Genomic DNA, 56,092 nt, shown 5'->3' with positions numbered 1-56,092 from the left:
GGAGGATCAGGGGTCGGGGTGGGCGATCGGGTTCAGGAGTTGAAGGATCGTAGTGGGTCTGGAGGATCGTGATCGGTGATTCGCGATCGGGGGGGAGGGTCTGGAATCGGGTGTCAGGTGTCCACGATCGTTGGGGGTCGGTGTAGTTTGGCTTGTCGAGCCTGGGGGAAGCACTCCTGCTCCTCCGAACTCACAAGCTGTGCCTTTCTAGGAACCTACTCGTTAGTCTTGGGCCTTCTCGCCTCCTTTCACGATGCCGAAAACAGAAGGCAATCCCGGTCTCCTGGTGTTGAAATTGGAAAGTCCAGAAAAATGGAGACCCGAAGCCCATTTGAAAGGATTTGAGGCCCGACCTGCCTCCTGAGAGAAGGTTGGTCTCCCCACCACTTTTCCCGCCCCGTTAAAAAACAGAAATGGACGGGATGGGGGTGGGTCTGAAATGGTGGCAATTTTCATTGCCCGCCACGCCCTCAAACCACCCGTTGAGCCCTGTGTGTCTATTTTTCCGTCCATTTTACGACCTGAATGTGTTCTAACGGATCGGGAAGGGGGTGGTTTTGTTGGGAATGCAGAGAATTCCCGAATGTACTTCATGCCCAGGGCCCAAAAAATTCTTGATCCAGGCTCTGCCTGTTGTCCTGGTGCAATGTATTTGCTTTTACCGACTTTTGCAGAATCTTGACATGAATAAAATTAATCATTTTAAATATTACAGTAATGATCATTTTTAAAAGTTGTTTTTGTAAATATTTCAGAATATAACCTTATTCCCCACTCCTGCAAAGTGTTGCATGAAACTGTAAGCATTTACCTCCTGCCACTCACTGGTGTTCTCTCCTTTCTTAGTGGAATGAACCTCACCACAAACACTTTCCAAAGCAGTGAAGCATGAGAACAAACTCAACAAGTTGGAGCAAACGTCCCAAAGGCCGGATATCTGTAACTGAACTGAGTTACTGAATTTCTGACTGACCTGGTGTTAACATTGGAATAGTCCAGGGCAGATCTGTCCTGACAATAATCTCATGGATCACATTATATATGGCAGAACAATAGCTCACATTATCAGGACTCCAGCTACACTGATTCACAATATGAACAATAATATTAAATAAAGTCCCATTGGTAATTCTGAGAGTCTTTTTGGAATTTATTTTTTAACTTTAAAATTCATTTAAATATTAGTTTATTTTCTGAAAGTTCTCTTACCGTTATTTATGTAAGAACAGTGGTCACAGAAGTCAGGGCAACAGTTGCCATAATAAGGACAGTTGTAATCACAGGAACAACCTGATGAATATCCCCCACAGTTGTATCTGCATGAGCCATATCCTGTTATACAGTAAATGTCAGGTTAAATTAGTCAGACCTCAACAATTCTAGATAATAAACTCAATTGGTATTTTCTGCTACGACCCAAACATCTACTGTTCACTGTTCAACGTGATGTCATATATCTTCATTCCACTTTGTGCCCAGAGATTTGTGCCCAGGACAGTACGAATTCACAGCTGGATCTGTGAGGAGGTACGGAGCACAGGGGAAGCAGAGAGCAGAGGATACATTTGCCCCAAGACAAAAGGATTGAAAATGAGAGTTTGGGTCACTCTGGGACTCTTTCCGACTACCCATCGCAGCCTGGAAATGTACTGTTGGCAGAGACTGCATTTCTCAGCCAAGGATTAATGTGCAATATGGAGAAATGTGATGAGAAGAAAATTAACAAATTTTATAAAAAGATAAAAGGAGACCACTTCCTGGGTCTGCAGCTAGATGCACAGGATTGCCTGAGCAAACAGAATATCAGTCAGAAAATCAGGTGAGTCCAAGTGCATGACCTGAAAGGATTCCTGCCGGGTCTGCTGATATTCTCTGAGCCCAGGCGACCCAGTGCAAATGACTGAAAAATCACAACTAATTTTGGTTTTCTTTGGAATAAAACATTACCAGAGCAGCCGATACCTGGTATCATCATAGTATCATAGGAGGTACAGCACAGGAGGAGACCATTCAGCCCATCGTGCCTTTGCCAGATCTGTGAAAGAGCTATCCAATTCGTCCCATTCCCCTGCTCTTTCCCCATGGCCCTGTAATTTTTTTCCCTTCAAGTATTTATCCAATTCCTTTTGAAATTTACTATTGAATCTGCTTCCACCACCCTTTCAGGCAGATCATTCCAGATCATTACAACTCGCTGCGTAAAAAAATGTTTCATCATGTCGCATCTGGCTCTTTTGATGATCACCTTAAATATGTATTCGCTGGTTACCAACCGTTCTGCTACTAGAAACAGTTTCTCCTTATTTACTCTATCAAACCCATTCATGATTTTGAACACCTCTATCAAATCTCTTAACCTTCTCTGTTCTGAGGAGAACAACCCCAGCTTCTCCAGTCTCTCCACATAACTGAAGTCCCTCATCCCCGGTACCATTCTAGTAAATCTCTTCTGCACCCTCTCTGAGGCTTTGACATCATTCCTAAACGTGGTGCCCTGAATTGAACACAATACTCCAGCTGAGGCCTAGCCACTGTTTTATAAAGGTTTACAACACCAAGTTATAGTCCAGCAATTTTATTTTAAATTCACAAGCTTTCGGAGACTTCCTCCTTCCTCAGGTAAATTACCTGAGGAAGGAGGAAGTCTCCGAAAGCTTGTGAATTTAAAATAAAATTGCTGGACTATAACTTGGTGTTGTAAAATTGTTTACAATTGTCAACCCCAGTCCATCACCGGCATCTCCACATTATAAAGGTTTAGCATAACTTCCTTGCTTTTGTACTCTATGCCTCTATTAAAAAGCCCAGAATCACATATGCTTTTTTAAAACAGCCTTCTCAACTTATCTTGCCACCTTCCACGTTTTGCGTACATACACTCCCAGGACTCTCTGTTCCTGTACACTCTTTAAAATAGTACCATTTAGTTTATATTGCCTCTCCTAAATCTTCCTACCACAACGGATCACTTCACACTTCTGTGGGATAAATTTCATCTGCCATGTGTCTGCCCATTTCACCAGTCTGTCTATGTCCTCCTGAAGTCTATAACTGTCCTCCACATTGTTTATTACATTTCCGAGTTTTGTGTCATTTGCAAACTTTGAAATTATAACCTGTATACCCAAGTCCATGGAATACCCATATCAATGGAAAGCCTATTGCCAAAGATGGAGAGAGAGAAAGCCAGAAAAAGAAGGGAAGAGATGGACCACACAAAGGCAAATAGGCAAATTGGATGAGAATTGGAAACATTTTTGGAGTTTTATAAGTTTTATTAACAAAACAGCCAAGTTCTTTGAAAATGTTATGATTCTTTCAAGTAACTTGACTGCAGAATATTCCAATATTTCAGATGTTGTCATCATTCTTCAAAATATAAGCTTGTGCACACACTCAACATTGATTTAGGACATTAACAATTGATTATTTTCAGTTTATTTAATTGGCTGGAAGAGTGAATAGAGACCCAACACAAACAACTCTCAGCCAAACGTTTGCCGATGAGAACTGAGAGACCAGCTGCAATCCCTGAGCTTTTCTTGAGATGTGTCAATCACAGGTTTAAAGGGCCAAATCGACTTCTGCATGAATCTCGCCTCTGTTTTACTGCCGAGTTTGAGAAGCCTTGGGAAACTCATGCAGGTAAGGTAAACTTTGTTTCAGGTTCAGAATTCACAAAAAATTACCTACTTTAAGTATTTGAAGTAGTTAAATTCTCCAGTAACGATCTGCCCGCCGGCATTAATAGGGGACGCAACTTCCAGGTTTCGGACCGCGCACATCCAAACGCACCTGTGTTAAACCCAGTCCAATTGTTGATCACATCAGCTGGACTGCAACCCGGCTCCAACCTGCCCAGGTTGCGGTTCCATGATGTAATCAACTATTTTTACTGTCCACCCACCCCTGGCCCACCTGTTCTTCGGGGTTAAAATGACCCCTCTGCACTGTATTTTCTGCATTTTTGAGTGCATTTTTATGGCATCAGAATTGGTTACATTAAAAATTGAAAAGCTGCCACACTCTCAAACATACTGGCTTAGAAACTGGGCCAGCACTATTTAAAGGCATCGTGTATCATAGTGGTGAGGTGGCCTTCATGCTGGTTACCATCACATTGTGCTGAGCGAGGTTAGCACATAGCGAGTGAAGCTTGGGGTGGTCCAAAATGGAAAATGGGTCCTGCATAGGACTCTAAATTAGATATATGAATTTTCACTTGGAATGCTGCCAGCGTTACCTTCTATAACAATATGGCGATCGGTGCACTTCCTGGAGCTCCAACGAGGTGCTTCCTCAGTGGCTACAGCCTGTGAGGTGGAAGGCTGCTGAGCTTCCATTGAGGACACTTTACATGGAATTGTAGGATGACATAGAGCAGCTCTGGGCCTAGAGGTCCCGACTGCAGATTGAAACATCTCAGCGTGGGCTGCAGCAGTCAGGGCTGGCTTGCTGAGTGGTACCAGCAATGTACTGGCGGAGTGGTTGGCGGGGGAACAGGCTTGCTGATCTTGAGAGAGGACAGCAAGTGCCTCTCCCATTTTGGAGGTGCTGGCTGCATTTAAGTAGCGCCCCGGCCTCCAGGTATTGGCCCACTTCCGAGAGGCTTGCAGCCAATGAACAGCGTGGTTAACGATGGCTGCATGCACGAATCATTATAATCAGCAGGCAGCACGGATTTTGCGATCCGCCTGCATCGGTACCGACTGGCACAGGTCGTCGATGCTCCGTGTGGCCATTTTCAAACAGGCATGCAACCAATGAATAGTGCAGGTAGTTTTGGTTGCAAGCCAGAATCATTATAATGAGGTCCTGGCACATATTTCACGCTGAACAGAAATTCATCTAGTACTAATACCCTGGACCACACGAACAGGCGAAGGCAGCGTGGGCCCTGCCCTCTGCGTTCTCGCTTTCAGGCGCAATCGAATTTCTAGTCCATAGTGTTTAAATGGTTCACAGCTGATTTGGTACTGGCAGCCTGCTATCAAAGTGAATTAGCAACTATGGTGTTAATGGAGTGTTAGACAGAAATTATATTTAATATGTTATACTTCAATATTCATCACTTGAAAACAGCCCTTTTCTAAATCACACAGTAAATGCTTTTCACTCTGCACAAATTTCAGTTGCTTAAATAACAAAACTTTTTTTTACCTGTTGAACTTTCTGTATCAATTGCAGCTGTTGTAAAATAAATAAAAACAAAAGTTTATTTTGGCGTTTCTAAAACTGAATAATAATATTAAAAGCTTACAATGGAAAATTGACTAAATCTCAACATGTATTTTTTGACATTCAAACTAACTTATGATTTTAGTACTTTTATTGCAACTGCACCATTTTATCACTGGGAAAATATTTCACGACAGAAAATACAAATTATGCAGGTTGTACCTGGTTTACTTTTGTTTTCTATTCACATCGAAAAAAAGAAAGGACTTGCATTTATATTGCGCCATTAACTACCTCAGCATTTCCCTTCACAGCCAAATAAGATCTTTTGAAGTGTAGTCATTGTTGGAATGTAGGAAACGCGGCCGCTAATTTGTGCACAGCAAGCTCCCACAAACAGCAATGCCGTAAATGGCTAGATCATCTGCTTCTAGGTGTTGGTTGACGGATAAACATTGGCCAGAACACCGGGAGAACTCCCTGCTCTTCTTCGAAATAGGGCCATGTGATCTTTTACGTCCATCGTAGAGGGCAGATGGGGACTCGGTTTAGCGTCTCACCTGAAAGACGGAACCTTCGACAGTGCAGCATTCCCTCAGTACTGCACTGAAGTGTCATAGAATTCCATAGAATTTTACAGCACAGAAACAGGCCACTCGGCCCAACAGCTCTATGCTGGTGTTTATGCTCCACACGAGCTTCCTTCCACCTTACTTCATCTCATCCTATCAACATATCCTTCTATTTCTTTCTCCCTCATGTACTTATTTCGCTTCCCCTTAAATGCATCTATGCTATTCGCCTCAAGCACTCCATGTGATAGCGAGTTCCACATTCTCACCACTCTCTGAGTAAGGAAGTTTTTCCTGAATTCCTTATTGGATTTATTAGTGACTATCCTATAATTATGGCCCCTAGTTTTGGATCCCCCCACAAGTGAAAACATCCCCTCTACGTCCACCCTATCAAACTCCTTCATAATTTTAAAGATATCTATCAAGTCGCCTCTCAGTCTGCTCTTTTATAGAGAAAAGATCCCCAGCCTGTTCAGTCTTTCCTGATAGTTATATCCTCTTAGTTCTGGCATGATTCTTGTAAATCTTTTTTGCACCTTCTCCAGTTCTTCTATACACTTTTTACAATATGGAGACTAGAATTGTGCACAGTACTCTGGATATTCCTCCTATTTGTCCCCTGACTCCACGTGATCGGACCTTAGTCACGAGTCTACTATGTGGTACCTTTTATCTTTTTTTCTTATTCGTTCATGGGATGTGGGCGTCGCTGGCAAGGCAAGCATTTATTGCCCATCCCTAATTGCCCTTGAGAAGGTGGGGGTGAGCCGCCGCCTTGAACCGCTGCAGTCCGTGTGGTGAAGGTTCTCCCACAGTGCTGTACTTTGTGATATTGTACAACTGAGTGGCTTGCTAGGCCATTAAGAATCAACCACATTGCTGTGGGTCTGGACTCACATATAGGCCAGACCGGGTAAGGACGGCAGGTTTCCTTCCCGAAAGGACATTAGTGAACCAGATGGGTTTTTATGACAATCCGTTAGTTTCATGGTCACCATTACTGATACTAGTTTATCAAAGGCCTTTTGAAAGTCCATGTATAAGCATTAACCTGGATTATGTGCTCAAGTTTCTGCAGTGGGGCTTAAACCCACGACTGTCTGACCCAGAGGTGAGAGTGCGACCAATTGAACCAAGGCTGATACTATCAGCTCATATTAAGCCATTGGTCAGGAAATTGGGACCTATCTCACCTGTTTCTCCAGGGTAAAATGGGAGAAAAAAATGACCAATCTTGCAGAGCTGTATCACGTGCCCCAAGGACCTCTGTAATATGTTCGATCTAATATTGTCTCGAGTGATATTCAGGCATCCCTAGCGGTGGTCTAAAATAGGTATTATGGCCATTGCATATGTTAATGAGAGATCTAATACCTGTTACAGGACCCCTCTACTAAATTGGTCAGCACTGAGCAGATCATGAGCTCACACAGTGGAACCTTCCTGGTCTACGTGGCTTATCTGATCACAATGTGTACCATCTACAGGATGCACTGCAGCAACTCACCTAGGCTTCTTCGACAGCACCTCCCATACCCGCGACCTCTACCATCTAGAAGGACAAGGGCAGCGGGCACATGGGAACAGCACCATCTGCACATTCCCCTCGAAATCACACACCATCCTGACTTGGAATTATATCACCTCTCCTTCATTGTCGCTGGGTCAAAATCCTGAAACTCCCTTCCTAACAGCACTGTGGGAGAATCTTCACCACACGGACTGTAGCGGTTCAAGAAGGCGGCTCATCATCACCTTCTCAAGGGCAATTAGGGATGGGCAATAAATGCTGGCCCTGCCAGCGATGCCCACATCCCATCAACGAATTTTTAAAAAGCAGTAGATTTACTGAGCCATTGTTTGGGTGTGTTGGGGTTGGGAAGTCTTTTCTTCTGGTTGCAGCAGTGAGGAAAAGATTGGAGAACGAAAAGATCTAAGAAGTGAGAAAACAATAAAGGATTTAATATCTACAGTCCTCCTTCCCCCATTCTATATCTACAGTCCTTCTTCTCCCAATCTAATAACCATCATCAATACCAGCAAATTCTATTTCTGAAACTTACAAGTTACACAAATTTAAACAGCAGTATATTTTCTTTCTGTGGTCTTTCTACATCACACTCAACTACTCCTTGACTCAGGTCCCTGGCCGGCAGCATCCTACTTGACCTGTGTTAATGCTAAGTTAATACTAAGCTCTAAATGTCCATGAGAAGGTGTGCAGAAACACTCTTCCTCCACATTTTTCCCTCTGTGGAGAAAACTGGCGTCCACTATGTTTTCCCTTCCTCGGACAACATGGTCAGTCAAAAGCTTTCAGTAGCGAATATAGCAGGTCATCTCATTTCCTACAGCTGAGTGTCACCACACGTTAGTTTGCCAATATGGTGGAGCTCTGTGCCAGCTCTGCTTAAACCAGTTATTAAGTAAACAACTAAGGACATGCTGATTACCTGTTGGTGTGTTTAACGAATAACCTGTCAATAGAAAAAGAAAATGTATTTAGCATTTTATATAGTATTAGCTTTATAGCTCCTGGTTGAATTTGGATAAAGGAAGTTTTCAATATTTCTTATAACCATTTAAACTGCTTTATTAGCTAAGCTATTTTATTTGATCATTGGTTTTAATATAAAACATCATTATACTCGTATGTTATCCTGTACTTTGTTTTTGGAAAAATATTGGAACCTCTTGGAGGACCATTTCAATTCTATTCTATGAGAATTATTGCAATTAATATTTGACTAACAGTTTTAAAATAATAATAGTCAAATGTTATTTAACAATGAGTTATCCAAATAATTAAATTTTACAAAATGTAAAAGAAAGACATACTTTATGATGTCACGTAAGGTTAAAAATTGCACCAATGTGAGAACTGGATGTCTTTCTGTTCAGCACGGGATAATGTTACATATTTTGTGGAGATGATGTCACAGTTGAGAAGGAATGGTGCTGTAAAATTGTTTCACAGTGATGATATTGGAAGTTTACCACAATCCATGCATTAATTTAAGACCCTTTAAGTGCCAACTTGTCTCTGAGTCAGAATATTATGGGTTCAATCTCCACTGTTCAGATTGAGCAAATAATTCAGCTGACACTGTATAAATTGCATTCTAGAGCCCTGCATCATGTATCCTCTGTGTATCCAGAAATCATTCTCAACCCTGAACCTTGTTATTGTCATTATAAATTGATCAGTTATTTATTTTCTTTTCAAAAGACAATTATTAAAAACAAAGCAAATATGTTACCTGAGCAATTTACCGCAACATCCTCAGAGTGCTGACAGTTGTGTGAAAGCCAGCCATTGTTTCTACAGTTCCATAAATACTGTTCATTTCCTTGACATTGAATATCATCCAAGACAATTTCACCAGTACCAGGACCAAAGAGAGCCACCGGAAGTGTAGCAACAGCTTCACCACATCCTATTTGTCGACACACCACTTCTGCATTGTTCATCGTCCAGCCATCGTCACACACTGTTCCCCATCTTCCATTATATAAAATTTCAATCCTTCCTTCACACCTGTGATTTCCATTTGCAAGTCTCAAGGAAAGCACTGTGATAGTAAAAAAATTACAAAGATGAATAAAAACAATACAAGCTCACTTCCTCTTGCTGTAAAAGTAGAAACACGTGCAAAATTTGGTGAAAGCTTCAATTTATTTGTCTTTCATATTACCCACTGAAAAGTTAAAAGGGAAATTTCCCTGCGTGAAAAAGCTCAGGAAAAGCGGCAGAGACGTGGATTGTTACTTCTGCCGCCTGTTTAACATAGCTCCAAGACTTCCAGAGCTTTCTTGGAGGGGTTTGATCTGCACCTGCAGTGGAGGTGCACTAGTGATTATTCTTGTATCACCGATAATTACTGCAGAAATTTGATGTTTGTTCAATCAGGCTGGAAAATTGTAAATGGCATGACAATTTTTTCTCAGTTATCTTGGAGAATCATATTTTCATTTTCCGCACTGGCTGAATGATTCTGTGTTTTCACATTGGACATTTTGTCAATCAATGACAGAAAACAGTAACATAAATGCTTAAAAGAAGAGACGTCTTTGCCATTTTCTTCTATTTGAGGTGATTGGAAAAAACAATTTCTCATTAATTTCTGTAGCTTTTTTTTTATTTAGTCATGGCATGTGGGCGTCGCTGGCAAGGCCAGCATTTATTGCCCATCCCTAATTGCTCTTGAGAAAGTGGTGGTGAGCCGCGCTCTTCCGTAGCAAGATTTTACAACTGAGTGGCTTGCTCGGCCATTTGAAAGGGTGATTATGATTCAACCACATTGCTGTGGGTCTGGAGTCACATATAGTCCAGACCAGGTAAGGACAGCAGGTTTCCTTCCCGAAAGGGCATTAGTGAACCAGATGGGTTTTTACAACAACTGGTAGTTTTGTGGCCACCATTACTGATACTAATATTTTTTATTCCAGATTTATATTCAATTAATTGTATTTAAATTCTCCAGTTGCCATGGCAAGATTTGAACTCATAACTCTGGATTATTAGTCCAAGCCTCGGGATTACTAGTCCAGTAACATAACCACTATGCTACCGTACCCACTGCAAATTGATAAAAAGGTTATTCATGTTCTGCTCATGGAACAGTATGTTGGAACATTACAAGCTGAACATTCAGGTATCTTGTTTGATTTCACATTTTGCCTTCAGATACAATGCTGGAATCTTGATCTTTGATAAACAATACAGATTACATTAAAACAACATTAGAGCTTTTTAACATTGTAATAAAACAGCATTAAAATATTACAATGCAGAACACATTGCTTAGCTACATGAATAATATGTAAACTTTAGACAGCAGTGTACAAAGAATTTACCAAATCACAATGCGATTCTCTGAGTATAGCCATTAAGATTATTGGTTGATTTATAAAGTCTCAGCAAATGTCCAAACAACAATTTTTTTTAAAAAATGAATGAATTTAAATATTACTGACCTGAAGGAGTTTCAGAAACACCACAGTATCCTGTACAGGAACACATTGAATTGATTTGCTTTGTCAAATGTTTTTGAACAATCCTCTTCCATTCATACTCATAGAAACATTAATATAACACATGATAAAAATGAAATTATCAACATCAGCTATGACTGACATTTACCTGCATACGAACAATGATGGACAGGAAAAGACCCACTCGTGCCTCCAGCCTGTCCCACACAATATAAAATATATACACCCCCCCACTCCACCCAGAAGCCATGTAATCTCTCGGGAGAGGCGAATAAAAACCCAGGCAAATTTGAGAAAGAAATCTGTAAAATTCCTCTCCAATCGAAACTAGTCCAATACTCTGGCCCTGATTAATGTTATGGAGCACCTACCTTTTGTACAAGGTGATCTCCGCCCCAGCCAGAAACAGGTCCAGCTCTCTGAAGAAATTCAGTGAATCAGCGTCCACTGCTCGAGCCGGCAGCCTGTTCCACAGGTTCACTATTCTCTGGGAAGTAAACTACCTCCTAACATCAAACCTAATTCAGCCTTTACATAACTTGAGACTGTGACCCCTGGTCCTCCCTATCCTATTTAGTTGAAACAAACAGACGACACAAACGCAATCTATTCCCTTCAACATCTTATAAACCTCGATCTAAATCACCCCATAATCTACGTTTCTCTCAAATTCAGTGTCTCAGCTCTTTGAGCTTTCCTTGGTAACTAAGATGCTTCAAACTGGGAATTAATCCATGGGCCTCCCCTGCACCCTTTCCAAAGCCTCAATATCATCCACCATGTGAGGGGACCAAAACTGGACACACTGTGCACTTAATTGGGCCTCCCCGACACCCAAGATGGCGTCTTGGATGCGTACGCATGTTTCCTGCATGATGTACACCAGATTCTATCTTGGTATCGGAGTTTGCGCAGGCGCAGATAAGATACGCTGGAATCATGTAAGGTAGGGAGAAAATGGCTTCAATCAGTGTGCAACACTGATTTAAAGTGATGGACACCATTTTGGGACTTAATGCTCAACTCAACGCACAGCCTTAACCCTGACCATCTGAACGTGTCTTGGAGTGCCTGGAGGATACCCCACCAGCGCTATTTAAAGTGACCATGCAGGATTTACAGGTTAATGGCGGGGTTATTGCCTCTGGATGCCCAGACATTTGTAACTGTTTTCGGAGGTCTCCTAGACTTCAATACTAGGACATGGGGACATAACTTCGCACTTGGAGCCAGGATGTGCAGGAGTGAAGTTAGGAAATGCTTCTACACGCAAAGGGTCGGAGACATTTGGAATGCTCTTCTGCAGACGGTAGTTGATGCGAGCTCAATTGTGAATGTTAAATCTGAAATTGATAGATTACTGTGAACCAAGGGTATTAAGGGGTATGGGGTTAAGATGGGTATATGGAGTTAGGTCACAGGTCCACTATGATCTCACTGAATGGTGGAACAGGCTCGAGGGGCTAATAGCCACTGCCACGTGCTGCCTCTTGATATGTGCCATCTTCTCCTGCAAGAAAGCGAGGCGTGTATGGGTGATGTGCCTGTCATGGTTGAATAGCTGCCAGTGTGTGTGGCCTGTGAGTTGTGAGTGGGCGGCTTGAAACAGTGGTAATGTGTAAGGGCGAGAGGAAGCATCTGATTGGAAGAGTTGAGTACTGATGGAAAGAGCTTATTGGTATATGGGGGATGTGGGGTGTAGTGCGTGGAGCAGTTGGTAGGAGACGCCCCTTGACAGTTGACCTCACTCACCTTGACCACTCATCTCAAAGCATTGAACTTCTTCCTGCTCTGCATCCATGTTCATGATGCTGTGCGCCTGAAATTGACTTTGTCCCCCGCTGCCTCCCACTGTCTTTTCAATATATGTCTGGAGGGCCTCTTGACCCGCCTTCCACCCTCCCCCCACCCCCAACTCTACCGCGAATATTGAATGTCCTTCCTTCTGTCCACCTCTTGCACCCAAGGTCTCGAGTGCAACAGCAGAGAACCTTGGTGCGTGCACTCTCGCAGGCCTGGTAACAACTCAGATCGGCAGATTGGTGAGGTCTGGCGTGCAGATTGGAGGATGTGGGATTTAGTAGTGCGCAACCTTTATTCAATGTTTTAACATAACTCATCAGTGTATATAAACATAGGGATGGGATCTGCATCTGTGATTAACGTGTGCAATGTCTGATCTCTGTTCAGACTCCATGCAGAGAGTAGTCTGTTATTTTCAGCAAATAACAGGTTCAAGCTGCCTTGAAGAGATTTCGAAGGCACATCCTCCCTTTAAGAGCTGCAGCTCCTTCTGGTGGTGGAAAGTGCAAATTGCATTCATTCCATGTGCAAGGCCTGGAAAGGAACACTGATTGCAGGTAAGTGCTCCCTTGGGACATAGAAACTTGGAAAATAGGAGCAGGAGTAGGCCTTTCGGCCCTTCGAGCCTGCGCCGCCACTCAATATGATCATGGCTGATCTTCTATCTCAACACAATATTCCTGCTCTCTCCCCATGCCCCTTGATGCCTTTTGTGTCGAGAAATCTATTTAGCTCCATCTTAAATATATTCAGTGACTTGGCCTCCACTGGCTTCTGTGGTGGAGAATTCCACAGGTTCACCACCCTCTGAGTGAAGAAATTTCTCCTCATCTCAGTCCTAAATGTCCGACCACGTATCCTGAGACTGTGACCCCTCGTTCTGGATCCCCCAGCCAGGGGAAACATCCTCCCTGCATCCAGTCTGTCCAGCCCTGCCAGAATTTTATATGTTTCAATGAGATCCCCCTTCATCCTTCTAAACTCGAGTGATTACAGGCCAGGTCGACCCAATCTCTCCTCATATGGCAGTCCTGCCATCCCAGGGATCAGTCTGGTGAACCTTTGCTCCACTCCCTCTTTGGCAAGTATATCCTTTCTTAGGTAAGAAGACCGAAACTGCACACAATACTCCAGATGTGGTCTCACCAAGGCCCTGTATAACTGCAGTACGACATCCTTGCTCCTATACTCAAATCCTCTAGCAATGAAGGCCAACGTACCATTTGCCTTCCTAACTGCTTGCTGCACCTGCATGTTTGCTTTCAGAGTTCGGAGCTGGGACCAAACTTGTGTCTTGCCTGCCAAGGGTCCGTCGGGCGCGGGGTGTTAGCGCATCACGCTACCATCGCCTAGAACGGACCCTTATCCAATTTTTCCCCACTATTCCATCTAGTGTTCATGGAACTAAAATAACAACTATTGCTTATTTGCACCAAGATTATTAGGCACAAACCTATTTGTTGTTTATGCAAATCGCATCTAAGTTATTTCTTTTGGAGTATAAGTGGGGTGTCGGGATCGGGGGTCATCGCGGGAGTCCACGATCGTTGAGGAGGAGAATTGGGGGTTGGGCAATCGGAATGGGGGATAGGACGGGGGTCGTGGGGAGGATCAGGGGTCAGGGTGGGCGATCGGGTTCAGGAGTTGAAGGATCGTAGTGGGTCTGGAGGATCGTGATCGGGGATTCGCGATCGGGGGGGTGGGTCCGGAATCGGGTGTCAGGTGTCCACAATCGTTGGGGGTCGGTGCAGTTTGGCTTGTCGAGCCTGGGGGAAGCACTCCTGCTCCTCCGAACTCACAAGCTGTGCCTTTCTAGGAACCTACTCGTTAGTCTCGGGCCTTCTCGCCTCCTTTCACGATGCCTAAAACAGAAGGCAATCCCGTTCCGCGGTGTTGAAATTGGGAAGTCCAGATAAATGGAGACCCGAAGCCCATTTGAAAGGATTTGAGGCCCGACCTGCCTCCTGAGAGAAGGTTGGTCTCCCCACCCCTCTTCCCGCCCCGGTAAAAAACAGAAATGGACGGGATGGGGGTGGGTCTGAAATGGTGGCAATTTTCATTGCCCGCCACGCCCCCAACCCACCCGTTGAGCCCTGTGTGCCTATTTCTCCATCCATTTTACCAACTGAATGTGTTTTAACGGATCGAGATGGAGGGTGGTTTTGTGGGGAATGCAGAGAATTCCCGAATGTACTTGATGCCCAGGGCCCAAGAAATTCTTGATCCAGGCACTGCCTGTTGTCCTGGTGCAATGAATTTGCTTTTTCCGAATTTTGCAGAATCTTGACATGAATAAAATTAATCATTTTAAATATTACAGTAATGATCATTTTTAAAAGTTGTTTTTGTAAATATTTCAGAATATAACCTTATTCCCCACTCCTGCAAAGTGTTGCATGAAACTGTCAGCATTTATCTCCTGCCACTCACTGGTGTTCTCTCCTTTCTTAGTGGAATGAACCTCACCACAAACACTTTCCAAAGCAGTGAAGCATGAGAACAAACTCAACAAGTTGGAGCAAACGTCCCAAAGGCCGGATATCTGTAACTGAACTGAGTTACTGTATTTCTGACTGACCTGGTGTTAACATTGGAATAGTCCAGGGCAGGTCTGTCCTCACAATAATCTCATGGATCACATTATATATGGCAGAACAATAGCTCACATTATCAGGACTCCAGCTACACTGATTCACAATATGAACAATAATATTAAATAAAGTCCCATTGGTAATTCTGAGAGTCTTTTTGGAATTTATTTTTTAACTTTAAAATTCATTTAAATATTAGTTTATTTTCTGAAAGTTCTCTTACCGTTATTTATGTAAGAACAGTGGTCACAGAAGTCAGGGCAACAGTTGCCATAATAAGGACAGTTGTAATCACAGGAACAACCTGATGAATATCCCCCACAGTTGTATCTGCATGAGCCATATCCTGTTATACAGTAAATGTCAGGTTAAATTAATCAGACCTCAACAATTCTAGATAATAAACTCAATTGGTATTTTCCGCTACGACCCAAAAATCTGCTGTTCGCTGTTCAACGTGATGTCATATATCTTCATTCCACTTTGTGCCCAGAGATTTGTGCCCAGGACAGTACGAATTCACAGCTGGATCTGTGAGGAGGTACGGAGCACAGGGGAAGCAGAGAGCAGAGGATACATTTGCCCCAAGACAAAAGGATTGAAAATTAGAGTTTGGGTCACTCTGGGACTCTTTCCGACTACCCATCGCAGCCTGGAAATGTACTGTTGGCAGAGACTGCATTTCTCAGCCAAGGATTAATGTGCAATATGGAGAAATGTGATGAGAAGAAAATTAACAAATTTTATAAAAAGATAAAAGGAGACCACTTCCTGGGTCTGCAGCTAGATGCACAGGATTGCCTGAGCAAACAGAATATCAGAAAATCAGGTGAGTCCAAGTGCATGACCTGAAAGGAATCCTGCCGGGTCTGCTGATATTCTCTGAGCCCAGGCGACCCAGTGCAAATGACAGAAAAATCACAACTAATTTTGGTTTTCATTGGAATAAAACATTACCAGAGCATGGTATCATCATAGTATCATAGGAGGTACAGCACAGGAGGAGATCATTCAGCCCATTGTGCCTATGCCAGCTCTTTGACAGAGCTATCCAATTAGTCCAATTCCCCTGCTCTTTCCCCATGGCCCTGTAATTGTTTTCCCTTCAAGTATTTATCCAATTCCTTTTGAAAGTTACTATTGAATCTGCTTCCACCACCCTTTCAGGCAGATCATTCCAGATCATTACAACTCGATGCATAAAACAATGTTTCATCATGTCACATCTGGCTCTTTTGATGATCACCTTAAATATGTATTCGCTGGTTACCAACCCTTCTGCCATTAGAAATAGTTTCTCCTTATTTACTCTATCAAACCCAAACATGATTTTGAACACCTCTATCAGATCTCTTAACCTTCTCTGTTCTGAGGAGAACAACCCCAGCTTCTCCAGTCTCTCCACATAACTGAAGTCCCTCATCCCCGGTACCATTCTAGTAAATCTCTTCTGCACCCTCTCTAAGGCTTTGACATCATTCCTAAACGTGGTGCCCTGAATTGAACACAATACTCCAGCTGAGGCCTAGCCACTGTTTTATAAAGGTTTAGCGTAACTTCCTTGCTTTTGTACTCTATGCCTCTATTAAAAAGCCCAGAATCACATATGCTTTTTTTAATCAGCCTTCTCAACTTATCTTGCCACCTTCCAAGTTTTGCGTACATACACTCCCAGGTCTCTCTGTTCCTGTACACCCTTTAAAATAGTACCATTTCATTTATATTGCCTCTCCTAAATCTTCCTACCAAAACGTATCACTTCACACTTCAATGGGTTAAATTTCATCTGCCATGTGTCTGCCCATTTCACCAGTCTGTCGATGTCTTCCTGAAGTCTATTACTGTCCTCCACATTGTTTATTACATTCCTGAGTTTTGTGTCATTTGCAAACTTTGAAATTATACCCTGTATACCCAAGTCCATGGAATACCCATATCAATGGAAAGCCTATTGCCAAAGATGGAGAGAGCGAAAGCCAGAAAAAGAAGGGAAGAGATGGACCACACAAAGGCAAATAGGCAAATTGGATGAGAATTGGAAACATTTTTGGAGTTTTATAAGTTTTATTAACAAAACAGCCAAGTTCTTTGAAAATGTTATGATTCTTTCAAGTAACTTGACTGCAGAATATTCCAATATTTCAGATGTTGTCATCATTCTTAAAAATATAAGCTTGTGCACACACTCAACATTGATTCAGGACATTAACAATTGATTATTTTCAGTTTATTTAATTGGCTGGAAGAGTGAATAGAGACCCAACACAAACAACTCTCAGCCAAACGTTTGCCGATGAGAACTGAGAGACCAGCTGCAATCCCTGAGCTTTTCTTGAGATGTGTCAATCACAGGTTTAAAGGGCCAAATCGACTTCTGCATGAATCTCGCCTCCGTTTCACTGCCGAGTTTGAGAAGCTTTGGGAAACTCATGCAGGTAAGGTAAACTTTGTTTCAGGTTCAGAATTCTCAAAAAATTACCTACCTTAAGTATTTGAATTAGTTAAATTCCCCAGTAACGATCTGCCCGCCGGCATTAATAGGGGACGCAACTTCCAGGTTTCGGACCGCGCACATCCAAACGCACCTGTGTTAAACCCAGTCCAATTGTTGATCACATCAGCTGGACTGCAACCCGGCTCCAACCTGCCCAGGTTGCGGTTCCATGATGTAATCAACTATTTTTACTGTCCACCCACCCCTGGCCCACCTGTTCTTCGGGGTGAAAATGACCCCTCTGCACTGTATTTTCTGCATTTTTGAGTGCATTTTTATGGCATCAGAATTGGTTACATTAAAAATTGAAAAGCTGCCACACTCTCAAACATACTGGCTTAGAAACTGGGCCAGCGCTATTTAAAGGCATCGTGTATCATAGTGGTGAGGTGGCCTTCATGCTGGTTACCATCACATTGTGCTGAGCGAGGTTAGCACATAGCGAGTGAAGCTTGGGGTGGTCCAAAATGGAAAATGGGTCCTGCATAGGACTCTAAATTAGATATATGAATTTTCACTTGGAATGCTGCCAGCGTTACCTTCTATAACAATATGGCGATCGGTGCACTTCCTGGAGCTCCAACGAGGTGCTTCCTCAGTGGCTACAGCCTGTGAGGTGGAAGGCTGCTGAGCTTCCATTGAGGACACTTTACATGGAATTGTAGGATGACATAGAGCAGCTCTGGGCCTAGAGGTCCCGACTGCAGATTGAAACATCTCAGCGTGGGCTGCAGCAGTCAGGGCTGGCTTGCTGAGTGGCACCAGCAATGTACTGGCGGAGTGGTTGGCGGGGGAACAGGCTTGCTGATCTTGAGAGAGGACAGCAAGTGCCTCTCCCATTTTGGAGGTGCTGGCTGCATTTAAGTAGCGCCCCGGCCTCCAGGTATTGGCCCACTTCCGAGAGGCTTGCAGCCAATGAACAGCGTGGTTAACGATGGCTGCATGCACGAATCATTATAATCAGCAGGCAGCACGGATTTTGCGATCCGCCTGCATCGGTACCGACTGGCACAGGTCGTCGATGCTCCGTGTGGCCATTTTCAAACAGGCATGCAACCAATGAATAGTGCAGGTAGTTTTGGTTGCAAGCCAGAATCATTATAATGAGGTCCTGGCACATATTTCACGCTGAACAGAAATTCATCTAGTACTAATACCCTGGACCACACGAACAGGCGAAGGCAGCGTGGGCCCTGCCCTCTCCGTGCTTGCTTTCAGGCGCAATCGAATTTCTAGTCCACAGTGTTTAAATGGTTCACAGCTGATTTGGTACTGGCAGCCTGCTATCAAAGTGAATTAGCAACTATGGTGTTAATGGAGTGTTAGACAGAAATTATATTTAATATGTTATACTTCAATATTCATCACTTGAAAACAGCCCTTTTCTAAATCACACAGTAAATGCTTTTCACTCTGCACAAATTTCAGTTGCTTAAATAACAAAACTTTTTTTTACCTGTTGAACTTTCTGTATCAATTGCAGCTGTTGTAAAATAAATAAAAACAAAAGTTTATTTTGGCGTTTCTAAAACTGAATAATAATATTAAAAGCTTACACTGGAAAATTGACTAAATCTCAACATGTATTTTTTGACATTCAAACTAACTTATGATTTTAGTACTTTTATTGCAACTGCACCATTTTATCACTGGGAAAATATTTCACGACAGAAAATACAAATTATGCAGGTTGTACCTGGTTTACTTTTGTTTTCTATTCACATAGAAAAAAAGAAAGGACTTGCATTTATATTGCGCCATTAACTACCTCAGCATTTCCCTTCACAGCCAAATAAGATCTTTTGAAGTGTAGTCATTGTTGGAATGTAGGAAACGCGGCCGCTAATTTGTGCACAGCAAGCTCCCACAAACAGCAATGCCGTAAATGGCTAGATCATCTGCTTCTAGGTGTTGGTTGACGGATAAACATTGGCCAGAACACCGGGAGAACTCCCTGCTCTTCTTCGAAATAGGGCCATGTGATCTTTTACGTCCATCGTAGAGGGCAGATGGGGACTCGGTTTAGCGTCTCACCTGAAAGACGGAACCTTCGACAGTGCAGCATTCCCTCAGTACTGCACTGAAGTGTCATAGAATTCCATAGAATTTTACAGCACAGAAACAGGCCACTCGGCCCAACAGCTCTATGCTGGTGTTTATGCTCCACACGAGCTTCCTTCCACCTTACTTCATCTCATCCTATCAACATATCCTTCTATTTCTTTCTCCCTCATGTACTTATTTCGCTTCCCCTTAAATGCATCTATGCTATTCGCCTCAAGCACTCCATGTGATAGCGAGTTCCACATTCTCACCACTCTCTGAGTAAGGATGTTTTTCCTGAATTCCTTATTGGATTTATTAGTGACTATCCTATAATTATGGCCCCTAGTTTTGGATCCCCCCACAAGTGAAAACATCCCCTCTACGTCCACCCTATCAAACTCCTTCATAATTTTAAAGATATCTATCAAGTCGCCTCTCAGTCTGCTCTTTTATAGAGAAAAGATCCCCAGCCTGTTCAGTCTTTCCTGATAGTTATATCCTCTTAGTTCTGGCATGATTCTTGTAAATCTTTTTTGCACCTTCTCCAGTTCTTCTATACACTTTTTACAATATGGAGACTAGAATTGTGCACAGTACTCTGGATATTCCTCCTATTTGTCCCCTGACTCCACGTGATCGGACCTTAGTCACGAGTCTACTATGTGGTACCTTTTATCTTTTTTTCTTATTCGTTCATGGGATGTGGGCGTCGCTGGCAAGGCAAGCATTTATTGCCCATCCCTAATTGCCCTTGAGAAGGTGGGGGTGAGCCGCCGCCTTGAACCGTGTGGTGAAGGTTCTCCCACAGTGCTGTACTTTGTGATATTGTACAACTGAGTGGCTTGCTAGGCCATTAAGAATCAACCACATTGCTGTGGGTCTGGACTCACATATAGGCCAGACCGGGTAAGGACGGCAGGTTTCCTTCCCGAAAGGACATTAGTGAACCAGATGGGTTTTTATGACAATCCGTTAGTTTCATGGTCACCATTACTGATACTAGTTTATCAAAGGCCTTTTGAAAGTCCATGTATAAGCATTAACCTGGATTATGTGCTCAAGTTTCTGCAGTGGGGCTTAAACCCACGACTGTCTGACCCAGAGGTGAGAGTGCGACCAATTGAACCAAGGCTGATGCTATCAGCTCATATTAAGCCATTGGTCAGGAAATTGGGACCTATCTCACCTGTTTCTCCAGGGTAAAATGGGAGAAAAAAATGACCAATCTTGCAGAGCTGTATCACGTGCCCCAAGGACCTCTGTAATATGTTCGATCTAATATTGTCTCGAGTGATATTCAGGCATCCCTAGCGGTGGTCTAAAATAGGTATTATGGCCATTGCATATGTTAATGAGAGATCTAATACCTGTTACAGGACCCCTCTACTAAATTGGTCAGCACTGAGCAGATCATGAGCTCACACAGTGGAACCTTCCTGGTCTACGTGGCTTATCTGATCACAATGTGTACCATCTACAGGATGCACTGCAGCAACTCACCTAGGCTTCTTCGACAGCACCTCCCATACCCGCGACCTCTACCATCTAGAAGGACAAGGGCAGCGGGCACATGGGAACAGCACCATCTGCACATTCCCCTCCAAATCACACACCATCCTGACTTGGAATTATATCACCTCTCCTTCATTGTCGCTGGGTCAAAATCCTGAAACTCCCTTCCTAACAGCACTGTGGGAGAATCTTCACCACACGGACTGTAGCGGTTCAAGAAGGCGGCTCATCATCACCTTCTCAAGGGCAATTAGGGATGGGCAATAAATGCTGTCCCTGCCAGCGATGCCCACATCCCATCAACGAATTTTTAAAAAGCAGTAGATTTACTGAGCCATTGTTTGGGTGTGTTGGGGTTGGGAAGACTTTTCTTCTGGTTGCAGCAGTGAGGAAAAGATTGGAGAACGAAAAGATCTAAGAAGTGAGAAAACAATAAAGGATTTAATATCTACAGTCCTCCTTCCCCCATTCTATATCTACAGTCCTTCTTCTCCCAATCTAATAACCATCATCAATACCAGCAAATTCTATTTCTGAAACTTACAAGTTACACAAATTTAAACAGCAGTATATTTTCTTCCTGTGGTCTTTCTACATCCCACTCAACTACTCCTTGACTCAGGTCCCTGGCCGGCAGCATCCTACTTGACCTGTGTTAATGCTAAGTTAATACTAAGCTCTAAATGTCCATTAGAAGGTGTGCAGAAACACTCTTCCTCCACATTTTTCCCTCTGTGGAGAAAACTGGCGTCCACTATGTTTTCCCTTCCTCGGACAACATGGTCAGTCAAAAGCTTTCAGTAGCGAATATAGCAGGTCATCTCATTTCCTACAGCTGAGTGTCACCACACGTTAGTTTGCCAATATGGTGGAGCTCTGTGCCAGCTCTGCTTAAACCAGTTATTAAGTAAACAACTAAGGACATGCTGATTACCTGTTGGTGTGTTTAACGAATAACCTGTCAATAGAAAAAGAAAATGTATTTAGCATTTTATATAGTATTAGCTTTATAACTCCTGGTTGAATTTGGATAAAGGAAGTTTTCAATATTTCTTATAACCATTTAAACTGCTTTATTAGCTAAGCTATTTTATTTGATCATTGGTTTTAATATAAAACATCATTATACTCGTATGTTATCCTGTACTTTGTTTTTGGAAAAATATTGGAACCTCTTGGAGGACCATTTCAATTCTATTCTATGAGAATTATTGCAATTAATATTTGACTAACAGTTTTAAAATAATAATAGTCAAATGTTATTTAACAATGAGTTATCCAAATAATTAAATTTTACAAAATGTAAAAGAAAGACATACTTTATGATGTCACGTAAGGTTAAAAATTGCACCAATGTGAGAACTGGATGTCTTTCTGTTCAGCACGGGATAATGTTACATATTTTGTGGAGATGATGTCACAGTTGAGAAGGAATGGTGCTGTAAAATTGTTTCACAGTGATGATATTGGAAGTTTACCACAATCCATGCATTAATTTAAGACCCTTTAAGTGCCAACTTGTCTCTGAGTCAGAATATTATGGGTTCAATCTCCACTGTTCAGATTGAGCAAATAATTCAGCTGACACTGTATAAATTGCATTCTAGAGCCCTGCATCATGTATCCTCTGTGTATCCAGAAATCATTCTCAACCCTGAACCTTGTTATTGTCATTATAAATTGATCAGTTATTTATTTTCTTTTCAAAAGACAATTATTAAAAACAAAGCAAATATGTTACCTGAGCAATTTACCGCAACATCCTCAGAGTGCTGACAGTTGTGTGAAAGCCAGCCATTGTTTCTACAGTTCCATAAATACTGTTCATTTCCTTGACATTGAATATCATCCAAGACAATTTCACCAGTACCAGGACCAAAGAGAGCCACCGGAAGTGTAGCAACAGCTTCACCACATCCTATTTGTCGACACACCACTTCTGCATTGTTCATCGTCCAGCCATCGTCACACACTGTTCCCCATCTTCCATTATATAAAATTTCAATCCTTCCTTCACACCTGTGATTTCCATTTGCAAGTCTCAAGGAAAGCACTGCGATAGTAAAAAAATTACAAAGATGAATAAAAACAATACAAGCTCACTTCCTCTTGCTGTAAAAGTAGAAACACGTGCAAAATTTGGTGAAAGCTTCAATTTATTTGTCTTTCATATTACCCACTGAAAAGTTAAAAGGGAAATTTCCCTGCGTGAAAAAGCTCAGGAAAAGCGGCAGAGACGTGGATTGTTACTTCTGCCGCCTGTTTAACATAGCTCCAAGACTTCCAGAGCTTTCTTGGAGGGGTTTGATCTGCACCTGCAGTGGAGGTGCACTAGTGATTATTCTTGTATCACCGATAATTACTGCAGAAATTTTATGTTTGTTCAATCAGGCTGGAAAATTGGACAATGGCATGACAATTTTTTCTCAGTTATCTTGTAGAATCATATTTTCATTTTCCGCACTGGCTGAATGATTCTGTGTTTTCACATTGGACATTTTGTCAATCAATGACAGAAAACAGTAACATAAATGCTTAAAAGAAGAGACGTCTTTGCCATTTTCTTCTATTTGAGGTGATTGGAAAAAACAATTTCTCATTAATTTCTGTAGCTTTTTTTTTAATTAGTCATGGCATGTGGGCGTCGCTGGCAAGGCCAGCATTTATTGCCCATCCCTAATTGCTCTTGAGAAAGTGGTGGTGAGCCGCGCTCTTCCGTAGCAAGATTTTACAACTGAGTGGCTTGCTCGGCCATTTGAAAGGGTGATTATGATTCAACCACATTGCTGTGGGTCTGGAGTCACATATAGTCCAGACCAGGTAAGGACAGCAGGTTTCCTTCCCGAAAGGGCATTAGTGAACCAGATGGGTTTTTACAACAACTGGTAGTTTTGTGGCCACCATTACTGATACTAATATTTTTTATTCCAGATTTATATTCAATTAATTGTATTTAAATTCTCCAGTTGCCATGGCAAGATTTGAACTCATAACTCTGGATTATTAGTCCAAGCCTCGGGATTACTAGTCCAGTAACATAACCACTATGCTACCGTACCCACTGCAAATTGATAAAAAGGTTATTCATGTTCTGCTCATGGAACAGTATGTTGGAACATTACAAGCTGAACATTCAGGTATCTTGTTTGATTTCACATTTTGCCTTCAGATACAATGCTGGAATCTTGATCTTTGATGAACAATACAGATTACATTAAAACAACATTAGAGCTTTTTAACATTGTAATAAAACAGCATTAAAATATTACAATGCAGAACACATTGCTTAGCTACATGAATAATATGTAAACTTTAGACAGCAGTGTACAAAGAATTTACCAAATCACAATGCGATTCTCTGAGTATAGCCATTAAGATTATTGGTTGATTTATAAAGTCTCAGCAAATGTCCAAACAACAATTTTTTGTAAAAAATGAATGAATTTAAATATTACTGACCTGAAGGAGTTTCAGAAACGCCACAGTATCCTGTACAGGAACACATTGAATTGATTTGCTTTGTCAAATGTTTTTGAACAATCCTCTTCCATTCATACTCATAGAAACATTAATATAACACATGATAAAAATGAAATTATCAACATCAGCTATGACTGACATTTACCTGCATACGAACAATGATGGACAGGAAAAGATCCACTCGTGCCTCCAGCCTGTCCCACACAATATAAAATATATACACCCCCCCCCACTCCACCCAGAAGCCATGTAATCTCTCGGGAGAGGCGAATAAAAACCCAGGCAAATTTGAGAAAGAAATCTGTAAAATTCCTCTCCAATCGAAACTAGTCCAAGAGAATACTCTGGCCCTGATTAATGTTATGGAGCACCTACCTTTTGTACAAGGTGATCTCCGCCCCAGCCAGAAACAGGTCCAGCTCTCTGAAGAAATTCAGTGAATCAGCGTCCACTGCTCGAGCCGGCAGCCTGTTCCACAGGTTCACTATTCTCTGGGAAGTAAACTACCTCCTAACATCAAACCTAATTCAGCCTTTACATAACTTGAGACTGTGACCCCTGGTCCTCCCTATCCTATTTAGTTGAAACAAACAGACGACACAAACGCAATCTATTCCCTTCAACATCTTATAAACCTCGATCTAAATCACCCCATAATCTACGTTTCTCTCAAATTCAGTGTCTCAGCTCTTTGAGCTTTCCTTGGTAACTAAGATGCTTCAAACTGGGAATTAATCCATGGGCCTCCCCTGCACCCTTTCCAAAGCCTCAATATCACCCACCATGTGAGGGGACCAAAACTGGACACACTGTGCACTTAATTGGGCCTCCCCGACACCCAAGATGGCGTCTTGGATGCGTACGCATGTTTCCTGCATGATGTACACCAGATTCCATCTTGGTATCGGAGTTTGCGCAGGCGCAGATAAGATACGCTGGAATTATGTAAGGTAGGGAGAAAATGGCTTCAATCAGTGTGCAACACTGATTTAAAGTGATGGACACCATTTTGGGACTTAATGCTCAACTCAACGCACAGCCTTAACCCTGACCATCTGAACGTGTCTTGGAGTGCCTGGAGGACACCCCACCAGCGCTATTTAAAGTGACCATGCAGGATTTACAGGTTAATGGCGGGGTTATTGCCTCTGGATGCCCAGACATTTGTAACTGTTTTCGGAGGTCTCCTAGACTTCAATACTAGGACATGGGGACATAACTTCGCACTTGGAGCCAGGATGTGCAGGAGTGAAGTTAGGAAATGCTTCTACACGCAAAGGGTGGGAGACATTTGGAACGCTCTTCTGCAGACGGCAGTTGATGCGAGCTCAATTGTGAATGTTAAATCTGAAATTGATAGATTACTGTGAACCAAGGGTATTAAGGGGTATGGGGTTAAGATGGGTATATGGAGTTAGGTCACAGGTCCACTATGATCTCACTGAATGGTGGAACAGGCTCGAGGGGCTAATAGCCACTGCCACGTGCTGCCTCTTGATATGTGCCATCTTCTCCTGCAAGAAAGCGAGGCGTGTATGGGTGATGTGCCTGTCATGGTTGAATAGCTGCCAGTGTCTGTGGCCTGTGAGTTGTGAGTGGGCGGCTTGAAACAGTGGTAATGTGTAAGGGCGAGAGGAAGCATCTGATTGGAAGAGTTGAGTACTGATGGAAAGAGCTTATTGGTATATGGGGGATGTGGGGTGTAGTGCGTGGAGCAGTTGGTAGGAGACGCCCCTTGACAGTTGACCTCACTCACCTTGACCACTCATATCAAAGCATTGAACTTCTTCCTGCTCTGCATCCTTGTTCATGATGCTGTGCGCCTGAAATTGACTTTGTCCCCCGCTGCCTCCCACTGTCTTTTCAATATATGTCTGGAGGGCCTCTTGACCCGCCTTCCACCCTCCCCCCACCCCCAACTCTACCGCGAATATTGAATGTCCTTCCTTCTGTCCACCTCTTGCACCCAAGGTCTCGAGTGCAACAGCAGAGAACCTTGGTGCGTGCACTCTCGCAGGCCTGGTAACAACTCAGATCGGCAGATTGGTGAGGTCTGGCGTGCAGATTGGAGGATGTGGGATTTAGTAGTGCGCAACCTTTATTCAATGTTTTAACATAACTCATCAGTGTGTATCAACATAGGGATGGGATCTGCATCTGTGATTAACGTGTGCAATGTCTGATCTCTGTTCAGACTCCATGCAGAGAGTAGTCTGTTATTTTCAGCAAATAACAGGTTCAAGCTGCCTTGAAGAGATTTCGAAGGCACATCCTCCCTTTAAGAGCTGCAGCTCCTTCTGGTGGTGGAAAGTGCAAATTGCATTCATTCCATGTGCAAGGCCTGGAAAGGAACACTGATTGCAGGTAAGTGCTCCCTTGGGACATAGAAACTTGGAAAATAGGAGCAGGAGTAGGCCTTTCGGCCCTTCGAGCCTGCGCCGCCACTCAATATGATCATGGCTGATCTTCTATCTCAACACAATATTCCTGCTCTCTCCCCATGCCCCTTGATGCCTTTTGTGTCGAGAAATCTATTTAGCTCCATCTTAAATATATTCAGTGACTTGGCCTCCACTGGCTTCTGTGGTGGAGAATTCCACAGGTTCACCACCCTCTGAGTGAAGAAATTTCTCCTCATCTCAGTCCTAAATGTCCGACCACGTATCCTGAGACTGTGACCCCTCGTTCTGGATCCCCCAGCCAGGGGAAACATCCTCCCTGCATCCAGTCTGTCTAGCCCTGCCAGAATTTTATATGTTTCAATGAGATCCCCCTTCATCCTTCTAAACTCGAGTGATTACAGGCCAGGTCGACCCAATCTCTCCTCATATGGCAGTCCTGCCATCCCAGGGATCAGTCTGGTGAACCTTTGCTCCACTCCCTCTTTGGCAAGTATATCCTTTCTTAGGTAAGAAGACCGAAACTGCACACAATACTCCAGATGTGGTCTCACCAAGGCCCTGTATAACTGCAGTAAGACATCCTTGCTCCTATACTCAAATCCTCTAGCAATGAAGGCCAACGTACCATTTGCCTTCCTAACTGCTTGCTGCACCTGCATGTTTGCTTTCAGAGTTCGGAGCTGGGACCAAACTTGTGTCTTGCCTGCCAAGGGTCCGTCGGGCGCGGGGTGTTAGCGCATCACGCTACCATCGCCTAGAACGGACCCTTATCCAATTTTTCCCCACTATTCCATCTAGTGTTCATGGAACTAAAATAACAACTATTGCTTATTTGCACCAAGATTATTAGGCACAAACCTATTTGTTGTTTATGTAAATCGCATCTAAGTTATTTCTTTTGGAGTATAAGTGGGGTGTCGGGATCGGGGGTCATCGCGGGAGTCCACGATCGTTGAGGAGGAGAATTGGGGGTTGGGCAATCGGAATGGGGGATAGGACGGGGGTCGTGGGGAGGATCACGGGTCAGGGTGGGCGATCGGGTTCAGGAGTTGAAGGATCGTAGTGGGTCTGGAGGATCGTGATCGGTGATTCGCGATCGGGGGGGAGGGTCTGGAATCGGGTGTCAGGTGTCCACGATCGTTGGGGGTTGGTGCAGTTTGGCTTGTCGAGCCTGGGGGAAGCACTCCTGCTCCTCCGAACTCACAAGCTGTGCCTTTCTAGGAACCTACTCGTTAGTCTCGGGCCTTCTCGCCTCCTTTCACGATGCCTAAAACAGAAGGCAATCCCGTTCCGCGGTGTTGAAATTGGGAAGTCCAGATAAATGGAGACCCGAAGCCCATTTGAAAGGATTTGAGGCCCGACCTGCCTCCTGAGAGAAGGTTGGTCTCCCCACCCCTCTTCCCGCCCCAGTAAAAAACAGAAATGGACGGGATGGGGGTGGGTCTGAAATGGTGGCAATTTTCATTGCCCGCCACGCCCCCAACCCACTCGTTGAGCCCTGTGTGCCTATTTCTCCATCCATTTTACCAACTGAATGTGTTTTAACGGATCGAGATGGAGGGTGGTTTTGTGGGGAATGCAGAGAATTCCCGAATGTACTTGATGCCCAGGGCCCAAGAAATTCTTGATCCAGGCACTGCCTGTTGCCCTGGTGCAATGAATTTGCTTTTTCCGAATTTTGCAGAATCTTGACATGAATAAAATTAATCATTTTAAATATTACAGTAATGATCATTTTTAAAAGTTGTTTTTGTAAATATTTCAGAATATAACCTTATTCCCCACTCCTGCAAAGTGTTGCATGAAACTGTCAGCATTTATCTCCTGCCACTCACTGGTGTTCTCTCCTTTCTTAGTGGAATGAACCTCACCACAAACACTTTCCAAAGCAGTGAAGCATGAGAACAAACTCAACAAGTTGGAGCAAACGTCCCAAAGGCCGGATATCTGTAACTGAACTGAGTTACTGTATTTCTGACTGACCTGGTGTTAACATTGGAATAGTCCAGGGCAGATCTGTCCTCACAATAATCTCATGGATCACATTATATATGGCAGAACAATAGCTCACATTATCAGGACTCCAGCTACACTGATTCACAATATGAACAATAATATTAAATAAAGTCCCATTGGTAATTCTGAGAGTCTTTTTGGAATTTATTTTTTAACTTTAAAATTCATTTAAATATTAGTTTATTTTCTGAAAGTTCTCTTACCGTTATTTATGTAAGAACAGTGGTCACAGAAGTCAGGGCAACAGTTGCCATAATAAGGACAGTTGTAATCACAGGAACAACCTGATGAATATCCCCCACAGTTGTATCTGCATGAGCCATATCCTGTTATACAGTAAATGTCAGGTTAAATTAATCAGACCTCAACAATTCTAGATAATAAACTCAATTGGTATTTTCCGCTACGACCCAAAAATCTGCTGTTCGCTGTTCAACGTGATGTCATATATCTTCATTCCACTTTGTGCCCAGAGATTTGTGCCCAGGACAGTACGAATTCACAGCTGGATCTGTGAGGAGGTACGGAGCACAGGGGAAGCAGAGAGCAGAGGATACATTTGCCGCAAGACAAAAGGATTGAAAATTAGAGTTTGGGTCACTCTGGGACTCTTTCCGACTACCCATCGCAGCCTGGAAATGTACTGTTGGCAGAGACTGCATTTCTCAGCCAAGGATTAATGTGCAATATGGAGAAATGTGATGAGAAGAAAATTAACAAATTTTATAAAAAGATAAAAGGAGACCACTTCCTGGGTCTGCAGCTAGATGCACAGGATTGCCTGAGCAAACAGAATATCAGAAAATCAGGTGAGTCCAAGTGCATGACCTGAAAGGAATCCTCCCGGGTCTGCTGATATTCTCTGAGCCCAGGCGACCCAGTGCAAATGACAGAAAAATCACAACTAATTTTGGTTTTCATTGGAATAAAACATTACCAGAGCAGCCTATACCTGGTATCATCATAGTATCATAGGAGGTACAGCACAGGAGGAGATCATTCAGCCCATTGTGCCTATGCCAGCTCTTTGACAGAGCTATCCAATTAGTCCAATTCCCCTGCTCTTTCCCCATGGCCCTGTAATTGTTTTCCCTTCAAGTATTTATCCAATTCCTTTTGAAAGTTACTATTGAATCTGCTTCCACCACCCTTTCAGGCAGATCATTCCAGATCATTACAACTCGCTGCATAAAACAATGTTTCATCATGTCACATCTGGCTCTTTTGATGATCACCTTAAATATGTATTCGCTGGTTACCAACCCTTCTGCCATTAGAAATAGTTTCTCCTTATTTACTCTATCAAACCCAAACATGATTTTGAACACCTCTATCAGATCTCTTAACCTTCTCTGTTCTGAGGAGAACAACCCCAGCTTCTCCAGTCTCTCCACATAACTGAAGTCCCTCATCCCCGGTACCATTCTAGTAAATCTCTTCTGCACCCTCTCTAAGCCTTTGACATCATTCCTAAACGTGGTGCCCTGAATTGAACACAATACTCCAGCTGAGGCCTAGCCACTGTTTTATAAAGCTTTAGCGTAACTTCCTTGCTTTTGTACTCTATGCCTCTATTAAAAAGCCCAGAATCACATATGCTTTTTTTAATCAGCCTTCTCAACTTATCTTGCCACCTTCCAAGTTTTGCGTACATACACTCCCAGGTCTCTCTGTTCCTGTACACCCTTTAAAATAGTACCATTTCATTTATATTGCCTCTCCTAAATCTTCCTACCAAAACGTATCACTTCACACTTCAATGGGTTAAATTTCATCTGCCATGTGTCTGCCCATTTCACCAGTCTGTCGATGTCTTCCTGAAGTCTATTACTGTCCTCCACATTGTTTATTACATTTCTGAGTTTTGTGTCATTTGCAAACTTTGAAATTATACCCTGTATACCCAAGTCCATGGAATACCCATATCAATGGAAAGTCTATTGCCAAAGATGGAGAGAGCAAAAGCCAGAAAAAGAAGGGAAGAGATGGACCACACAAAGGCAAATAGGCAAATTGGATGAGAATTGGAAACATTTTTGGAGTTTTATAAGTTTTATTAACAAAACAGCCAAGTTCTTTGAAAATGTTATGATTCTTTCAAGTAACTTGACTGCAGAATATTCCAATATTTCAGATGTTGTCATCATTCTTCAAAATATAAGCTTGTGCACACACTCAACATTGATTCAGGACATTAACTATTGATTATTTTCAGTTTATTTAATTGGCTGGAAGAGTGAATAGAGACCCAACACAAACAACTCTCAGCCAAACGTTTGCCGATGAGAACTGAGAGACCAGCTGCAATCCCTGAGCTTTTCTTGAGATGTGTCAATCACAGGTTTAAAGGGCCAAATCGACTTCTGCATGAATCTCGCCTCCGTTTCACTGCCGAGTTTGAGAAGCCTTGGGAAACTCATGCAGGTAAGGTAAACTTTGTTTCAGGTTCAGAATTCTCAAAAAATTACCTACCTTAAGTATTTGAATTAGTTAAATTCCCCAGTAACGATCTGCCCGCCGGCATTAATAGGGGACGCAACTTCCAGGTTTCGGACCGCGCACATCCAAACGCACCTGTGTTAAACCCAGTCCAATTGTTGATCACATCAGCTGGACTGCAACCCGGCTCCAACCTGCCCAGGTTGCGGTTCCATGATGTAATCAACTATTTTTACTGTCCACCCACCCCTGGCCCACCTGTTCTTCGGGGTGAAAATGACCCCTCTGCACTGTATTTTCTGCATTTTTGAGTGCATTTTTATGGCATCAGAATTGGTTACATTAAAAATTGAAAAGCTGCCACACTCTCAAACATACTGGCTTAGAAACTGGGCCAGCGCTATTTAAAGGCATCGTGTATCATAGTGGTGAGGTGGCCTTCATGCTGGTTACCATCACATTGTGCTGAGCGAGGTTAGCACATAGCGAGTGAAGCTTGGGGTGGTCCAAAATGGAAAATGGGTCCTGCATAGGACTCTAAATTAGATATATGAATTTTCACTTGGAATGCTGCCAGCGTTAACTTCTATCACAATATGGCGATCGGTGCACTTCCTGGAGCTCCAACGAGGTGCTTCCCCAGTGGCTACAGCCTGTGAGGTGGAAGGCTGCTGAGCTTCCATTGAGGACACTTTACATGGAATTGTAGGATGACATAGAGCAGCTCTGGGCCTAGAGGTCCCGACTGCAGATTGAAACATCTCAGCGTGGGCTGCAGCAGTCAGGGCTGGCTTGCTGAGTGGTACCAGCAATGTACTGGCGGAGTGGTTGGCGGGGGAACAGGCTTGCTGATCTTGAGAGAGGACAGCAAGTGCCTCTCCCATTTTGGAGGTGCTGGCTGCATTTAAGTAGCGCCCCGGCCTCCAGGTATTGGCCCACTTCCGAGAGGCTTGCAGCCAATGAACAGCGTGGTTAACGATGGCTGCATGCACGAATCATTATAATCAGCAGGCAGCACGGATTTTGCGATCCGCCTGCATCGGTACCGACTGGCACAGGTCGTCGATGCTCCGTGTGGCCATTTTCAAACAGGCATGCAACCAATGAATAGTGCAGGTAGTTTTGGTTGCAAGCCAGAATCATTATAATGAGGTCCTGGCACATATTTCACGCTGAACAGAAATTCATCTAGTACTAATACCCTGGACCACACGAACAGGCGAAGGCAGCGTGGGCCCTGCCCTCTGCGTTCTCGCTTTCAGGCGCAATCGAATTTCTAGTCCATAGTGTTTAAATGGTTCACAGCTGATTTGGTACTGGCAGCCTGCTATCAAAGTGAATTAGCAACTATGGTGTTAATGGAGTGTTAGACAGAAATTATATTTAATATGTTATACTTCAATATTCATCACTTGAAAACAGCCCTTTTCTAAATCACACAGTAAATGCTTTTCACTCTGCACAAATTTCAGTTGCTTAAATAACAAAACTTTTTTTTACCTGTTGAACTTTCTGTATCAATTGCAGCTGTTGTAAAATAAATAAAAACAAAAGTTTATTTTGGCGTTTCTAAAACTGAATAATAATATTAAAAGCTTACACTGGAAAATTGACTAAATCTCAACATGTATTTTTTGACATTCAAACTAACTTATGATTTTAGTACTTTTATTGCAACTGCACCATTTTATCACTGGGAAAATATTTCACGACAGAAAATTCTAATTATGCAGGTTGTACCTGGTTTACTTTTGTTTTCTATTCACATAGAAAAAAAGAAAGGACTTGCATTTATATTGCGCCATTAACTACCTCAGCATTTCCCTTCACAGCCAAATAAGATCTTTTGAAGTGTAGTCATTGTTGGAATGTAGGAAACGCGGCCGCTAATTTGTGCACAGCAAGCTCCCACAAACAGCAATGCCGTAAATGGCTAGATCATCTGCTTCTAGGTGTTGGTTGACGGATAAACATTGGCCAGAACACCGGGAGAACTCCCTGCTCTTCTTCGAAATAGGGCCATGTGATCTTTTACGTCCATCGTAGAGGGCAGATGGGGACTCGGTTTAGCGTCTCACCTGAAAGACGGAACCTTCGACAGTGCAGCATTCCCTCAGTACTGCACTGAAGTGTCATAGAATTACATAGAATTTTACAGCACAGAAACAGGCCACTCGGCCCAACAGCTCTATGCTGGTGTTTATGCTCCACACGAGCTTCCTTCCACCTTACTTCATCTCATCCTATCAACATATCCTTCTATTTCTTTCTCCCTCATGTACTTATTTCGCTTCCCCTTAAATGCATCTATGCTATTCGCCTCAAGCACTCCATGTGATAGCGAGTTCCACATTCTCACCACTCTCTGAGTAAGGATGTTTTTCCTGAATTCCTTATTGGATTTATTAGTGACTATCCTATAATTATGGCCCCTAGTTTTGGATCCCCCCACAAGTGAAAACATCCCCTCTACGTCCACCCTATCAAACTCCTTCATAATTTTAAAGATATCTATCAAGTCGCCTCTCAGTCTGCTCTTTTATAGAGAAAAGATCCCCAGCCTGTTCAGTCTTTCCTGATAGTTATATCCTCTTAGTTCTGGCATGATTCTTGTAAATCTTTTTTGCACCTTCTCCAGTTCTTCTATACACTTTTTACAATATGGAGACTAGAATTGTGCACAGTACTCTGGATATTCCTCCTATTTGTCCCCTGACTCCACGTGATCGGACCTTAGTCACGAGTCTACTATGTGGTACCTTTTATCTTTTTTTCTTATTCGTTCATGGGATGTGGGCGTCGCTGGCAAGGCAAGCATTTATTGCCCATCCCTAATTGCCCTTGAGAAGGTGGGGGTGAGCCGCCGCCTTGAACCGCTGCAGTCCGTGTGGTGAAGGTTCTCCCACAGTGCTGTACTTTGTGATATTGTACAACTGAGTGGCTTGCTAGGCCATTAAGAATCAACCACATTGCTGTGGGTCTGGACTCACATATAGGCCAGACCGGGTAAGGACGGCAGGTTTCCTTCCCGAAAGGACATTAGTGAACCAGATGGGTTTTTATGACAATCCGTTAGTTTCATGGTCACCATTACTGATACTAGTTTATCAAAGGCCTTTTGAAAGTCCATGTATAAGCATTAACCTGGATTATGTGCTCAAGTTTCTGCAGTGGGGCTTAAACCCACGACTGTCTGACCCAGAGGTGAGAGTGCGACCAATTGAACCAAGGCTGATACTATCAGCTCATATTAAGCCATTGGTCAGGAAATTGGGACCTATCTCACCTGTTTCTCCAGGGTAAAATGGGAGAAAAAAATGACCAATCTTGCAGAGCTGTATCACGTGCCCCAAGGACCTCTGTAATATGTTCGATCTAATATTGTCTCGAGTGATATTCAGGCATCCCTAGCGGTGGTCTAAAATAGGTATTATGGCCATTGCATATGTTAATGAGAGATCTAATACCTGTTACAGGACCCCTCTACTAAATTGGTCAGCACTGAGCAGATCATGAGCTCACACAGTGGAACCTTCCTGGTCTACGTGGCTTATCTGATCACAATGTGTACCATCTACAGGATGCACTGCAGCAACTCACCTAGGCTTCTTCGACAGCACCTCCCATACCCGCGACCTCTACCATCTAGAAGGACAAGGGCAGCGGGCACATGGGAACAGCACCATCTGCACATTCCCCTCGAAATCACACACCATCCTGACTTGGAATTATATCACCTCTCCTTCATTGTCGCTGGGTCAAAATCCTGAAACTCCCTTCCTAACAGCACTGTGGGAGAATCTTCACCACACGGACTGTAGCGGTTCAAGAAGGCGGCTCATCATCACCTTCTCAAGGGCAATTAGGGATGGGCAATAAATGCTGGCCCTGCCAGCGATGCCCACATCCCATCAACGAATTTTTAAAAAGCAGTAGATTTACTGAGCCATTGTTTGGGTGTGTTGGGGTTGGGAAGTCTTTTCTTCTGGTTGCAGCAGTGAGGAAAAGATTGGAGAACGAAAAGATCTAAGAAGTGAGAAAACAATAAAGGATTTAATATCTACAGTCCTCCTTCCCCCATTCTATATCTACAGTCCTTCTTCTCCCAATCTAATAACCATCATCAATACCAGCAAATTCTATTTCTGAAACTTACAAGTTACACAAATTTAAACAGCAGTATATTTTCTTCCTGTGGTCTTTCTACATCACACTCAACTACTCCTTGACTCAGGTCCCTGGCCGGCAGCATCCTACTTGACCTGTGTTAATGCTAAGTTAATACTAAGCTCTAAATGTCCATGAGAAGGTGTGCAGAAACACTCTTCCTCCACATTTTTCCCTCTGTGGAGAAAACTGGCGTCCACTATGTTTTCCCTTCCTCGGACAACATGGTCAGTCAAAAGCTTTCAGTAGCGAATATAGCAGGTCATCTCATTTCCTACAGCTGAGTGTCACCACACGTTAGTTTGCCAATATGGTGGAGCTCTGTGCCAGCTCTGCTTAAACCAGTTATTAAGTAAACAACTAAGGACATGCTGATTACCTGTTGGTGTGTTTAACGAATAACCTGTCAATAGAAAAAGAAAATGTATTTAGCATTTTATATAGTATTAGCTTTATAGCTCCTGGTTGAATTTGGATAAAGGAAGTTTTCAATATTTCTTATAACCATTTAAACTGCTTTATTAGCTAAGCTATTTTATTTGATCATTGGTTTTAATATAAAACATCATTATACTCGTATGTTATCCTGTACTTTGTTTTTGGAAAAATATTGGAACCTCTTGGAGGACCATTTCAATTCTATTCTATGAGAATTATTGCAATTAATATTTGACTAACAGTTTTAAAATAATAATAGTCAAATGTTATTTAACAATGAGTTATCCAAATAATTAAATTTTACAAAATGTAAAAGAAAGACATACTTTATGATGTCACGTAAGGTTAAAAATTGCACCAATGTGAGAACTGGATGTCTTTCTGTTCAGCACGGGATAATGTTACATATTTTGTGGAGATGATGTCACAGTTGAGAAGGAATGGTGCTGTAAAATTGTTTCACAGTGATGATATTGGAAGTTTACCACAATCCATGCATTAATTTAAGACCCTTTAAGTGCCAACTTGTCTCTGAGTCAGAATATTATGGGTTCAATCTCCACTGTTCAGATTGAGCAAATAATTCAGCTGACACTGTATAAATTGCATTCTAGAGCCCTGCATCATGTATCCTCTGTGTATCCAGAAATCATTCTCAACCCTGAACCTTGTTATTGTCATTATAAATTGATCAGTTATTTATTTTCTTTTCAAAAGACAATTATTAAAAACAAAGCAAATATGTTACCTGAGCAATTTACCGCAACATCCTCAGAGTGCTGACAGTTGTGTGAAAGCCAGCCATTGTTTCTACAGTTCCATAAATACTGTTCATTTCCTTGACATTGAATATCATCCAAGACAATTTCACCAGTACCAGGACCAAAGAGAGCCACCGGAAGTGTAGCAACAGCTTCACCACATCCTATTTGTCGACACACCACTTCTGCATTGTTCATCGTCCAGCCATCGTCACACACTGTTCCCCATCTTCCATTATATAAAATTTCAATCCTTCCTTCACACCTGTGATTTCCATTTGCAAGTCTCAAGGAAAGCACTGTGATAGTAAAAAAATTACAAAGATGAATAAAAACAATACAAGCTCACTTCCTCTTGCTGTAAAAGTAGAAACACGTGCAAAATTTGGTGAAAGCTTCAATTTATTTGTCTTTCATATTACCCACTGAAAAGTTAAAAGGGAAATTTCCCTGCGTGAAAAAGCTCAGGAAAAGCGGCAGAGACGTGGATTGTTACTACTGCCGCCTGTTTAACATAGCTCCAAGACTTCCAGAGCTTTCTTGGAGGGGTTTGATCTGCACCTGCAGTGGAGGTGCACTAGTGATTATTCTTGTATCACCGATAATTACTGCAGAAATTTGATGTTTGTTCAATCAGGCTGGAAAATTGGACAATGGCATGACAATTTTTTCTCAGTTATCTTGGAGAATCATATTTTCATTTTCCGCACTGGCTGAATGATTCTGTGTTTTCACATTGGACATTTTGTCAATCAATGACAGAAAACAGTAACATAAATGCTTAAAAGAAGAGACGTCTTTGCCATTTTCTTCTATTTGAGGTGATTGGAAAAAACAATTTCTCATTAATTTCTGTAGCTTTTTTTTTATTTAGTCATGGCATGTGGGCGTCGCTGGCAAGGCCAGCATTTATTGCCCATCCCTAATTGCTCTTGAGAAAGTGGTGGTGAGCCGCGCTCTTCCGTAGCAAGATTTTACAACTGAGTGGCTTGCTCGGCCATTTGAAAGGGTGATTATGATTCAACCACATTGCTGTGGGTCTGGAGTCACATATAGTCCAGACCAGGTAAGGACAGCAGGTTTCCTTCCCGAAAGGGCATTAGTGAACCAGATGGGTTTTTACAACAACTGGTAGTTTTGTGGCCACCATTACTGATACTAATATTTTTTATTCCAGATTTATATTCAATTAATTGTATTTAAATTCTCCAGTTGCCATGGCAAGATTTGAACTCATAACTCTGGATTATTAGTCCAAGCCTCGGGATTACTAGTCCAGTAACATAACCACTATGCTACCGTACCCACTGCAAATTGATAAAAAGGTTATTCATGTTCTGCTCATGGAACAGTATGTTGGAACATTACAAGCTGAACATTCAGGTATCTTGTTTGATTTCACATTTTGCCTTCAGATACAATGCTGGAATCTTGATCTTTGATGAACAATACAGATTACATTAAAACAACATTAGAGCTTTTTAACATTGTAATAAAACAGCATTAAAATATTACAATGCAGAACACATTGCTTAGCTACATGAATAATATGTAAACTTTAGACAGCAGTGTACAAAGAATTTACCAAATCACAATGCGATTCTCTGAGTATAGCCATTAAGATTATTGGTTGATTTATAAAGTCTCAGCAAATGTCCAAACAACAATTTTTTGTAAAAAATGAATGAATTTAAATATTACTGACCTGAAGGAGTTTCAGAAACACCACAGTATCCTGTACAGGAACACATTGAATTGATTTGCTTTGTCAAATGTTTTTGAACAATCCTCTTCCATTCATACTCATAGAAACATTAATATAACACATGATGAAAATGAAATTATCAACATCAGCTATGACTGACATTTACCTGCATACGAACAATGATGGACAGGAAAAGACCCACTCGTGCCTCCAGCCTGTCCCACACAATATAAAATATATACACCCCCCCACTCCACCCAGAAGCCATGTAATCTCTCGGGAGAGGCGAATAAAAACCCAGGCAAATTTGAGAAAGAAATCTGTAAAATTCCTCTCCAATCGAAACTAGTCCAAGAGAATACTCTGGCCCTGATTAATGTTATGGAGCACCTACCTTTTGTACAAGGTGATCTCCGCCCCAGCCAGAAACAGGTCCAGCTCTCTGAAGAAATTCAGTGAATCAGCGTCCACTGCTCGAGCCGGCAGCCTGTTCCACAGGTTCACTATTCTCTGGGAAGTAAACTACCTCCTAACATCAAACCTAATTCAGCCTTTACATAACTTGAGACTGTGACCCCTGGTCCTCCCTATCCTATTTAGTTGAAACAAACAGACGACACAAACGCAATCTATTCCCTTCAACATCTTATAAACCTCGATCTAAATCACCCCATAATCTACGTTTCTCTCAAATTCAGTGTCTCAGCTCTTTGAGCTTTCCTTGGTAACTAAGATGCTTCAAACTGGGAATTAATCCATGGGCCTCCCCTGCACCCTTTCCAAAGCCTCAATATCACCCACCATGTGAGGGGACCAAAACTGGACACACTGTGCACTTAATTGGGCCTCCCCGACACCCAAGATGGCGTCTTGGATGCGTACGCATGTTTCCTGCATGATGTACACCAGATTCTATCTTGGTATCGGAGTTTGCGCAGGCGCAGATAAGATACGCTGGAATCATGTAAGGTAGGGAGAAAATGGCTTCAATCAGTGTGCAACACTGATTTAAAGTGATGGACACCATTTTGGGACTTAATGCTCAACTCAACGCACAGCCTTAACCCTGACCATCTGAACGTGTCTTGGAGTGCCTGGAGGATACCCCACCAGCGCTATTTAAAGTGACCATGCAGGATTTACAGGTTAATGGCGGGGTTATTGCCTCTGGATGCCCAGACATTTGTAACTGTTTTCGGAGGTCTCCTAGACTTCAATACTAGGACATGGGGACATAACTTCGCACTTGGAGCCAGGATGTGCGGGAGTGAAGTTAGGAAATGCTTCTACACGCAAAGGGTCGGAGACATTTGGAACGCTCTTCTGCAGACGGTAGTTGATGCGAGCTCAATTGTGAATGTTAAATCTGAAATTGATAGATTACTGTGAACCAAGGGTATTAAGGGGTATGGGGTTAAGATGGGTATATGGAGTTAGGTCACAGGTCCACTATGATCTCACTGAATGGTGGAACAGGCTCGAGGGGCTAATAGCCACTGCCACGTGCTGCCTCTTGATATGTGCCATCTTCTCCTGCAAGAAAGCGAGGCGTGTATGGGTGATGTGCCTGTCATGGTTGAATAGCTGCCAGTGTCTGTGGCCTGTGAGTTGTGAGTGGGCGGCTTGAAACAGTGGTAATGTGTAAGGGCGAGAGGAAGCATCTGATTGGAAGAGTTGAGTACTGATGGAAAGAGCTTATTGGTATATGGGGGATGTGGGGTGTAGTGCGTGGAGCAGTTGGTAGGAGACGCCCCTTGACAGTTGACCTCACTCACCTTGACCACTCATATCAAAGCATTGAACTTCTTCCTGCTCTGCATCCATGTTCATGATGCTGTGCGCCTGAAATTGACTTTGTCCCCCGCTGCCTCCCACTGTCTTTTCAATATATGTCTGGAGGGCCTCTTGACCCGCCTTCCACCCTCCCCCCACCCCCAACTCTACCGCGAATATTGAATGTCCTTCCTTCTGTCCACCTCTTGCACCCAAGGTCTCGAGTGCAACAGCAGAAAACCTTGGTGCGTGCACTCTCGCAGGCCTGGTAACAACTCAGATCGGCAGATTGGTGAGGTCTGGCGTGCAGATTGGAGGATGTGGGATTTAGTAGTGCGCAACCTTTATTCAATGTTTTAACATAACTCATCAGTGTGTATCAACATAGGGATGGGATCTGCATCTGTGATTAACGTGTGCAATGTCTGATCTCTGTTCAGACTCCATGCAGAGAGTAGTCTGTTATTTTCAGCAAATAACAGGTTCAAGCTGCCTTGAAGAGATTTCGAAGGCACATCCTCCCTTTAAGAGCTGCAGCTCCTTCTGGTGGTGGAAAGTGCAAATTGCATTCATTCCATGTGCAAGGCCTGGAAAGGAACACTGATTGCAGGTCAGTGCTCCCTTGGGACATAGAAACTTGGAAAATAGGAGCAGGAGTAGGCCTTTCGGCCCTTCGAGCCTGCGCCGCCACTCAATATGATCATGGCTGATCTTCTATCTCAACACAATATTCCCGCTCTCTCCCCATGCCCCTTGATGCCTTTTGTGTCGAGAAATCTATTTAGCTCCATCTTAAATATATTCAGTGACTTGGCCTCCACTGGCTTCTGTGGTGGAGAATTCCACAGGTTCACCACCCTCTGAGTGAAGAAATTTCTCCTCATCTCAGTCCTAAATGTCCGACCACGTATCCTGAGACTGTGACCCCTCGTTCTGGATCCCCCAGCCAGGGGAAACATCCTCCCTGCATCCAGTCTGTCCAGCCCTGCCAGAATTTTATATGTTTCAATGAGATCCCCCTTCATCCTTCTAAACTCGAGTGATTACAGGCCAGGTCGACCCAATCTCTCCTCATATGGCAGTCCTGCCATCCCAGGGATCAGTCTGGTGAACCTTTGCTCCACTCCCTCTTTGGCAAGTATATCCTTTCTTAGGTAAGAAGACCGAAACTGCACACAATACTCCAGATGTGGTCTCACCAAGGCCCTGTATAACTGCAGTACGACATCCTTGCTCCTATACTCAAATCCTCTAGCAATGAAGGCCAACGTACCATTTGCCTTCCTAACTGCTTGCTGCACCTGCATGTTTGCTTTCAGAGTTCGGAGCTGGGACCAAACTTGTGTCTTGCCTGCCAAGGGTCCGTCGGGCGCGGGGTGTTAGCGCATCACGCTACCATCGCCTAGAACGGACCCTTATCCAATTTTTCCCCACTATTCCATCTAGTGTTCATGGAACTAAAATAACAACTATTGCTTATTTGCACCAAGATTATTAGGCACAAACCTATTTGTTGTTTATGCAAATCGCATCTAAGTTATTTCTTTTGGAGTATAAGTGGGGTGTCGGGATCGGGGGTCATCGCGGGAGTCCACGATCGTTGAGGAGGAGAATTGGGGGTTGGGCAATCGGAATGGGGGATAGGACGGGGGTCGTGGGGAGGATCAGGGGTCAGGGTGGGCGATCGGGTTCAGGAGTTGAAGGATCGTAGTGGGTCTGGAGGATCGTGATCGGGGATTCGCGATCGGGGGGGAGGGTCTGGAATCGGGTGTCAGGTGTCCACGATCGTTGGGGGTTGGTGCAGTTTGGCTTGTCGAGCCTGGGGGAAGCACTCCTGCTCCTCCGAACTCACAAGCTGTGCCTTTCTAGGAACCTACTCGTTAGTCTCGGGCCTTCTCGCCTCCTTTCACGATGCCTAAAACAGAAGGCAATCCCGTTCCGCGGTGTTGAAATTGGGAAGTCCAGATAAATGGAGACCCGAAGCCCATTTGAAAGGATTTGAGGCCCGACCTGCCTCCTGAGAGAAGGTTGGTCTCCCCACCCCTCTTCCCGCCCCGGTAAAAAACAGAAATGGACGGGATGGGGGTGGGTCTGAAATGGTGGCAATTTTCATTGCCCGCCACGCCCCCAACCCCCCCGTTGAGCCCTGTGTGCCTATTTCTCCATCCATTTTACCAACTGAATGTGTTTTAACGGATCGAGATGGAGGGTGGTTTTGTGGGGAATGCAGAGAATTCCCGAATGTACTTGATGCCCAGGGCCCAAGAAATTCTTGATCCAGGCACTGCCTGTTGTCCTGGTGCAATGAATTTGCTTTTTCCGAATTTTGCAGAATCTTGACATGAATAAAATTAATCATTTTAAATATTACAGTAATGATCATTTTTAAAAGTTGTTTTTGTAAATATTTCAGAATATAACCTTATTCCCCACTCCTGCAAAGTGTTGCATGAAACTGTCAGCATTTATCTCCTGCCACTCACTGGTGTTCTCTCCTTTCTTAGTGGAATGAACCTCACCACAAACACTTTCCAAAGCAGTGAAGCATGAGAACAAACTCAACAAGTTGGAGCAAACGTCCCAAAGGCCGGATATCTGTAACTGAACTGAGTTACTGTATTTCTGACTGACCTGGTGTTAACATTGGAATAGTCCAGGGCAGGTCTGTCCTCACAATAATCTCATGGATCACATTATATATGGCAGAACAATAGCTCACATTATCAGGACTCCAGCTACACTGATTCACAATATGAACAATAATATTAAATAAAGTCCCATTGGTAATTCTGAGAGTCTTTTTGGAATTTATTTTTTAACTTTAAAATTCATTTAAATATTAGTTTATTTTCTGAAAGTTCTCTTACCGTTATTTATGTAAGAACAGTGGTCACAGAAGTCAGGGCAACAGTTGCCATAATAAGGACAGTTGTAATCACAGGAACAACCTGATGAATATCCCCCACAGTTGTATCTGCATGAGCCATATCCTGTTATACAGTAAATGTCAGGTTAAATTAATCAGACCTCAACAATTCTAGATAATAAACTCAATTGGTATTTTCCGCTACGACCCAAAAATCTGCTGTTCCCTGTTCAACGTGATGTCATATATCTTCATTCCACTTTGTGCCCAGAGATTTGTGCCCAGGACAGTACGAATTCACAGCTGGATCTGTGAGGAGGTACGGAGCACAGGGGAAGCAGAGAGCAGAGGATACATTTGCCCCAAGACAAAAGGATTGAAAATTAGAGTTTGGGTCACTCTGGGACTCTTTCCGACTACCCATCGCAGCCTGGAAATGTACTGTTGGCAGAGACTGCATTTCTCAGCCAAGGATTAATGTGCAATATGGAGAAATGTGATGAGAAGAAAATTAACAAATTTTATAAAAAGATAAAAGGAGACCACTTCCTGGGTCTGCAGCTAGATGCACAGGATTGCCTGAGCAAACAGAATATCAGAAAATCAGGTGAGTCCAAGTGCATGACCTGAAAGGAATCCTGCCGGGTCTGCTGATATTCTCTGAGCCCAGGCGACCCAGTGCAAATGACAGAAAAATCACAACTAATTTTGGTTTTCATTGGAATAAAACATTACCAGAGCAGCCTATACCTGGTATCATCATAGTATCATAGGAGGTACAGCACAGGAGGAGATCATTCAGCCCATTGTGCCTATGCCAGCTCTTTGACAGAGCTATCCAATTAGTCCAATTCCCCTGCTCTTTCCCCATGGCCCTGTAATTGTTTTCCCTTCAAGTATTTATCCAATTCCTTTTGAAAGTTACTATTGAATCTGCTTCCACCACCCTTTCAGGCAGATCATTCCAGATCATTACAACTCGCTGCATAAAACAATGTTTCATCATGTCACATCTGGCTCTTTTGATGATCACCTTAAATATGTATTCGCTGGTTACCAACCCTTCTGCCATTAGAAATAGTTTCTCCTTATTTACTCTATCAAACCCAAACATGATTTTGAACACCTCTATCAGATCTCTTAACCTTCTCTGTTCTGAGGAGAACAACCCCAGCTTCTCCAGTCTCTCCACATAACTGAAGTCCCTCATCCCCGGTACCATTCTAGTAAATCTCTTCTGCACCCTCTCTAAGGCTTTGACATCATTCCTAAACGTGGTGCCCTGAATTGAACACAATACTCCAGCTGAGGCCTAGCCACTGTTTTATAAAGGTTTAGCGTAACTTCCTTGCTTTTGTACTCTATGCCTCTATTAAAAAGCCCAGAATCACATATGCTTTTTTTAATCAGCCTTCTCAACTTATCTTGCCACCTTCCAAGTTTTGCGTACATACACTCCCAGGTCTCTCTGTTCCTGTACACCCTTTAAAATAGTACCATTTCGTTTATATTGCCTCTCCTCAATCTTCCTACCACAACGGATCACTTCACACTTCAATGGGTTAAATTTCATCTGCCATGTGTCTGCCCATTTCACCAGTCTGTCGATGTCTTCCTGAAGTCTATTACTGTCCTCCACATTGTTTATTACATTCCTGAGTTTTGTGTCATTTGCAAACTTTGAAATTATACCCTGTATACCCAAGTCCATGGAATACCCATATCAATGGAAAGCCTATTGCCAAAGATGGAGAGAGCGAAAGCCAGAAAAAGAAGGGAAGAGATGGACCACACAAAGGCAAATAGGCAAATTGGATGAGAATTGGAAACATTTTTGGAGTTTTATAAGTTTTATTAACAAAACAGCCAAGTTCTTTGAAAATGTTATGATTCTTTCAAGTAACTTGACTGCAGAATATTCCAATATTTCAGATGTTGTCATCATTCTTCAAAATATAAGCTTGTGCACACACTCAACATTGATTCAGGACATTAACTATTGATTATTTTCAGTTTATTTAATTGGCTGGAAGAGTGAATAGAGACCCAACACAAACAACTCTCAGCCAAACGTTTGCCGATGAGAACTGAGAGACCAGCTGCAATCCCTGAGCTTTTCTTGAGATGTGTCAATCACAGGTTTAAAGGGCCAAATCGACTTCTGCATGAATCTCGCCTCCGTTTCACTGCCGAGTTTGAGAAGCCTTGGGAAACTCATGCAGGTAAGGTAAACTTTGTTTCAGGTTCAGAATTCTCAAAAAATTACCTACCTTAAGTATTTGAAGTAGTTAAATTCTCCAGTAACGATCTGCCTGCCGGCATTAATAGGGGACGCAACTTCCAGGTTTCGGACCGCGCACATCCAAACGCACCTGTGTTAAACCCAGTCCAATTGTTGATCACATCAGCTGGACTGCAACCCGGCTCCAACCTGCCCAGGTTGCGGTCCCGTGATGTAATCAACTATTTTTACTGTCCACCCACCCCTGGCCCACCTGTTCTTCGGGGTTAAAATGACCCCTCTGCACTGTATTTTCTGCATTTTTGAGTGCATTTTTATGGCATTAGAATTGGTTACATTTAAAATTGATAAGCTGCCACACTCTCAAACATACTGGCTTAGAAACTGGGCCAGCGCTATTTAAAGGCATCGTGTATCATAGTGGTGAGGTGGCCTTCATGCTGGTTACCATCACATTGTGCTGAGTGAGGTTAGCACATAGCGAGTGAAGCTTGGGGTGGTCCAAAATGGAAAATGGGTCCTGCATAGGACTCCAAATTAGATATATGAATTTCCACTTGGAATGCTGCCAGCGTTACCTTCTATAACAATATGGCGATCGGTGCACTTCCTGGAGCTCCAACGAGGTGCTTCCCCAGTGGCTACAGCCTGTGAGGTGGAAGGCTGCTGAGCTTCCATTGAGGTTTTCAAACTGGAGGCCTGTGACCAGCGGTGTGCCTCAGGGATCGGTGCTGGGTCCGCTGTTATTTTTTATTTATATTAATGATTTGGATGAGAATTTAGGAGGCATGGTTAGTAAGTTTGCAGATGACACCAAGATTGGTGGCATTGTGGACAGTGAAGAAGGTTATCTAGGATTGCAACGGGATCTTGATAAATTGGGCCAGTGGGCCGATGAATGGCAGATGGAGTTTAATTTAGATAAATGTGAGGTGATGCATTTTGGTAGATCAAATCGGGCCAGGACCTACTCCATTAATGGTAGGGCGTTGGGGAGAGTTATAGAACAAAGAGAACTAGGAGTACAGGTTCATAGCTCCTTGAAAGTGGAGTCACAGGTGGATAGGGTGGTGAAGAAGGCATTCAGCATGCTTGGTTTCATTGGTCAGAACATTGAATACAGGAGTTGGGATGTCTTGTTGAAGTTGTACAAGACAATGGTTAGGCCACACTTGGAATATTGTGTACAGTTCTGGTCACCCTATTAGAGAAAGGATATTATTAAACTAGAAAGAGTGCAGAAAAGATTTACTAGGATGCTACCGGGACTTGATGGTTTGACTTATAGGGAGAGGTTGGATAGACTGAGACTTTTTTCCCTGGAGAGTAGGAGGTTTCGGGGTGATCTTATAGAAGTCTATAAAATAATGAGGGGCATAGATAAGGTCGATAGTCAAAATCTTTTCCCAAAGGTAGGGGAGTCTATAACGAGGGGGCATAGATTTAAGGTGAGAGGGGAGAGATATAAAAGGGTCCAGAGGGGCAATTTTTTCACTCAAAGGGTGGTGAGTGTCTGGAACGAGCTGCCAGAGGCAGTAGTAGAGGCGGGTACAATTTTGTCTTTTAAAAAGCATTTGGACAGTTACATGGGTAAGATGGGTATAGAGGGATATGGGCCAAGTGCAGGCAATTGGGACTAGCTTAGTGGTATAAACTGGGCGACATGGACATGTTGGGCCGAAGGGCCTGTTTCCATGTTGTAAACTTCTATGATTCTATGACACTTTACATGGTCTTGTAGGATGACATAGAGCAGCTCTGGGCCTCGAGGTCCCGACTGCAGATTGAAACATCTCAGCGTGGGCTGCAGCAGTCAGGGCTGGCTTGCTGGGTGGCACCAGCAATCCACTGGCGGAGTGGCTGGCAGGGGAGCAGGCTTGCTGATCTTGAGAGAGGACAGCAAGTGCCTCTCCCCTTTAGGAGGTGCTGGCTGCCTTTAAGTAGAGCCCCAGCCTCCTGATATTGCCCACTTGCGAGAGGCGTGCAGCCAATGAACAGCATGGATAACGCTGGCTGCACGCACGAATCATTATAATCAGCAGGCAGCACGGATTTTGCGATCTGCCTCCATCGGTACCGACTGGCACAGGTAGTCGATGCTCCGTGTGCCCATTTTCAAACAGGCATGCAACCAATGAATAGTGCAGATAGTGTTGGTTGCAAGCCTGAATCATTATAATGGGGTCCTGGCACATATTTCACGCTAAACAGAAATTCATCAAGCACTAATACCCTGGGACCACACGAACAGGCAAAGGCAGCGTGGGCCCTGCCCTCTGCGTTCTCGCTTTCAGGCGCAATCGAATTTCTAGGCCATAGTGTTTAAATGGTTCACAGCTAATTTGGTACTGGCAGCCTGCTATCAAAGTGAATTAGCAACTATGGTGTTAATGGAGTGTTAGACAGAAATTATATTTAATATGTTATACTTCAATATTGATCACTTGAAAACAGCCCTTTTCTAAATCACACAGTAAATGCTTTTCACTCTGTGCAAATTTCAGTTGCTTAAATAACAAAACTTTTTTTTACCTGTTACAATTTCTGCATCAGTTGTAACTGTTGTAAAATAAATGAAAACAAAAGTTTATTTTGATGTTTCTAAAACTGAATAATAATATTAAAAGCTTACACTGGAAAATTGACTAAATCTCAACATGTATTTTTTCACAGTCAAACTAACTTATGATTCCAGTACTTTTATTGCAACTGCACCATTTTATCACTGGGAAAATATTTCACTACAGAAAATTCTAATTATGCAGCTTGTACCTGATTTGATGAAAGCTTTAATTTATTTGTCTTTCATATTACCCACGAAAACATAAAAGGGAAATTTCCCTGCGCGCGAAAGCTCAGGAAGAGCAGCAGAGACGTGGGTTGTTACATCTGCCGCCTGTTTAACGTAGCTCCAAGACTTCCAGAGCTTTCTCGGAGGGGTTTGATCTGCACCTGCAGTAGAGGTGCACTAGTGATTATTCTTGTATCACCGATAATTACTGCAGAAATTTTATGCTTGTTCAATCAGGCTGGCAAATTGGACAATGGCATGACAATTTTTTTCTCAGTTATCTTGGAGAATCACATTTTCATTTTCCGCACTGGCTGAATGATTCTGTTGTTTTCACATTTGGACATTCTGTCAATCAATGACAGAAAACAGCAACACAAATGCTTAAAAGAAGAGAAGTCTTTGTCATTTTCTTCTATTTGAGGCGATGGGAAAAACAATTTCTCATTAATCTCTGAAGCTGCAAATTGATAAAAAGGTTATTCATGTGCTGCTCATGGAACAGTATGTTGGAACATTACAAGCTGAACATTCAGGTATCTTGTTTGATTTCACATTTTGCCTTTCGATACAATGCTGGAATCTTAATCTCTGATGAACAATACAGATTACATTAAAAGAACATTAGAGCTATTTAACATTGTAATAAAACAGCATCAAAATATTACAATGTAGAACACATTGCTTCGCTACATGAATAATATGTAAACTTTAGACAGCAGTATACAAAGAATTTACCAAATCACAATGCGATTCTATGAGTACAGCCATTAAGATTATTGGTTGATTTATAAAGTCTCAGCAAATGTCCAAACAACATTTTTTTTAAAAAACGAATGAATTTAAATATTACTGACCTGAAGGAGTTTCAGAAACACCACAGTATCCTGTACAGGAACACATTGAATTGATTTGCTTTGTCAAATGTTTTTGAACAATCCTCTTCCATTCATACTCATAGAAACATTAATATAACACATGATGAAAATGAAATTATCAACATCAGCTATGACTGACATTTACCTGCATACGAACAATGATGGACAGGAAAAGACCCACTCGTGCCTCCAGCCTGTCCCACACAATATAAAATATATACACCCCCACTCCACCCAGAAGCCATGTAATCTCTTGGGAGCGGCGAATAAAAACCCAGGCAAATTTGAGAAAGAAATCTGTAAAATTCTTCTCCAATCGAAACTAGTCCAAGAGAATACTCTGGCCCTGATTAATGTTATGGAGCACCTACCTTTTGTACAAGGTGATCTCCGCCCCAGCCAGAAACAGGTCCAGCTCTCTGAAGAAATTCAGTGAATCAGCGTCCACTGCTCGAGCCGGCAGCCTGTTCCACAGGTTCACTATTCTCTGGGAAGTAAACTACCTCCTAACATCAAACCTAATTCAGCCTTCACATAACTTGAGATTGTGACCCCTGGTCCTCCCTATCCTATTTAGTTGAAACAAACAGACGACACAAACGCAATCTATTCCCTTCATCATCTTGTAAACCTCGATCTAAATCACCCCATAATCTACGTTTCTCTCAAATTCAATGTCTCAGCTCTTTGAGCTTTCCTTGGTAACTAAGATGCTTCAAACTGGGAATTAATCCGCGGGCCTCCCCTGCACCCTTTCCAAAGCCTCAATATCACCCACCATGTGAGGGGACCAAAACTGGACACACTGTGCACTTAATTGGGCCTCCCCGACACCCAATCTTGGATGCGTACGCATGTTTCGTGCATGATGTGCGCCTGATTCCATCTTGGTATAGGAGTTTGCGCAGGCACAGATAAGAAAAGCTGGAATCATGTAAGGTAGGGAGAAAATGGCTTCAATCAGTGTGCAACACTGATTTAAAGTGATGGACACCATTTTGGGACTTAATGCTCAACTCAACGCACAGCCTTAACCCTGACCATCTGAACGTGTCTTGGAGTGCCTGGAGGACACCCCACCAGCGCTATTTAAAGTGACCATGCAGGATTTACAGGTTAATGGCGGGGTTATTGCCTCTGAATGCCCAGACATTTGTAACTGTTTTCGGAGGTCTCCTAGACTTCAATACTAGGACGTGGGGACATAATTTAGCATTTGGAGCCAGGATGTGCAGGAGTGAAGTTAGGAAATGCTTCTACACGCAAAGTGTGGGAGGCGTTTGGAACGCTCTTCTGCAGACGGCAGTTGATGCGAGCTCAATTGTGAATGTTAAAGCTGAGATTGTTAGATTTCTGTGAACCAAGGGTATTCAGGGGTATGGGGCTAAGATGGGTATATGGAGTTAGGTCACAGGTCCACTATGATCTCACTGAATGGTGGAACAGGCTCGAGGGGCTAAATGCCACTGCCACTTGCTGCCTCTTGATATGTGCCATCTTCTCCTGCAAGAAAGCGGGATGTGTGTCTGGGTGATGTGCCTGTCATGGTTGAATAGCTGCCAGTGTTAATGTGCTAATGTGTAAGGGCGAGAGGAAGCATCTGATTGGAAGAGTTGAGTACTGATGGAAAGGGTTTATTGGTATGTGGGGGATGGGGGTGTAGTGCGTGGAGCAGTTGGTAGGAGACGCCCCTTGACAGTTGACCTCACTCACCTTGACCAGTCATGCCAAAGCATTGAACTTCTTCCTGCTCTGCATCCATGTTCATGATGCTGTGCGCCTGAAATTGACTTTGTCCCCCGCTGCCTCCCACTGTCTTTTCAATATATATCTGGAGGGCCTCTTGCCCACCCCCCAATACCACCACACACGCCGACCCCCCCTCACTACCGTGAATATTGAATGTCCTTCCTTCTGTCCACATCTTGCACCCAAGGTCTCGAGTGCAACAGCAGAGAACCTTGGTGCGTGCACTCTCGCAGGCCTGGTAACAACTCAGATCGGCAGATTGGTGAGGTCTGGCATGCAGATTGGAGGATGTGGGATTTAGTAGTGCGCAACCTTTATTCAATGTTTTAACATAACTCATCAGTGTGTATCAACATAGGGATGGGATCTGCATCTGTGTTTCACGTGTGCAATGTCTAATCTCTGTTCAGACTCCATGCAGAGAGTAGTCTGTTATTTTCAGCAAATAACAGGTTCAAGCTCCCTTTTAGAGATTTCCAAGGCACATCCTCCCTTTAAGAGCTGGAGCTCCTTCTGGTGGTGGAAAGTGCAAATTGCATTCATTCCATGTGCAAGGCCTGGAAAGGAACACTGATTGCAGGTCAGTGCTCCCTTGGGACAGAGAAACTTGGAAAATAGGAGCAGGAGTAGGCCTTTCGGCCCTTCGAGCCTGCTCTGCCATTCAATATGATCATGGCTGATCTTCTATCTCAATACAATATTCCCGCTCTCTCCCCATACCCCTTGATGCCTTTTGTTTCTAGAAATCTATCCAGCTCCTTCTTAAATATATTCAGTGACTTGGCCTCCACTGCCTTCTGTGGTAGAGAATTCCATATGTTCATCACCCTCTGAGTGAAGAAATTTCTCCTCATCTCAGTCCGAAATGTCCTACCCCGTATCCTGAGACTGTGACCCCTCGTACGAGACCCCCCAGCCAGGGGAAACATCCTCCCTGCATCCAGTCTGTCTAGCCCAGTCAGAATTTTATATGTTTCAATGAGATCTCCTTTCATTCTTCTAAACTCGAGTGAATACAGGCCGAGTCGACCCAATGTCTCCCCATATGACAGTCCTGCCATCCCAGGGATCAGTCTGGTGAACCTTCGCTGCACTCCCTCTATGGCAAGTATATCCTTGCTTCGGTAAGGAGACCAAAACTGCACACAATACTCCAGATGTGGTCTCACCAAGGCCCTGCATGACTGCAGTAAGACATCCTTGCTCCTATACTCAAATCCTCTTGCAATGAAGGCCAACGTACCATTTGCCTTCCTAACTGCTTGCTGCACCTGCATGTTTGCTTTCAGAGTTCGGAGCTGGGACCAAACTTGTGTCTTGCCTGCCAAGGGTCCGTCGGGCGCGGGGTGTTAGCGCATCACGCTACCATCGTCCAGAACGGACCCTAATCCAATTTTTCCCCACTGTTCCATCTAGTGTTCATGCAACTAAAATAACAACTGTTGCTTCTTTGCACCAAGATTATGCAGCACAAACATATTTGTTGTTTATGTAAATCGCATCTAAGTTATTTCTTTTGGAGTATAAGTGGGGTGTCCGGATCAGGGGTCATCGCGGGAGTCCACGATCGTTGAGGAGGACAATCGGGGGTTGGGCAATCGGAATGGGGGATAGGACGGGGGTCGTGGGGAGGATCAGGGGTCGGGGTGGGACGATCGGGTTCAGGAGTTGAAGGATCGTAGTGGGGCTGGAGCATCGGGATCAGGGATTCGCGATCGGGGGGGGGTCCGGAATCGGGTGTCAGGTGTCCACGATCGTTGGGGGTCGGTGCAGTTTGGCTTGTCGAGCCTGGGGGAAGCACTCCTGCTCCTCCGAACTCACAAGCTGTGCCTTTCCAGGCACCTACTCGTTAGTCTCGGGCCTTCTCGCCTCCTTTCACGATGCCTAAAACAGAAGGCAATCCCGTTCCGCAGTGTTGAAATTGGGAAGTCCAAATAAATGGAGACCCGAAGCCCATTTGAAAGGTTTTGAGGCCCGACCTGCCTCCTGAGAGAAGGTTGGTCTCCCCACCCCTCTTCCCGCCCCGGTAAAAAACAGAAATGGACGGGATGGGGGTGGGTCTGAAATGGTGGCAATTTTCATTGCCCGCCACGCCCCCAACCCACCCGTTGAGCCCTGTGTGCCTATTTCTCCATCCATTTTACCAACTGAATGTGTTTTAACGGATCGAGATGGAGGGTGGTTTTGTGGGGAATGCAGAGAATTCCCGAATGTACTTGATGCCCAGGGCCCAAGAAATTCTTGATCCAGGCACTGCCTGTTGTCCTGGTGCAATGAATTTGCTTTTTCCGAATTTTGCAGAATCTTGACATGAATAAAATTAATCATTTTAAATATTACAGTAATGATCATTTTTAAAAGTTGTTTTTGTAAATATTTCAGAATATAACCTTATTCCCCACTCCTGCAAAGTGTTGCATGAAACTGTCAGCATTTATCTCCTGCCACTCACTGGTGTTCTCTCCTTTCTTAGTGGAATGAACCTCACCACAAACACTTTCCAAAGCAGTGAAGCATGAGAACAAACTCAACAAGTTGGAGCAAACGTCCCAAAGGCCGGATATCTGTAACTGAACTGAGTTACTGTATTTCTGACTGACCTGGTGTTAACATTGGAATAGTCCAGGGCAGGTCTGTCCTCACAATAATCTCATGGATCACATTATATATGGCAGAACAATAGCTCACATTATCAGGACTCCAGCTACACTGATTCACAATATGAACAATAATATTAAATAAAGTCCCATTGGTAATTCTGAGAGTCTTTTTGGAATTTATTTTTTAACTTTAAAATTCATTTAAATATTAGTTTATTTTCTGAAAGTTCTCTTACCGTTATTTATGTAAGAACAGTGGTCACAGAAGTCAGGGCAACAGTTGCCATAATAAGGACAGTTGTAATCACAGGAACAACCTGATGAATATCCCCCACAGTTGTATCTGCATGAGCCATATCCTGTTATACAGTAAATGTCAGGTTAAATTAATCAGACCTCAACAATTCTAGATAATAAACTCAATTGGTATTTTCCGCTACGACCCAAAAATCTGCTGTTCGCTGTTCAACGTGATGTCATATATCTTCATTCCACTTTGTGCCCAGAGATTTGTGCCCAGGACAGTACGAATTCACAGCTGGATCTGTGAGGAGGTACGGAGCACAGGGGAAGCAGAGAGCAGAGGATACATTTGCCCCAAGACAAAAGGATTGAAAATTAGAGTTTGGTTCACTCTGGGACTCTTTCCGACTACCCATCGCAGCCTGGAAATGTACTGTTGGCAGAGACTGCATTTCTCAGCCAAGGATTAATGTGCAATATGGAGAAATGTGATGAGAAGAAAATTAACAAATTTTATAAAAAGATAAAAGGAGACCACTTCCTGGGTCTGCAGCTAGATGCACAGGATTGCCTGAGCAAACAGAATATCAGTCAGAAAATCAGGTGAGTCCAAGTGCATGACCTTAAAGGAATCCTGCCGGGTCTGCTGATATTCTCTGAGCCCAGGCGACCCAGTGCAAATGACTGAAAAATCACAACTAATTTTGGTTTTCTTTGGAATAAAACATTACCAGAGCAGCCGATACCTGGTATCATCATAGTATCATAGGAGGTACAGCACAGGAGGAGACCATTCAGCCCATCGTGCCTTTGCCAGATCTGTGAAAGAGCTATCCAATTAGTCCCATTCCCCTGCTCTTTCCCCATGGCCCTGTAATTTTTTTCCCTTCAAGTATTTATCCAATTCCTTTTGAAATTTACTATTGAATCTGCTTCCACCACCCTTTCAGGCAGATCATTCCAGATCATTACAACTCGCTGCGTAAAAAAATGTTTCATCATGTCGCATCTGGCTCTTTTGATGATCACCTTAAATATGTATTCGCTGGTTACCAACCGTTCTGCTACTAGAAACAGTTTCTCCTTATTTACTCTATCAAACCCATTCATGATTTTGAACACCTCTATCAAATCTCTTAACCTTCTCTGTTCTGAGGAGAACAACCCCAGCTTCTCCAGTCTCTCCACATAACTGAAGTCCCTCATCCCCGGTACCATTCTAGTAAATCTCTTCTGCACCCTCTCTGAGGCTTTGACATCATTCCTAAACGTGGTGCCCTGAATTGAACACAATACTCCAGCTGAGGCCCAGCCACTGTTTTATAAAGGTTTACAACACCAAGTTATAGTCCAGCAATTTTATTTTAAATTCACAAGCTTTCGGAGACTTCCTCCTTCCTCAGGTAATTTACCTGAGGAAGGAGGAAGTCTCCGAAAGCTTGTGAATTTAAAATAAAATTGCTGGACTATAACTTGGTGTTGTAAAATTGTTTACAATTGTCAACCCCAGTCCATCACCGGCATCTCCACATTATAAAGGTTTAGCATAACTTCCTTGCTTTTGTACTCTATGCCTCTATTAAAAAGCCCAGAATCACATATGCTTTTTTAAAACAGCCTTCTCAACTTATCTTGCCACCTTCCACGTTTTGCGTACATACACTCCCAGGACACTCTGTTCCTGTACACTCTTTAAAATAGTACCATTTAGTTTATATTGCCTCTCCTAAATCTTCCTACCACAACGGATCACTTCACACTTCTGTGGGATAAATTTCATCTGCCATGTGTCTGCCCATTTCACCAGTCTGTCTATGTCCTCCTGAAGTCTATAACTGTCCTCCACATTGTTTATTACATTTCCGAGTTTTGTGTCATTTGCAAACTTTGAAATTATACCCTGTATACCCAAGTCCATGGAATACCCATATCAATGGAAAGCCTATTGCCAAAGATGGAGAGAGAGAAAGCCAGAAAAAGAAGGGAAGAGATGGACCACACAAAGGCAAATAGGCAAATTGGATGAGAATTGGAAACATTTTTGGAGTTTTATAAGTTTTATTAACAAAACAGCCAAGTTCTTTGAAAATGTTATGATTCTTTCAAGTAACTTGACTGCAGAATATTCCAATATTTCAGATGTTGTCATCATTCTTCAAAATATAAGCTTGTGCACACACTCAACATTGATTTAGGACATTAACAATTGATTATTTTCAGTTTATTTAATTGGCTGGAAGAGTGAATAGAGACCCAACACAAACAACTCTCAGCCAAACGTTTGCCGATGAGAACTGAGAGACCAGCTGCAATCCCTGAGCTTTTCTTGAGATGTGTCAATCACAGGT

The 56,092-nt window shown here is 43.1% G+C and overlaps 3 protein-coding genes and 1 long non-coding RNA gene across 4 annotated transcripts in view; all 4 read right to left on the bottom strand.

Moving 5' to 3' along the window:
* Window positions 1–1,186: 1,186 nt before the first annotated feature.
* LOC137340394 (deleted in malignant brain tumors 1 protein-like) lies at window positions 1,187–9,302 on the bottom strand. The gene is made up of 4 exons (XM_068002814.1): window positions 9,014–9,302; window positions 8,207–8,230; window positions 5,161–5,187; window positions 1,187–1,332 (listed from the first exon to the last, which is right to left on the bottom strand). Exons 1-4 carry the CDS (start codon window positions 9,222–9,224, stop codon window positions 1,187–1,189), a joined length of 408 nt encoding a protein of 135 aa, XP_067858915.1. The 5' UTR covers window positions 9,225–9,302.
* Window positions 9,303–14,687: 5,385 nt separating this feature from the next.
* Window positions 14,688–23,218, bottom strand: LOC137340393 (deleted in malignant brain tumors 1 protein-like). Its single transcript, XM_068002813.1, has 5 exons — window positions 22,936–23,218; window positions 22,129–22,152; window positions 19,093–19,119; window positions 15,366–15,488; window positions 14,688–14,833 (listed from the first exon to the last, which is right to left on the bottom strand). The coding sequence occupies exons 1-5, from the start codon at window positions 23,144–23,146 to the stop codon at window positions 14,688–14,690; spliced, it is 531 nt and encodes a 176-aa protein (XP_067858914.1). The 5' UTR covers window positions 23,147–23,218.
* A 222-nt stretch (window positions 23,219–23,440) lies between these two features.
* Window positions 23,441–37,173, bottom strand: LOC137340392 (deleted in malignant brain tumors 1 protein-like). The gene is made up of 5 exons (XM_068002812.1): window positions 36,885–37,173; window positions 36,078–36,101; window positions 33,032–33,058; window positions 29,296–29,418; window positions 23,441–23,556 (listed from the first exon to the last, which is right to left on the bottom strand). Exons 1-5 carry the CDS (start codon window positions 37,093–37,095, stop codon window positions 23,441–23,443), a joined length of 501 nt encoding a protein of 166 aa, XP_067858913.1. The 5' UTR covers window positions 37,096–37,173.
* A 16,622-nt stretch (window positions 37,174–53,795) lies between these two features.
* Window positions 53,796–56,092, bottom strand: part of LOC137340056 (uncharacterized) — a 7,836-nt gene continuing 5,539 nt past the window's right edge. Inside the window, exon 4 of the long non-coding RNA XR_010966689.1 lies at window positions 53,796–53,860. This is a non-coding gene — a long non-coding RNA (uncharacterized lncRNA). The remainder of the gene's footprint in view (window positions 53,861–56,092) is intronic.

Source organism: Heptranchias perlo, chromosome 21 (assembly GCF_035084215.1).
Source record: "Heptranchias perlo isolate sHepPer1 chromosome 21, sHepPer1.hap1, whole genome shotgun sequence".
NCBI classification, from domain to species: domain Eukaryota; kingdom Metazoa; phylum Chordata; class Chondrichthyes; order Hexanchiformes; family Hexanchidae; genus Heptranchias; species Heptranchias perlo.
Note: the sequence above shows the minus strand (reverse complement) of the source record. Positions and strands in the feature narration are given on the sequence as shown.

Bases quoted from the DNA above. Each gene is read 5' to 3' on its own strand.
- LOC137340394 (XM_068002814.1), bottom strand. From the start codon at position 9,224: ATGAACAATGCAGAAGTGGTGTGTCGACAAATAGGATGTGGTGAAGCT. The intron at 5,188-8,206 runs GTAATCAGCATG...ATTTTACAACAG, and splicing joins TTCGTTAAACACACCAACAG to CTGCAATTGATACAGAAAGT. The intron at 1,333-5,160 runs GTAAAAAAAAGT...ACTGTATAACAG, and splicing joins TGATACAGAAAGTTCAACAG to GATATGGCTCATGCAGATAC.
- LOC137340393 (XM_068002813.1), bottom strand. From the start codon at position 23,146: ATGAACAATGCAGAAGTGGTGTGTCGACAAATAGGATGTGGTGAAGCT. The intron at 19,120-22,128 runs GTAATCAGCATG...ATTTTACAACAG, and splicing joins TTCGTTAAACACACCAACAG to CTGCAATTGATACAGAAAGT. The intron at 14,834-15,365 runs GTAAGAGAACTT...ATTCATGTCAAG, and splicing joins CTGTTCTTACATAAATAACG to ATTCTGCAAAATTCGGAAAA.
- LOC137340392 (XM_068002812.1), bottom strand. From the start codon at position 37,095: ATGAACAATGCAGAAGTGGTGTGTCGACAAATAGGATGTGGTGAAGCT. The intron at 33,059-36,077 runs GTAATCAGCATG...ATTTTACAACAG, and splicing joins TTCGTTAAACACACCAACAG to CTGCAATTGATACAGAAAGT. The intron at 23,557-29,295 runs GTAAGAGAACTT...AAATTTCTGCAG, and splicing joins CTGTTCTTACATAAATAACG to TAATTATCGGTGATACAAGA.